We start from the raw sequence: 72,089 nt of genomic DNA on the forward strand, positions 1-72,089 counted from the left end.
GTTAATTCTCTCTTCCTTCAGAGACAATTGAATTTGAGCCACAGTCAACGCGTTTGGCGTTGGGTTTTCAGAACAATGCGGTGCTCTGTATTTATCGCAGTTGTTGTAAAATCTGAAATCATGCACCCACCACCCCAAATAGGTCACCACACTAGGAAACCTTGTTAACTCGTTTAAACCACTTGCAAATATGGCCGAAAAATCGACATAAATCGTCACCAAAATTCTGGTACTCACCAAAGTGAAGAAGGCGCAGTACTATCTAGAAAGTGATGTAGGAGAAACATACACCTACCATCCCATATAGGTCACCACACTTTGAAAACTTTGGAAATATTTTGTTTATTGTAAAAAATATGCGCATGTCACCAACAAAGTCAATCGATGCTTGTTCCTCTCTTATGTTATGGCTCATTTGGGAGGATACAATGTTAGTAGACGATATCCACAGTCTCGAAATAGGGAAAACTAGGCTGGAGCCGTGGATGTGGAAAGATAATCTTGCAATGCTAGACGAATTAATAGAACGAGCTGTATCCTGTCACTTTTTTTAAAACACACGTGAAATTAACTTTAAATAGTAGAAGTACAGAAATGATTGTGTGTTTTTTATAAGCCGACATCAACGGGATGATGCAGCGGCATGTTCACAAACACTCGTGTTTACTGGGTAGATTGAAAAAAACTGACTCTTTTTTTAAAAAGGTTGTAAAACTGAAATGCGTTATTCAATATTGTGGAATCAAGCTTATAGTATATATAAAAGGTTATGTTTGTTATTGTGTATACTATCAGTAAAATCAATTAAAAACGGTCCGTTTTCGCGATCCCTAAACGTCTTTAATTAATTTTGCTCCGAATAGTTTCCATGATCAACATTTGGCTAATATCATAAATCATCAATGGCATCCAAGCGTTTGATAAATGAATATTATAGAGTGTTATAACATATAGTAACGATAATTTGGAATTTCATTCAAAACCTTTCTGATGTCATAGCGGAAAACAACTTATCTGCATAATTGTATGAGTTATCAATATCAATACTATTTTATAACATTTAACCTGTAATTCATACGAATACGGCGGTATCTTTCAATTAAAGTTAATGTTAGTTATTGCTTTTTTTAAATATCAAGTAATATTAATACAAACAACTATAAAAAATGTATATGTAAAATATCGATGAACACTAAGTTCAAATTTGTTAGCTTGTTACCTGAATAAACTGATATGGCGTAAAACTCTAGTCGCACTGGATTAACGAACGATTTAATTCTTCCGACATCTTCCAACCAATAGATATCTGTTATGCTTAGTGGTGTGCATTATTACAATATACTGAATGTTGTCACGTGTTTAAGAAATTACACTGTTTTTGGCCAAGGCTTTATTTAACTTCATCAAAATCCTTTTTATGTGTGTGTCAGGGAAAATATTTTTTAAAACATTTATCTTAGACTGAGGGGCATTTTTGGTCTATAATTAGGAAGTTCTGAAACGTTGTGCTCTTACTGTGAAAATGTCAACCTTTGATAAAAACAGCTTTAACGGAAGTTGCAATGAAATAATGTTAAAATAATCAAATCCATTATATAAATATATAAATGAATATTTATGGTTTAAGATTTAGGAATCTGAATAATAAATAAATAATACAGACGCAAAATATTCAAAACTCTTATAGGTCCGTTTACTGTTTGGCTTAGTGGTCATAACATCAATTAATAGCATTGAGATTTGTTTCTGATCGATATAAAAGCATGTTTTTTTTGTCTATACATTATCAACTGAGGCCGACACAGGAATTCAATAAGGCCACAGTAAGTATATTCAAACTAATGATACTGATGCTTTAAAATCGTTTGTAATATTTCCTCGAAATGTTTTAGTGATCATATAGTAAAGCAATATAGCATGAATAAGAGTTTTACAATGACTCATATGTACAAACTACACATGTTAGTTCTCTTCCTCCAATGTAAGGCAGACATGGCAGGGAGCCACACACTGCTTGCTGAAAATGTAGCAGTGCTCCGTTTACATTAGCTTGTGTCCCTATTCGTGCTTCTGGTTCACCATCCATGCAAATATATTCTTTATTAGATTGATGAGTATCCCGTTCTGCCATAAGATAACCATGGTATTCTTTATTCCAACCTTCGTAGCATTCTTGTCTGGCTGGAATCATAAGAACATTGGTTTTGGACGTCCTACACACGGCACACGGTACGTCGTTGTCTTTTAAATGATCCCAGAATGTTCCATGAACTTGATACTCGGCACCATGCACGTCACCTTTGTAGCTTGGCGTCGTATCCGGACCCCACTGTGGATCCTTAGGTAGACATAGGTAGTTGGCACCGTTGCCATGCTTATCATGCGGTGCCCCACCAGCAAACCCGTTGTAGACAAGTTCAGCGTCTGTATCGATTGGGCACTCTGTTCTTCCCCAGCGAATGTAGGTGTCTCCACCGGGATCCTTAAGTCCTTTTATACTGTTAACAGTGTCTGTGAGGTTTTGTATCATCAATTTGTCCTCTGAAATTGAAGGAAAATAAGTGTCTTTAGTACTTTAAATATTTTAAAATCTAAACCGACAGTTATCGCGTTATTCGGTTTTATGTTTAACGTGTATCGTTTTACTTGTGCAACACACTATCGGATGGTAAACTATTTAATAGTGTTGGTAATCATTACATATAATGTGAGAACAATGCTTATTGAAAAATACATAAAATTATGTGCGTATTGCGTTCGAAGTGTGTGACCTAAACACTATTGAACGTACACAATGGCTGTATAAAGTATAAGTATTATATTTAGACTTTTCATAAAATCATAAGTAAAAGAACAAAAGTACAAACTATAATAACACATGGTTTTATTACTGGAAACGAACTCGTTAACGCTGTCAAATAAATCGATGCATTATCAATATAAAATTGAACTTACCATCAGTTTTTCTGGCCAGCTGGTCAACGAGAGCTGTAAGAGATTTGACGTTGGCAAGCAGTTCGTTTTTGTCCCTCTGTAAGCTTTCGAGTTTTTCCAGCACCCCAAACTCGTACTCAAACCGGTTGCTTGTATAGCAAGAAGGCTCTGTCCGTTTATTTAATGATTGACTTTGCGCACAGCAAAACCCTATTAAACACACTAAAATGATCATCATTGTGTAACAGTGTCTTTCCTGTATGTGTTCGTGACCAAAGCATATGTATTTATATAGCAGTAGGCTTAATTACGCACACTAGACGCATTTGAAGTCGTTATAAGCGATAACGATAGTACACTTGAAAGCTTCCTACAACAGCTATTAGAAACTTAACTCGTACGTGTAAGAAACGGAATGGTCGGTAAAACGCAACATTATTAGTCTTTATTCAGGGCAACGAAGGGTTTAAACATGTTTAAATTTGTTTGTTTTAGTATCGTTTACGACAGAAATCGCTTCTCAGTTATATCCATAGCACTCCAAAGCGTGTGAAAATAATAAAGGGTACTGGTTGGCGACAAATTTTTGCCTTAAAGAGTCCACCTTAAATACATGACATCAATTGTTCTTATAATATATGCAATATAGTCTCAACCGTTTGTTTTTCTTAGTGCATAGTTTCAGGTAATTCATTCCAATGAGTATATAATAAAAATAATATAATAAAAAAACATCTCGATACCTTTTTTGTTCTTAGTTGTTTTTCCAATTACAATAAGCTGTGTACCTAAATTTGTGAACGTTTTAAGTTGTTTTTTATAATGCGTTTTGAACGTTTTAAAGATATTTTTATCTTAATAATGTCGTTTATTCTAATTTTAGTAGGTGTGCAAGTTGAGACTGGCCAAACAGATTATGAACTCAATGTGCAAAATTCAAACAAAAGGTATTTCATACAAAGATGAGAGCATTCTTTTCCTTACTGAAAGTTTGACTTTTTTCCTCACCCCCTTTTAGGGAAAAAGGTTATTGCAAAAGTATCGGTGTCAAGCAAAAAAAATAGTTATTGACCATACAAACAAAACATATCAAGGTGTTTTCATAAAACTTATATGTCTTGCTGATGAAAATCTTCAAATGAGAAGGCTCATCACAATTGTTTGAATAATTCTCATTCATTACCATCACTAGTTTGAATGAGTAGCGGAAATATTTGTCAAGAGCCAGTTAATATTATCACTTAAGTATTGTTTACATGTTTCCAGTGACACTCTGTTCGTAAGTAGCATTTATGGCTATTATAATAAACGAATGATAAACCTAGATTGAAAAAGAAGCAGCTGATCAACTTACCATTAACGCGTATATTTACTGGTCACGTTATCACACTGTACTAACAAACGCACGTGGACTTCGGTTCCTTTTCTTGTATAAAATTGTTATTATCGTAGGCGGTCGTAATTCGTTTAAATCGTAAAATTGATTGACCCAGATATAAATAGGCATTTAATCGGGATTTTACAAGCATTTCGTCCCGATTTACCCGGGGTTGGCTGTACCGAAAGTCAAAGTCCCCGCCATTTGGGGGAAAATGATGTGGTTACAATTAACTGGTGCATTATTCACTGGTAGAGTAATTTGCCCCATGCATGGCGCAGTTGGACAAGCTTTTGAAAAGACTAATAATATATGTTATGTGTTTCCGTTCCGGACAGAAAAATCCGACCAGAGGGCATCTCTAATGCCAGGTAACAAGGTTTGCCGAGCTACGCAGCGTGCCCGAGGGTCTGATTTTTATATCCGGAACGGAGACTGATGATTGATATTTTTTCTGTGAAAAAAATAAATAGAAAAACGCGTTTTTGTTCATTTCACCAAAAAGCGCGTGCGATGATGTTTACTGACGTCATGACGCGCAGTATTTTTTTTTCACTGCATACGTCAAGAAGTTCCTTCAGTATCAGGCCTGTTAAAGGTTATGTTGTTTTTTTTTGAAAATATATTTTTGCCAAGTTAAAGTTTATGGCACCCATGTATTGAAATCCATAATTATGGTAACATTAAGTGTATAATAAGAGAAAAACAAGAAACGCCGCGACGAAACCAGGTTTTTAATGATTGACAGAAGAACTTCAGCCTTTGTCTGTTTTTCTATTTTTAGTAACAGTGACCTTGAACCTAGGGACCCCAAATGCAATCCATTGAAAGGTATCCATAAACTCTTCCTTTATACCAAGTTGTGTCAGGATATGTCAACCCTAACTTAAGTTATTCAGTTTCAACCATTTTTCTATTTTTAGTAACAGTGACCTTGACCTTGAATCCAGGGACCCCAAACGCTATCCCATGAAAGGTATCCATAACCTTTTCCTTTATACCTGGTTTGGTCAAGATATGTAGACCATGACTAAAATTATTCAGTTTCAACTGTTTTTCTATTTTTAGTAACAGTGACCTTGACCTTGAATCTATGCACCCCAAAACGCAATACCATAAAAGTATCCATATACTCTTCATATAGACCAAGTTCAGTCAAGAAATGTCAACCCTAACTAAAGATATTCAGTTTGAACCATTTTTCTATTTTTAGTAACAGTGACCTTGACCCTTTGGACCCTAAATGCAATCCCATGAAAGGTATCTATTATTTCTTTCTATACACCAAGTTTAGTCAAGATATGTCATCCCGAACTAAAGTTATTTAGTTTCAACCGTTTTTATATTTGAAGTTACAGTAACCTTGACCTTGAACCTAGGAACCTCAATCGCAATCCCATGAAAGGTACCCATAAACTCTTGTTATAGACCAAGTTTGGTTAAGATATGTCAACCCTTACTAAAGTTATTCAGTTTCAACCGTTTATTTTTTATTTTTAGTAAAAGTCACCTTGACCTTGAACCTAGGGACCCCAAACGCAATCTCATGAAAGGTCTTCATACACTCTTCCTATAGACCAAGCTTAGTCAAGATATGTCATCCCTAACTAAAGTTATTCAGTTTCAACCGTTTCTCTATTTTTAGTAACTGTGACCTTGACCTTGACCCTAGGGACCCCAAACGCAATCCCATGAAAGGTATACATAAACTCTTCCTATTGACCAAGTTTGGTCAAGATATATCAACCCTAACTAAAGGTATTCAGTTTCAACCGTTTTTCTTTTTTTAATAACAGTAACATTGACCTTGACCCTAGGGACCTTTTGTTCTGGATAGTTTTCAGTGCGCACAAATGAGTCATATTATTTGCAACAATGGTGATCTTTGTATGTTTTGGGTTCTGCCTGGGTTGTCTAGTTTGTTGTGCAGCGAGGGTGGTGGGTACAAAGCTTATCAAGGCACAGGTGGTACAGGCTGCCAATGAGGTACAAGCCTTTCGCTACATTATCCGAACACTGACCGCATGTCTCGTTAATTAAGCAAGCTCTTTTCGAGAATTTTTGGAACGGAACCGTAAACTACTGGTCAATTAAAAACATCTGCACGACCGAAATGATATGTGTCAATATTGACACTCCCCAGTTTTCATTCAAACACATTGCAATCCAGAATCAGAGGCACTTACTAAAACAATCAATTTATACTTTCATTTTTATGGAACACTAGAAATTGCCTTTAATTGATAACAAGTACAGGCTTTTGCTCATTTATTTATTAGCCGACAAGTGATCGACAAATGGGACGTACGTTGCTATGCGGTTTTTAACAGTGCGAATTATAAGACACAAAGACCAAATAACCACAAAGAAATAAATAAATCACATAGTTAACCCTGTTTTCTTAAGGAACCCCTACCCTGGAATGTTGATTATCTTACTAGGGTGTATGTTAATTAAAACGCTTATTAATGAGATCAACTTATAACAAATGGACCTTTTGTGATTGATATGACAGATTATCCAAGTAATACGACTCCGGTAAAAAGCATCATTAGAATCCGGCTTAACATTTAGAAAACAAACGTGATTGCGTTTTTGTGTTAAATCTACTTATATTCAGATATTTAAATTGAGAGATCAAACAAAATCTTCAACACATATGATACCTTAAACACGCCAAATAGCAATAAGGTAAGCTTTTTTAAGTACAAGACTGTTAATATCTCAACAATCTCACACACATCAACAAACGAATATTTTGAAGAATTCATTCATACATTAATCAAATCTAGTAGGTTTTATCACTAATATGAAGCCTTTGCAATTCTGTTTGGGTGTTGTCCAACTCTCTTTGAACCTCTTCAGTCCAAAGTTTGTTTCCAAAGTTTTTACATACTCGTTCTAATCGAAAGCACTCCTTCTCCATGGCATATAATGTTTGAACATGCTGAACCTTATCGTTTCTTTCTTTATAAATCTCGCTCAAGCATTTAAAGCAACGGATGATATCAAATGAATGCTCTTTAGATTGAGTTATTTCCCCTTGATAACTCAATGCTTCTGTTAGAGTGCCTATGCAAGCTTTGAACTGTTTGTTTCGCTGTTGTAATCGTGCAAGATCTATCAATCGTTCCATATAGACAACACCTTTGAGTTCTGACATTCGCGAAATGCTAACAGATTCAGAGAAAGCTTTTTGAGCCTCTTTCAGTCTATTTTCCTTCGCATATACTTTGCCTTTTGTGTGATGGACCAACGACAAGCCGTCAAGCATTGGTATCTTTTCCTTATTAAGCATGTGAAAGGCATCCTCTAAGTGTCTATGTGCATCTTCATAGTTCCCCATATTTATTAAACATTTTGCAACATTACTGAGAGAATCCGCAATGGATATTGTCTCAGTTTTGCACATGCGTTTCATGTCAAGCCCTTTCTTGTATAATTCGTAAGCTTTCGGGTGATTTCCCTTATTCTCGAACAGATCTCCAAAATTGTTTAGGCATTTCCCCACTGCGGAACTTACTTCACCGAATCGTCGTTTGCGTCGGTTAAGGCAAAAATTGTGGTATTTCTCTGCTAAGTCAAACTCGCCTGAAAAACAAATCAAATTAAAGAAAACAAATTTGTATACCGTACCGTGAAAGAAAATATAAGGAAATGATAGATTTACTTTATCAACTGTGCTATATTGGGTTTTCAACAAACCTAAAACAGTCCATGCTAGCGCCATGATGCTAAGATTTTCCAAAGTAATGAGCTCGTATTCATCTCTACCAAGCTGGTAAATACTAAGCGACTTCTGAGAAAACCTAAATATTGATAAAAGAAGAAGTTAGTTATTGTTTATACGCAATTTATTAATCAGGCACAAAATTTTCAGAAAAAAACTTTGATATAAATTGGCTGGAAACAGTAAACTTTAAAATTATATTCAGTGCGATTTTACTTAACAAACAAGCCATTCTGAATCGAATTTCGATTATTGAAACAAACAAGCTGTCGTTCAACTCTTAAACATTTACTGACGCATATTCAATGAGCTTCCATTTGACTGACAAAAAACGATTATTGATTGTGGGTTGAATACAAAAGCTATTATGTAACTTCAAAATCTCTGCAGACGTATTGTGACAATTCAAGGCATTGAAATTAAATTAGAATTCATGATTAGGACCGTATAGTTATTAATCTCTTACTCCACAGCTCGAGAACAAAATCCTTGTTTGTAGGCGTTCCATCCCAATTTCTTGTACACAACGGCCATTTGATGTCTGTCTTCATTCCTTTTGAGTATATCTAACGCTTTTAAGTAGTTTTTCTCTCCAGCTTTGAATTGTCCCTAAAACATATTGAATCACGAGCTTGCACTCTGGAACACAACTTAATTACTCGAAATATAACCTGTAGCTTTGTAATGACGATAATTATATTTCATTATAAATACTGCTTATTTCTGCGAGTCTGAGTGCTATACATTTTGTATGATTTCCAACGCAAAATACACCTTTAGCGATAATTACACATTAAACAATGATATTAGAAAATAACCACTAAATACATGATATAAAGATATGACTTTAAACGTGTACAAACTTTCGTAAGAGTTTCGATACTTCCGACGGCAATATACACGGAGGCTTTATCGTTGTTTTTTCCGTATCTTTCTGCTAGTTCCAGACAGCCTCCATAAAATGCATCGCCCTGGTCTGTGAAAAATACCTCTATATATGTAATATTTGTTTGCCTACCAATAAGTTAGCTTTATATATTCAGATGTGAAACATGTATGTAGATCGAGGTAAACACAACGTTTCATATTTCAAAGGACAAATCAAAGGTTGACTCTTCATTTAGGAAACACATAGTTATCTGTTAAAGTAGAATGTCTCTATCTAAACTCGTTATTATTTCAAAACATAATATCAATTTTCTTGTCATTACCTGCCATATACTTCTCGATGAGCTCCGTACAAGATGAAGCTATTTCTATAAAAAAATGATAATTGTCTTGTTTAGTATCGTGAACCTCAAGCAACAGCTTTCGAAGGTTTGGTTGTTCCACTGAAAATTCTGCTAAAGCTTTCGTGTATTCTGATGTGCCCATCTTATCAGCAATGTCTTTCATAACTCCACAGAATAAGCGACTGTATCTTGATTTGACCTCTTTAAAAAAGCAACCATGAAATGAATGAAACATAAAGCACTATACATTACATATTTAAAACAATCATATTTACTCATTATGAAGTAGGCACACCATTATTAATTACTAATGAACAGATAGCATTATATTACTAAATAACAACATTTAAAATTGAAAAGTATATCAACTTAATGACCTGCCAAATTCTTGATCACAAAGTTAGCTCTTATGACCTCTCGTAGTACTCCTTGTATGTTGAACCTATGGGAATCCGACTCATGGCGCAGCATATGTCGCTCGCGTATCGGCTTTATTGCAAACTGTTTGGCCATGGCCTCTGAGCCGACATCTTGAATAACATATTTACATTATAATGTAATAGATATTCCAAGCTCTAATTAAAAGGTCAATTAAAAAATACGTTATGTATCTACAATGTTTAATCAATTATGTTTTTAAGCATTTTGCCCTGATAATAGCGTCATAACAAAGAAAGAATAAACACAATTATATCATGAACTTAACACATATATAACTACTACAGAGTCCTTGTTAGTAGCTTGGTTTCTGGGCTTGTCCAGTAGTTGTCAATATAGTAATAAAAGATGATTGTATGTTATGGTTACAAAAATTATATTATCACATATTTAAATAGTCAAAATATCGTTAGCCCATATACCCAGAAGAAATGTCACGTGGCGCGATGTAAACGATCCCGGGATGAAGTCTAAAGTCACCAGATTCTCTCTGTGTACTTCGTTCAGCCGTAGAATGAAACATCGGTATAAAACATCTGAAACACAATCCATGATTCTTTAGTTTGATGTCAAAATTTTTGCATACAGTAATGTTAAAAGGTCATTCTAGAAGTATCAACTTAACAGACATAAGTATCAACTTACCAAATCTAGCATTGAATTTAAATAATACATAAATCGCTCCAGTGATTATGCATACGCATTACAAAACCAGTCTTAAACATTGATAACGATATGTAACGGGGCCTTAGATATATACAATGTTTTCATACAGGCTTCATCTTACCAACTCTCGGGTGCACATGACTATTGCTGATGGTTTGTAGACGGCATTCAAGCAACAATTCCACCATTTCAGCTGGTGTTATATGCCCTCCATCTGCCTCTAGTTCAGATGCAATCATAAGTATTAGAAGTGGTAACCCCTCACTCAATTCCACTATAGCATCATCGTATGAATCCAAATCAACATCCGGTGCAGCTACTAATAATAGAGATTTTGATTCCACTGGTGTTAAGGGAAGCATTTCTTGTGTAAAATAAATGTTACTGTGTTTTGGAAATATAACCTTTGTTGTAGATGTTATGAATATTTTGGCTTCACATTGATCTATCAGTGCGGAGCATAGCTGCATAAATGCCGTGTTGAAATTACCTTCTATAATATCTTCAGCATTGTCAAACACTATGATAACTTCACTTGGAATTTCATGTACTATTTCAAGAATATGTACTATCCAAGCATTATTGTTGCAATCAATTGCACTTTCGTCCGGTCTCTCATCAAAAGACGAGCAGACTGATATGTACAAAGAACATTCATTTTGTACGGCTGCTAAATCTAACCAATGAGCCACATCTCGTTTAAACTCCATGAAACGTTTTAAGTAGCTTGATTTCCCTACCGCTTTAAGTCCGTATATTCCAAATACTTTGTTATTAGACCAAGCATTGTTTAATTCTGTAATATACTTTGTCCTTCCAACAAAACGTGTATTCTCACTATAATGCATATCCATTTTTTAAGAAGCCTTCGCTTATACATTTAAAGCTTGTCGTATGAATTCAATAAGTCGAATAATCCAACGTTTTACCCAAATGCGGAACATATTTCTTTGTTTACAATTTAACCGCAAGTTTGAAAATGCATTCATGTAACTTTCAAGAGTGTCGTAATGAATGGGATATTTCCCATACAAGCGGAAATATTACACTCAGAACACTTGTGAATACATAACACACAAAAGACTATATATACAAACGCAGAGATTTATTTGTGTAGGAAGTTAATAAAACTGACATGGCCACAATATTACGAAAATACTTTACATTTTACCCAACTAAGTACATTTTTAAGATCTAGAGTTTAATGGAAATTGAAAGGTTGTTTTTGTTCCTTTTAAATTCTGATTTATATTTAAATGTAAATCTATATTTTATTACAAAGATTAATGTGTGATAAATAAAGTCATCTGTCACGCATAAAACAATTTGAGTAGAACTCAATACTTTTTAGCAATTACCCATATACTGTTAGAATATCCGCCAAATCTTTTTAAAAACTTTATCTAAATTTAGCAAACCATCAGGTCATATTCCTTAATTGGTAAATTGATCCAATTAGGAGTTACCTTTTCCGAGTGACTGACCATACATGATATAGCTACGTATTAAACTGATGAAAACAGTGCTTTCTTATGTAGGACTCATGATGCTTTAGGGATGTAATGCAAAAGGTTGCGTGTTCAAATCTGTTGAGGGTTAAATTTTCCATGTTACTTTTTTATCTTTTTTACGCATCTTATGCTTTCAGTTAAGTTCGTTACATTTTTTGTTTCAAAACATGTATTCTATCTTTTTAATTCCCATTGCTGATACGTATATAATGGCTTTAGTTTAAACGATATATATTTTACAACGATTGTGAAGAAAGCTATGATACTAAGTCACTCTCGTTGGCACGATGTTGCGCGAGAGTGTGATCTTGTGGTGTGGTGGAAACCGGAGAAAACCCACTTGTCCGGCTTGGTGACCACTAACCAAACTCACATGCGCCTAGGCTTGGATTCGAACCCGGGCCGGCTTGGTGAGAAGCGAGAGCGCTAACCACTGCGCTAAGCGGACAACCAAACAATGGCTTTAAAAGGGAAATTATATTTCAAATATATCTACGATCGAAAAGTTGTTGACCCTTGGCAGGTAGGTAGGTAAACGTGTCAGAATTTCAATTTTATCATAGTAGCGAATCACTGTCCCGGTGTGTTTTATTTAAAACTGTTGTATAATGATGTTTATGTGATTTTACTCGCCGATCATAATAATTCTTTGTTTTTGCTGCACGCCTATCCGCCGTGTTGTCTGCAATTTAATGAGAAACTATTATAAGTTCTTCTCCAGCTTTACCAGAAGATACCCAGACGGAGATTCATTAGTAATGTGTTGGCATTTTAACCCTAGAACCTAATCTTAAACGGCGACATTACATAAGTTGGTACGGCGAAAATCCCATTGCCTCGTGTAAACTGCCGTTGTATGCGTGAACAAGGTTTGAAACAGCTGCTTTTCAGTTCGCCTTTCTCTCAAATCGGAAGTGTTCCATGCATTTTCAGAAGCGTTTGATTAAAACGTTCACATGGCCATTCCATTTCGGAGGGTATGGAGTGGTCCTAGTACTTTTTTACTCCTGCAATGCGACACAATCGAGTAATGACGTTGGCGAGAATGTTTTGGTCACTATGACTTTTATTTCTGGAAAACCGTAGTGGCCGAAATCAAATCAAATTATACCCGTGCTGTAGTGTAAGCCATTTGTTTTTTTGTGGGTATAGCCTGTGCGTAACGTGTGAAAGGGTCGGTTATGACAGTACATTTTCGCAACCGCTCTTTGACATTTCCACAGACAGGTAGTTTATACACACCAATTTTATAGGCGCAAAGGAGTTGATGTTGAATAATCCAGTGGCAGTAGTGGCAGAAGTATTGCGCCGTACGCACTGATCACACTGTCGAATCCAATTGGCTATGTCAGAGACTATACCTGGCCAATAGAAACGTTCCTTGTGTAAAGAAACGGTTCTGTCCCGACTCTAGTGGCCGAGATCACCATGAATTGCCCTAAAACGTATTTGGGAAGAACAACCTAATCGACACCTTCTCCTCAAATTGTTGACTAATGATGTAAGAACAAGTTAGTCGACACCTTCTGCTCGAATTGTTGCCTGATTAAATATAAAACGCCATCTCTAAGGATTAATTTGTCTAAATGTTTAATTACTTGCGTCCCTCGGGTTCTTATCCTTTCATAACTACGGCGGTGTGTGGTACTGAAGTAAGCATATTTCGAAATTTGGAAAGCACACCGTGCGCTTTCTGACCCTAACTATAGTCATAAATCTTCAGTACTGCTGCCACCTGCAGTTTCGTGTCGCCAACAGAAAACGAACTAGCAGGTTCCAACGAATTTTGACATTGATCAGCTTTAACAACACCTGTGTCGACTTTAGCAACTGGACATGCATGCTTATCTACTTGTTTCTCTTGTGCAGTAGGGGTTTGTCGTGATAGGCTGACAACAAATTCGAAACTGGCCAAAGCAGCAAACCAACGTTGTTCACACGCGTCGAGCTTTGGCATGGACTGTACCTACGTAAGCGAGTTGTTGTTTGTGTGTTCCTCGAATTGAACTCCATACAAGTAAGCATTGAATTTTACAGTAATGGCTTATTCTAAAGCGGGGGACTCCAGTTTAATTGAAGGATAGTGATCTTCCTGGGGACGTCAACTTCGTGATGTTTAGGCAACTACCCGATTATGGCTGTCAAGCTCCTGGTAGAGCACAGCTCTGAGACCACTAGAAGATGCATCAGTGTGCCAGCAAAATGGCTTTGAGTAGTCAACATAAGTAAGGGCGGGCGCCGAAGAAAGCTTATTAATGATCATATCGAAGGTGCGCTGCTGTTCCTCGCCCCAGACAAACGGTACGGATATCTTCTTCTTGGTCTTCGATGACTTGAAATCCGATAAACCAACCAAGAGGTCATTCATATCAACATTCTGGATACACTTTCGGTTATAGCCAGCAAAACCGAAGAAACTTTTAATCTCTTTCACATTCTAGGAAATCAACCATTTCTTGATTGCCTCCGTCTTTGCGGGATGAGTCTTTATGCCAGAGTTAAACAAAACATATGCAAGGTAAGTAACCTCATCCAGCAAAAATTTGAAGGTTTTAACTTTAGATTATGTCTTTTTAACTTTAAAAAAAACTGATCTAGATATTTTAAGATGTTCATGATAACGTTTATGATTTTCCGCATAGAACCCGAGAGAATCAACTTTGGATGCCTTCTTTTCCTCATTTGACTCATAAATCTCATACTGCCAGTCACCACACATTAAGTCGAGTTTACTAATGAACATTGCGCTCGCAAGGAGATTGCGAGTGTAATCAAAACGTGGTAGGGAATGAGCATCCTTTTGCTTGCGGGTGTTGAGATTTCTGTAGTCAATACAAAGGCGTATCGACACATCCTTCTTTCTGTCTAAAACGACGTTTGAGCTAAAAGGGCTATGTCAATAATCTCCTGAAGGTAATACATCGTAAATAAAGTAATGGGAAACTCGTCTGTATGATTCTTTTAAAGGACCTGGGTTATCAAGAACAATCTTCTGTTTGACGAGGTCAGTATTCCCTATATCTAAAAAAAGTGAAAAAACTCAATACCATCGACTCCTTGCTAGAAATGTTTGCAAAAGAATTCTCTCATTTCTTTTAGATGTCGTCAATGTTTGCGTTTGATCCTTATTGCAGCATAGTAATTTTGGCATTACCTTTCAACGATTCCCTCATTGCTTGATCTATTACCCGTTTAGAGTATAATGACTTCAAAAACGATGCTTCATTTTTCTGAACAGGTTCAGTAGCCGAGAATGTGTTAGGATCATACTGCAGTAATCCCACATGTCTGATTATCTTCTTTCAGTCTTTCATTAAGAATTTCTAGCTTTTCCATATTTTGTCATTCTGTTTTATCTTTCTATCCTTAATTTTATTTTATGTTGTTTTTTTCCTAGCGATTTCTCATTCACGTTCAATTTATATACCCTCAATCACATCAAAATATCAAGTCATTTTCTCCTCTTCCACAACAAAGGACTTTTCCTGTTCTTTCGAACTTTCTAGCAAGTTTACTTCCCTTTCTGTTTCAAAATCCTTTTTGCAACATTCCAATTGCTAAATCCCTTTTCTAAAGTCCCTGTTCAAGTATCTGGATGAGTCCATATTTAACTTGAAACTCTGACTATTATTTCCTGTTTCCTTCTCAATTCTAGGATTCTTAACTCAGGTCATATTAGGGAATCTTTGGAGTAAGAGTGCTATCACGCAACCTTCAAGGTAGCGACCCTCTATCATGTTTCAAACTTTAGTTCACCATAACATCACACTATATAATATATCACATATCACAACTTACACTAATACGCACACCAATTTCAATCTTTTGCCTTATATTAATTTCTTTGAAACAGTCTACCCTATTTTGTTGTGATCAAACAAGCTAACGGATCCTACCATTAAGTCTGCCCTTTGTTACACGAGAGTTATTAATTCAAACTAATCTATATCCATTCGTAATATTATTTATTTCCCTGCTGTTTACAATCTCCACTAATTAAACCATTCAGTAACCCGCTTAACACAAGTAGGAAAGTTAATACAAAAAAGATGTATACAATTTGCGAAAATTACTTACTAATTATTTAGTCAACCATGGTTGGTTCATGCCCTGTTTGTACTTTTAAATTCAAATCATGGTGTACGTAATTAAATTAATGCATGAGTATATCCTCGTTCCTCATGTATTATGTTTGGGATGTTAAATTTTTATACAGAGTACAAGATAACTACCGTTAAGCAGTCATTTGGATAATTGATCGAAGACCGAGCCGAAATGTTTTAATTTCCGTTTAATAAGTCGACCTAAATGAGATGAATCTCAAATAAAGCAATTGTAACCACGTTGCTCAGCCGAAAGTAACAATGAAACAATAGCATCAATAATTTTGACGTGTTCGTTACTATTAAAACGACGGCATACTGTTCTTGTGATTTACCCTGATGAGCATGAAGTAAAACCGATGTGACGTTAAAAACGATTATTCACCCATAAGATTTCGTTTATGTCATTGTTTATGATTAAAGAAAACCGAAAACCATACATCTGAATGAAATACAAACCAACTACGTTAACAGTAAAGTTATCAAAAGAGCTCAGTATTCACGAAATGTATTAAGTCTGGTGTACCTCAGGGGTTCATGCTAGGATGCAACCAGTTTCGATTAAAGTGAAGCATCGTCCGCCATACATGTCATTCAAATATGTTTTTTTTTATTTCAAAGGTAATGTCACTGATATTGAATTATATAGAAATTAAACGTACGTTACAAATAAATTTGAACAGCGTATCGGTGAGGTGCAAAACAAACAATATGACAGTGCATCTACTAAAAATCAAATGCATGTTGTAAGGATCAATTTCAAATTAAAGTAATGTAAATGCTTTTTATCTATATGTAAACGACGTCCTTATCGATAATGTACCTTCAGAGAAATTGCTTGGAAATGTTATTGTTTTCATCCTTGTATGGAATTTGCAAGTTATTTTTCTTGCAAGATATAAATTCAAAGATAGCCTCATTAAAAGATTCAACTTCTTTTTTATTGATCAAATGATAACACTGTTTTATAAGTCATATAGTCTCAACACACCCTTCCAAAAACTAGCAACTCCGTTTGCACTGACGAGACGAGTTTATTTGTGGCAAAGCAGATACAAGTGGATGACAGTTATCACAATATTCAAACACAAGAGTGTTCTATAACTATTAACTTCCTTACATGTATATAATGCCATACAATCAATCTTACGTATTGTCATACATGATGTTATATTATAAAAACGTGTACATAATTATACATATATCACCCCCAAACTGAGCATGTCACAATCCTAACGAAAAACATATGTTTCTGAATATGAATCAGTAACGCATGCTAAAAGATAAGATCGAATATCATTATATGGGATACTGTAGCCGACAGTGTCGGTCCAGGAAAAACCTCGCTTATCTTCTTCTTCTTTTAAATGTGTAAGGAAACCATGTAAAAACATGAGACAACTAATATATCTCAACATGTTCTACTTAACAAATATAAAATATCAACATTAAAACATTCTACTTACATGTTAAGGCCACACAAATTTGATAAAACTTAATGTTGCCCCTAGAGCAGTTTCGAATGAATGGACCACCGCTCACTATAATCCCCTAAACCACGTCATTTTCCCGCGCTTAACAACGAAACCTGCATAACTGACCAAAATAATTCTAGTCAGGCTATTTTGAGACAATAACTGTACTTCTTTTAATGTTTGACTATTGTTGCAGTGTATAGGGAAAAACAATCACATGTAAAAAACACTATCCGGCGAAAATTATTCGTTTTAAGCCTACTAGAAACTATCACATGAAAAGTTTGGATAGCTTAAATTTGAAAACCGTTGCAAGTATCAAACAGCTATCTTGGTATATATACCATTACTTAATCTTACAACGAATTACATACGAGACATCATTTCGATATTTCATGATATCTTATGATACAACTTATGAATTACGATAGTCTTTTTGACAAGATATCGATCATATATCTTTAGACATACCTTACAAACACAAATTAGCTTTTAGCAAATTTAGATGTTCAAATCATAAATTGTTAATTGAATTTGGTAGGCATAATAATATCCCAAGAGAACAACGCGTTTGTCGGTTTTGTCTAGATAATATTAATATTTTTGTTTGAGACTGTGAATACCATGCTTTCTTTATATGTTGTAAATATAATAAAATACGATGGCAATATTTATTCAATTAGTTTTCTAATGATACTGAATTAGAAGATTTTATAGGTTAATAAACACAAAGCAATATGAACATTAACGAAAACTTTGCCTTTCATGTATGTTATGTTTTTGAGGCAAGTGGCCTTTAATTACCCAATAAACTGTTGACTTGACTTGGCTATCAATTATAAAAGACAAAACAAGAAACACTAGTTTGCATAAGGGAAGCGTTTGGAACGTTTTACCAGAAGATATACGTAAATCCAAAATTGTAACAGCCCATTGTAAGGAATTCTTTTTACAACATCAACGGCAGCAGAATTAAATGATACAATGAGTTTTTTGTGTCCATTCTTTTACATATAAACACACATATTATGTATAATCTATATTTTGTATGCATGCTCTCGCTATGCACCAATCATCTTCTGTAAAGTGTAACATCGGAGGATGTTCCTTTAAGACAAAGGTAGTTTTAATTTGCAAAAAATAATTTTAATTCAATGAGTTAAGGCAATCCTTAATTATAGCAATTAACATCACGACATTGTATCTTCCATTTGACGATAAGACAACCCATGAATCTTTTACTGACAAATTGCCACCAAAGAAACACCTTTCTTTATTTATCTATATCGCTGTTATAATCGCGAAAACCCATCACATGTTTGTTACCGTAGATAAACTAAACAGTCTTCAATTTGAATTTTAAGTTTATTTTGAATTGAATTGAAAGTGCACTCTCGTTCTATCAATACTATAAAGGGAAAGTATCAACTTGAAAACTACTTTTCAGTTCAATTGTACTTACTCCCCTTTAACCAAAAATGACTACCTGGCTTTTGAACCACCAGGAAATTATTTCAAAATAGTAATTTCATGTTATAAACTGTGTTTCTATGACACTCGTGAAATAAAATACGATCTTACACTAAAGTCAACAAATATATCTTGTCTATTTCATGTTGGAAACAATTTTTTCAGAATGGTTTTAAGCATAGTAAATTTATTAATTTTCCTAACAAAGAACGACAAAAGACTAACAGATTCTTATATGCACTTATTCGGGTTTATGTAGAAAATAAATAAAAGAATTGCAACGCAAATGTCAACATTTGAATGTTTTTGGTATTTTATGTTAGGTCAGTTGAACATACTTAAGGACAAAGCTATAATGTTTTGCCAACAACTTATGTCATTACCAATTTAATTATCTGTCACAGGCTGTTATTTGTTTCATTCCGAAATAAAAACAAATGATCTGACAAATCTAAAAAAGAAGAAAGAAATGTCTGAATTATCCTGAACTCTGGAATAAAGATAAAGATACGAGCAAACAAATTTTACGCTGATTATGTGAAGGGAGTTAATGCAATGTATAAATTAAGAAACGTTTTGACCATTGCTATAAATGCTCAACTTTCTTAAGTTAGCCATTCACAAATGACCCAGGCTGAGATAACACACACAGAGTTAGTCATGCGTGCATGGCCAAATTTCTTAGCCTAGTGATAGTCATTTAGGCTTGGCTACGACTCATGGAACAACACAGTGTTAGTCATGCGCGAATGGCGAAGGCTAATCTTACTTCCCTAATGATATTCATGCAAGCTTGGCTAGACTCATGGAATAATATAGTGATAGTCATTCAAGAATGGCTGAAGACGGATCTAAATTCCCTAGGGTTAATAATGCATCGGTAGTTAAGGCTGATATTACTTCCATAGCATAGGGTTAGTCATGCACACATGACTAAGGCTGATTGAACTAGCATATGGCTAGTCAAGTACACATGGCTAAGGTATAACTAACTTCCCTTGTGTTAGTCTTGCAGGCATGACAAATGTTGATAAAACTAACTCAGGATTAGTCATGCCTTATCTGATGGAAGTTAAAAATAGTTATTCATGCACGATTTGCTATAATGATGTTGATCAACTTAAAGTATTAACTTATTTTCAATTTGAATTGGAGAACGTGACAAAGACTAATTTTATGCAAAAAAAACGCCTATGTTGCTGACGGTGATAACGTAAGATTATTACCATAAAGAACGACGAACGCAACAAAGCAGTAAGTTATACCGTCCATATATTAGATGAGTGTAGACATTTTCAATCCTAATTGTATAATAAGGAGTTAAGAGCATTCTTTCTACATAAGTGTTCATCATATGTAATTTGGTCATATTTATTCATATTTTATCAAGCGTAAGCGTTGGTCAATTTAATCTGTTTTCTACATTATTTTGCAAAATAAATACATTACTCTTTTTTTAAATGTTTGAAACATGAGAACAAAGTTATTTTCTAAACATCCTCCACAGACCGGCGAAAGAATGACAGTCTACCTCATCAGCGATCAAAGCTGTGCGTGTTGTGTAGCAAAAAAGGTTTAAATGAATTAATCCCCGACAATACTTCAATACAATGGTGAGTAGGCTAAAGGGTTTGTTTGGCTTTATACAGGCTCTGTTGTTGCCAAATTGTGGTGTATTTGGCACTGAGTAGTCTAAACGAGAGTTGCACATGGGTTTGTGTGTCTTTGAATTGGCGTGATTGTTGCAAATGGATGGTCTATTTAGCACTATGTCGTCCAAATTAGACTTACTCATGCATTTGAGTGGCTCTAAATGGTGTATGATGTGGTCTTTTTGGCAATTATTACGCTTAATTAGAGCAGCTCAAGGATTCGTTTGGCTCTGAATTCGCTTTATGGTCACCAAAAATGTAGTTTACTTGGTACTAAATAGGCCAAGCTACACATAGATTTGTTTGGCTCTGAATAGGGTTGACGGATGTCAATATGTTGTCTAGTTTGTATTGAGAAAACATTAAAGACCTGCACATTGCTTAGATTTGTAATGTTTTGATGTGCAAGAGCTAGCTTGCTATTCAGTAGAACAATTGGCTCTAGATCCGCTTGATTGTAGCTTCAATGGGATTTACTGGTCACTGATTTCGCTCGGAAAGGACCTGTTTGGGATTAATTAAACACTAAATGGTCACAGATATGAGTGTTGTATATAGGCTTGACTTTATAGAGCCTCTAAATGGTATGTTTGATGCAAAAGGGAATGGCAAAAGGTTTAAAAAAGGTGCAATGAAGATGATAATTTGGACTTTAATAAGCGATAGATTGTGTCTCAAACAGAACAGTGAAACACGACACACACTATGCGATAGAACATGGCGGGAATTTTGGGCATATCGAAGCACAACACGGCTCTGAGCAATTGTTCACAACGTAGCTATCACCGATTTAGACGTTTAAGTATATTTTAATATCTATCTTCTGAATACAGGTCTTATGTTGATTGTGAAAATTACGTATATGACATTACTAGGCACAAACAGTAGGAAAAAGCGGTGTTGCTAAATCACAAACGCTTGATGAATAAATGTGTTAGTAACAGTTGTTTCATGAATTTAAAAATTGTCCAACGTTCATTGGAATTACACAGATATAACGGGTTTGAACTTTTTTGAAAAGAAATATATTTGCATTTGTAAACAAATATATGTCAAAGTTGATAGTGTGGTAATATAATTGGCATTTTACTCAAACAATGAAATTTCCGGAAATGTTATCAAGATTTTATTTTGTAAATAGATTGCTCACAGAAGCACAATGTTCAACAGTAATCATTGGATCAATATTTACCAATCAATAAACATTTCGGCTAACTTTGACAAAACCAAAATATAAACCATTTTTATACAATTGGCTGCAGAAGGCCACCAAACCGAATATTGTTCATATTAGCGAGAAAATACAAACATTCGTACATTTTATGTATCGAAATAACTACCAAAATATGCAAAATAAGAAAGTTCTTCATACTAGCTGATATGATGTGAATTATGAACAAAGCAATTTCAAATGGCGTCATTTTCAACTTAAATATACATAATGTTTTATTTTATCTTAATCTATAACATACTGTACAAGATACTAAATATTATTTAAAATAACTGTAATATGCATTATAGAGGGAGTTTAGCATATAGCATATGAAATATAAATTTACAAATTATAATATTTACACAATGTTGCAAACGATACTACAAATAAGAGAGTTTCCATCCAAATTTTCACCACATGTACTATATTCACTGAGTAATAATGCATTTTTGTTTTATCTTATCATATCATTATATACATATGCAATTTTCTTATACTTAATTGAATTCCAATGCATGTATGCCATATAAATTGTTTCTGTAAAAAATTTACAAGTCGTGCTAAAAGCTGTACATCACGAGAGAGGTCGCACAATCAGCTTGTGTTGTTACCAATTTTCTTTGAATAGTTTGCGGTATATGGAATACAATATTTTAATTAGACACAAATTTGAAGCGAATAAGACAGATACCCTGACTAAAGATGCGTATAAGGTCAAATTAAAATCAAGAATAATAAATCTGTTTGAACATCAAGTACAAAAAAACCTGTACAACCGCAATTGTTAATACCACATGTAATTTGATGTAATCACTAAAATGTTTATATATTATCACTAATTTTATTTTATGTAAGCTGACATGTAATTCATTACATAATACTAGAAAAAACTAGACCGGTAAGTATGAACACCGGGTTTTGGAGAATCGATGTAAAGCTAAAGATATATTAAAGCGAATGGTAACTGAAATATCATTAAAACTTAAATACTTGTTTTAATAAATTTCTGATGTAAACTAGTCTACCCGATGGCTGCATTCTGTATTGGTAACAAAAGAAAGGAGGAAATACGTATAGTCTCAGGAATGTTTCATTTTATATTTCTGTTAGTATCTATTTTTTGGTTTAACAGCCATTTCATATTTCTTCGGAAAGTGTTTTCCTTAAAAGCGGGACTCGAGTGTAAATATAATTCATATACAGATCAATATGGAATAACGCTCTATTTACAACATGTGATACCTGATATTTAACAAGATTTCAAATCAAGTAGTAAAAATAACCTTCGGAGTCTAACATGAATTATGACACTGTGGATTACTAACTCTTTAAAAACACGTATTTTGTGTCTTGGTTTTCATATGATCATGAGTAGTCAATTTTAAATTTGTCCTCTATCACTAGTTTTGTGATTGTAATAACACGACCATGGTTATGCAACTACTTTAACACATTGAATCACTTTGTCCCACTTTTATGTACAGTAATCTCTTGTTTGAAAGCAGGATTTGTCATTTTTACGTACTGTTGATCTTCTTTTTCTTCCGTATGTTTTTCTCTTCTCTTAAGGTATTCAACGACTACTTCATGACAAAATGTGTACTGCTCCTGCAAAGAAAAAATGCACATTTACTCATCAACATCATTATCATCATCATCATCATCATCATCATCATCATCATCATCATCATCATCATCATCATCATCATGAAAATCAACATTGTCATCATAATCATTAACATTGTCATCATAATCATCAACATTATGATAACTTTCATCATCATCATCATCATCATCATCATCGTCATCAACAACAACATCATCATCATCATCGCCGCCGCCGTTATAAATTACACAAAGTCGAGATTACCATGTTTGTAACAGCCGCCTTGCGCCGTTGTTTCACGAGCCTGACCGTGTCCGCTATTGCAACTTCATTGTCGGTCTTTATTCGGTCGACAGTGCACAAAAGTGCTGCAAACAGACCACTCCGCGAGTACCCATCGCTGAAAGCAACAAATATTCAAAACGTTTTTTTTTAAGAAACGTCTTATATCTTGCAATGAAAATCAACGAAATACTACATATTACTTTTGCATGTACGTAAGACAAAAACGTCCTTGTCTAATGCTTGTTTTGGGCAAGAAAAATACAATATCGAGACCAAGATGTTGACCAAGCTCTTGAAGGATATCACCTACTGGCATTGAACAACAACAGGTCCTGCAATACTGCTGATCTTCTGGAGGAAGTTGGCCAATGTGTCTTCTTCACAAAGATTCACATCAGGCCACGCTGTGAACTGATGTACCACCGTTTTTTTGCTTTGACGCTGCGCAAAAGAAAGTGTCAAAATGTACATAAAATACGGAAAACATTCTGGTCTAATGTTCTTGTTGTGTTTGTTAAATCTATAACATTCTACCTTTTCTGCAAGCGTTATATCTATTATTCGAGTAGTCCAGTTCGTTGCATCATCCACAGATAAAAGACTGATGACAAATGGTCCCAAACAAAGGGGATTCTTGTTGTGGGGCCAATAGCAATGACGCTGTAAAGACAAAATGAGTTTCTTTATGTCACAACTTGTTTGTAGACGAATGATTATAGACTCTATTTGTTGATAAATTCATTTATTGTGGGTTTGTATTTCTTATCCCCAACCAGATTTGTAAACATACCTCTTCGTTTTCTTCGTCAAGTAAAACAACATCCAGAATGTTGTGGTCCCACAAGAGCCGTACAAAGTCATTAACAGTATTTTGCAACGGAAACTGCGTCACAATATACTTTTCATTTTCTCGGTAAGTCTGAAATTTGGAAAAAAATGCTTACAGTGACTGTGCAGACATTGGAGTCACAAATGCACAATAAATGCTGTCACAATAATTAGGTTTAGTATATATATATTCGTTGTATAACAGATCGGTTTCTGCATACAATTCGGGTAACATACAATGTCATTATAATTTATAAATGTTTTGTTTATTTGCTCGTTAGGCGAACTTTATTGTAACTTTTAAATACATCTATATAATATGCTCATTGTTTTCAAACCGGAATATACACAGCATTTATGAAATCATTTCCAGACGAAAGAAGTGGTCTGTACATGTCATCTGAAACATAATATAATAAAGCTATGATAAGTTTTAATTTCAAAGCTCTGTTTTTTGCGTTTTCTCACAAGTGATTTGGTTCTCATGAAAAGTCTGCGAATAGGTAATTCCCAGGTCAAATGGCAAAGCAGATATTGCTTACGCTCAGTCTTCTTATAAGATCATCGTAGAAATACTTCAGCTTAGTCCATAATGTATGATTCTTGTTTGTCATTTTTAACTCCAGAATTATCTATCATATACTTAGTGAAAATATCAGAATATCTAAATAAATCATTTATGACTTATTAGCTCAGACGGCAGAATAATCGTAGGGTTGTATAGATTTAAATCTACGGCTATGTTGTTACAAGTGAGGTCGTGTATATTAAGCCAGACTGTCAATGATAAAGACTATTATTTCAACTTCATATTACTTAATATATTTCTTATCTGAACATACCTGGTATGACATTTTTATCAATTGATTTGCATATGTTTTCCGGTAATAGACCGTCCGGCATTCTGTTCAAATCACAGTCGCCTTCCACTGTTTTCACACTCACGATCGATTCTGTTATTGCCTATAAGTGCAAATAAATATATGCTATATGTGCGTAAATTAAGGAAATACTAATAATTTGCATGTATAAAATGTCCAGTAGTACAAGAAAAAATAAAATAACATACAGTTATGTAGCTCCTAAATCATGTATCCAGCAGATTTACAAGTATATAATATCAAAACAAAATGAGCATACTTTAAACTCCTTGTTCAGTGTATTGTATTCGTTCACAGTTGACTGTAACCTCATACCCTTTTCAGGATTGACAATCTGTCCAATGGGGTCTAGCAGTTCCGTAATAACTTCATGAAGATACAGATACTGCTCCTAGAATATGAATTAAGACATTGACTTAAGCTCCGTTTTAAGATAATATGGCAACTTTATATATTAAGATCGAATTGAACGATGTTTCTAACCTTTGTCTGTACCATGTTCATTCGTTGCTCCCTTAAAACATTCACAGTGTCTGGAATATTCAGTTTCCCATCAACCTTTCCTTGTTCATAGAGGTAGTCTATTGCAATGAAGGATCCAGTCCTTCCTACACCGGCACTGAAGTTAAACCAACGGCTCTTCATTCATGATTGAAACGGATACCAATAAAAACAAGGTCAGATAATGTATACCTGATACAATTAAGATTCGAAAAAAGAGTCTTTTTTTAGTTTATTGAATCATGCAGGTAGGCCTTCATAAACACCTTAATTAATTTGTAATGCACACATTTAAAAAAGAACATCCTGGTACAAATTAAACAGAGATTATAGATGATAATGGTACTGTTCAACAAGAAATGCATGTAGCAATGAGTAATAAAGAGAGCGATAGCAACCTGCAATGGACCATCCATGGCGTGTATTCGACAAGTTCGCTTTGTCGAACTTTTCTCCAGAATTGCACTAAAGATAAAGCCGTCCCTGGTACATTTATGTCGGGCCATGATGTGTATTGAAACTGAATCAATTTTCGTTCGAATCTTGGTCCTTCCTGCAAAAGATTTTGTAAAAAAAGTTGAACAAAACGCATACTTCAGTCACAAATAATACAGACGCAATACAGGATAAATAGGTTATAGGATGTACTGTAGTATGTGGCTCTGATTCTTTGCCTCAATAATTCAATTAAAACTAAGGTTGTCAGATGGCTGCATATTGGGTCTTCCAGATATATACGAGAAATATATTGCAATCGGATGTTAAAACTTATTCGTGTGAAGAAACTTCTCCTTACCATGTTGTATGTGAAATGCCTAACAACAAAGTCAGCGTACTCTTCAATTTGGTCAAGTTTGACATTACACTTTCCGTAAGTAGCACGATCATCTGGCCAATATTTGAAACATTTCTTCTGCAATTAAACATTGGACACTTAATTCATATTAAAAATGCATCTTCAATTCTTCATTTCTTAAACTGATTGGTTTAGTATTAATTACTACCATTGTTATCACGACATTGTATACATACAGGTTGAATGATAAAACAACTAGTTTAAATGACACACGGGGTTTTTATAGGATGTTTCTGACTACGTTTTGGATATATCGTCGCCTGTACAGTTTAAATTGTTGTTGTTTTTATAATAACGTTATGTTTAATATTATATGCACTGTATATATTAAATTTAAAAAAAACAACAGAAAACAAGAATAAAAAAACTCATATGTTTCAAATTTAAATCTGCGCTTTCACAGATATATTGTGTTTACAACTTTTTGTATTTTGTTTTGTTTTGGAAAGGGCAAATATTTGCGTTAATGTCTACCAACCAATGATAAAAGATTGCTGACAAAAGATCAGATCACAGATATTCATATATCTGTTCGAAAATTAAGGTTTTATGGCTTAAACTAACGGTTTAAGAAAAATGTATAAAACATTATTTTTCTAACTTAAATATATAAATCTGCGATCTTTTTATTGTCAGCAGCCTTATATAACTGGTTTCCACACCAATCAGTGAGAATGCAGCTTTAAAGCCAAGCTAAACAGTTTAATGCTTTGAAGGCCAAACAAACACTATTATATCCAATTATTGCACAGGCAAATACCTAAAAGATTGTTTACTCGATTTCAAAGGAAGGATACTAATGACAAATAAAGGCATTCAATAGTGCATCATTTTCAACATACCTTCCCGAATTCCATAATATTGGTAACCATGACAATAATTTTGATATCTTCCGAATGAATCATTCTCCAAGTATCGCATATTGTATTTTCGAGAGGTCCTGAAAATGAACAGTTTTCTATCCATATGTTTACAATGTTAATCTTAAGGGTGTAAACAAAATAGTTTGTATTCCAATTTGAAATAAATATACCTTTGATATTATGGTATTAGGTAAGAAAAGAACTCAATAAATATTTCATAAACAAATGTGGCTATTTACCTTGAGCAGCTATATATTTCCTGGGTTTACAGTATCCCTGTATTGAATCAGTATATTAGAATTTATTGATGGCACTGAACATTAAAGTGTACCCACATTTAATTATCTAACCGTAGGATTTCCATGAAGATATACGAAAAATGAACAAGAAACGTATTATAAAATGAATAATACTAATATCAAATGATTATGATCATGATTTTGTCAAATATATATTTTAGATTTTATACCCTATTGCAAAGTTGATCTTCCAAATGAATATTGGTTGTTTAGTCATTTCAGAAAGGGATGTGTTGACACTTACTTATCGACCGCAGACAAATATCGTGTCCAAACATACGGAACAAAATATTGCCCTAAAATTTCTTTGATTTGTCGTTGAAATATTGGGTTGTTAATTTCATTTTAAAAACGAACATGAACAAATGCACTCAATACGCTGCATAGATATTGAGCAAATATTGAGATAAAAAAAGGCACTTACATCAATGTAACTTGCGTTAATGAAATCAGAGTCTGAATCCCCTCTTAAGAAAGGAAGGACCGCTCTACTTGCATCGTCTGAAATGACTGATAAATTTATTATCGCAAACATATAAATCATCACAGTGCGTATTTGAAAACATATTGATAAGCAGTAAAATGGACTAAAAAGAATAAATATGTATGCGGCCTTAAATAACATTAAAAAGTGCCATTAAAAGGTTAACAGCTTGATACTAACATGGGTAGATACTTCTGTATCTATTTTTTGCAACATTATTTGGCTTCAGTGCTTCTTTTGTGTCGTATTTTAAGTCCATTTGCAATGTCTGAAAAACAAAAGTATATGACCCTCGGCCACTTTCGATATAAATTAAACTAAGTTTCATAATAATGGCATGAATATAAGAAACTTTAGCCATAAATTCCATAATTATTATCTTAACTGTTTCAAAATAAGCATTGAACAAATATAAGTCATATAGATAGTGACCGATGTTTTTATTCATTGATATAGACGTAAACGTTTGAAATGAATATTAAACGGAAAAAAAATTGTTATGGTACTTATTGACTTGTATCAATTTTGAATGTATCTCTTCCTGGTTGACAGGCGAACTTACGTAAAATTCTTTAAACAAAGGTACAGGATCACGTTTTAGCTGTCGTACTGTATCCCGTAGTGTTTTGATTGTTAAAGCCTTCCAAAAAGCATCCTTCGTCTGTATGTTTCCGTATAAGTTCTGTTCTTCTTCATACTTTGGAGTTTCATCAGTAATTGGTAAAATGTTATCGAAACCTGTCTCCATAATTCTACTTTTATGACGGTTATCTTGTAAGCTGCGTAATTTTATATGAATAAGAAGAAAACTATTTAATCAATGAATTGTAATTATAAGACAGCAAAATATTTTATATTGGGAGTATTGTAAAATAGAAATGGTATCAAAAAGAACAAAACTAACCATTTTAATGTGTTGTTGTCTTGAGGTGGTGTGCCTACAAATAGGAATATTTATATACAAACAACGTGATTTAAATGAACTAGGATTTTAAGGGGACGCAGAAATTATGCCACGGTATAGCAGGTTAATTTTATTTATACGTACTATTCAAGAACTATTCAGTTAAGTGGGTAACAAAACTGTTGCTAAGCCTTTGACAGGGCCCGAGCCCGATAACTGTCATTCATATTATAAATGACATATAGAGTGTTTAGTATGCTTATTTAGAGGACGAACTCAGTGTACTTTTAATCATTTTCCTATACTTTTGAGACCGTATCAAATTAAAAATCAATTTACAGTGAAAGTACCGCATATTTCCAAATAAATGTTGCTGTTATTTCAATACTGAAAGAGCACTGTACAATTAAATAGGACTGCGCAGCACAGTAACATTTGAACTGTTGGTTTAGTTACAAAGATATTTACCCTTTATGGTTCGAACCAACAACCTCCTGACAATAGAACTGAAATTCAAGCGCTACCACTATGTAACATACATGCCAATCTATAGACATGGATAAATTCGTTTTTTAATATACATTTGACAGACGGGAACAAATTATATCGCCATACAAAAAGTCCTGTATACTCTAAAAATGAGGAGACCATTGATCCACCTTATGAACAATCTTACGACAATATATCGTACGATTTAGAAATTTGGATGAATACAAGGTAAGTACCAGATGTCGAATTAATGTTTTAATTGCATATTATTGCATCCTACTTATTCTTAAATAAGTAACAACCAAGAATTCATGTTTCTTTGATAAATTTGATCCCACCCTTATAAGTTCAGTCACGGGGCACTTCTCGTTGTAGTACTTGTTGATGATATGTCTATTAGGCTATACCTTTTTCATATGAGTAACATTTAACTTAAAAACATATCAATTTCAGCAATCTTCAAACTTTACTTGTCGCAGTTATGAAGCAAACAAACAATAACTAAGAATGATCATCAATTTAAAACGTATGCCTATGATAATGAAAATATTTTATCTTGATCGACGAGAAACACAAAATATGGCATGGGCAAATGTAAATCAATTTATAACTACTTGCCTTTAACACTTGTTATCCTCCTATAAAAGACAAACACAACAACTGCAATGATGACTACTCCAGTTAGAGCACTAAAAGGGCCACCTACGACAGCGCCGAAATTTATCGTGGGTGTGGCAATTGTAGTTGATTTGTCTGTAAGATACATGATAATAACACATTATTTCTTGTTAATAGTTTTGACCCTTGCTACGGCTTGTATGTGCGTACAGTTAAAGTGATGTTATAACTTGTTTTTGGAGTAACGACATTATCGGTTTAAGAATATATTTCGCTTGTGTCGACCTTTCCGGAAAGACTTATGTAAGTATTTATAATTTCACTTACTGTCTATAACAATGTGAAACGTTTCGTTCTTGCTGCCAAGTTCGTTTTCAACCCTTACAAAGTAATTGCCGGCGTCCCAGGGTTTTATGTTTGTTATAACGAGGGTAGATGACATGTTATCTGAAGTGTTGATAATAACTCTGTCCAATGAGTTTGTGTCTATTGGAATGTAAAAACTGTTCGAAATATTTGCCCATGTAATGTTGATTGGTGGAGGGTTCGAAAATACACGGAAATTAAGAACTGCCTTTTCCCCAAGTCTTCCTTCGACTGTTGTTATTTGATTGTAGTCAGATGGATATATAGGCGAACCTGAAATATGTGACAAAAGGTCAAGTCTTGTGTTCACAAATCACTCAATTATAGTATATACTCCTCAAAATAATTAAAGGACCACATTGCGATATGTCTTTATCTTATAAAGAGTCAAAGGTCATATTGTGATATAATACTGAAACAAGATAGTATCCTCCATATTTTTGTAATAACAATAAATGCTTTTAGACCGGTCGAAGGATGGCCGTTGGCGGTAGAACACAAGCAAACCCTTTATCATTGAATTGCAAAAAATACAAACCCATTGTGTTTGCCATGTTTATTTACAAAATTGATGCAATCTAAATTTATTGGGAGGTTGCTGGTTTAGCAACAAATATATCTTTATTTGCGGTATGTTTGTACTAGAGAAAGACAACTTTGGTGGCCCCCCCTTAAGTAGTTATAGATGACAAAGGCAATGCTGGTTTAATAGACCACTTTGAGGTATGGAACAATATATGACTGGGCTGATCGGTCGAAAATGCATTCTTTATCTACAAGATGCAGGCTTTAATTTTGTTTTGTTGGCTGACAAAGCTCAGTTAAATAACGAATCTACATCTAGCATATTTCGAAAGATCCAGGAGGATCAAGTGCGGTGTGTCTTGCCTATGTTTGGACTGCAACATGCTCGGGGACGAGTCAGGGCTCGCTTAAACGCTTTTTAACGAAACACCGTGCACGTTTTACACACACTGGCTGTGTCATTGCTTATGTTGAGAATTGGTCAATCTTTGCCCTAGTTAGCAAGTATATTAAGCTATCGGTAGGGTAGGAATGGACGAAGACCTGATTCAGACTCAAATATTAATATCAATTTTAAGGCTTTTAGTGACTTTGCTCCGATTTACAACATATAACATTATAGGTTACACATGTAACTACGTAATGAAGACTTTCACATTTTCAAGTGAAAAATATTCCTTTGTACATACACATGTGAAAGTTAGGACAACTTTTTTTGCCCAGAAACCTACAAACGTCTTTAATATCGGTCATAGAGCACAACTGTAGTGCACACATTATTCTGTTTAACAAACAAGTACAAGTATAAAAATAATAGCATTATGTCGACTAGAAGCGGTGAATTTGCGGAATTTGCGTCATTGTAATAGCCACGCTTTGTGCATTTATTTTCATCAATACTTAAAACATGCGATGTAAAATGTTTTGGAATGTTTGGCAAATACAACATATTTAGCTCGCTAATATTGAAACCAATTCGTATAAAGTGTGCATACTTACATTTCACATCTACTGTGACGTTTCTTTTTTCTGGTTGCAAATGGTTGTGCTTGTTTACAGATACACACGTAAACTGACCTATGTCCTCTAAGCATGAACTGCTCTTGCTGAAATGTAACTTATTTTTTCCCTCGATATATTCTAGGCGGGCTCCAGTAGGTGATACAATGGTTATATTTGCAGGGGGGTCACTATCCACATCACAAGCAAAAGTAAGGTTATCTCCGTGATTGACTATAGTGTTTAGAGCTGTGAACGTTTTAATTGACGCCTTATCTGAAAAACACAGACGCAAAACATATTCTCGTAACAGATATATTAACACAACAAATTCAAGATATTTATAAATAAACTTATAAAGGCTAAGTCGGCTCTAACCACAAATATTTAGCATTGCCCAGATGCTATCTAAACAAGTGACAGCTCAGTAGATATATGTCTTGCAAATTACATCATTTAAGTCATTCTTGAGGGACTGACATCTATGAATATACATTGTGGGAAGATTTTTAAAAAGTTACACAAATGATCAAATCTTAGACAACTATTTTGATTGATCTCCACAAAAACATGATTTATTTTTAAAAGTATTGATGATACATTGTTAAACGTTAATACTCCACAATAAGTGTCAAAATCAAAGGCTGATGCGTTTTCTATCCCTGTCCTAGTTTTGCCTTATGTCAATGTTTTTTAGTAGATGCATAGTTTTGATTTAACGCCTTTATATCTTTAGTTTCAATGTTTTCTCCACATCTAAAACGAAATTTACTAAATGAATCCATTGAACAATTTAAACACAGTTAATCTATTTTTATAATACTGGCACACATAAAAGGGAAATAATTACAAAAGTATTTTATATCCATTGAAGAAAATCGTGCAAAGCCATATAGAATAAATGCATCCTCAAAAAGTGGATATGGTCAAAGTTCCCTCCATGAGATATCGATAATGTTGTGCCTCGAGTGAGATGATCTTATGGAAAACAATCGGGGCAGCTGATGATAACATTTTATCAGTGATTTAAAGCGATTTACCAAATATATTTAAAATACAACAAATTGATATTTTTTAGTGAATAACATTTTGATATTTTTCAGTTTTGAAATTTTAGCCCGATCTCACTTCAAAGTTAAACGTAAGTGCGCACAGGGCTGTGACTCAGTTACATTCGCAAGCAATCTGGCACGTTCTACTGACAAAGTTCAATCACCTGTCGTTTTATATCCTTTTATGCATATACTATGCAGAAAAAAGTATGTTCTATGTAAAATCGCAATATATTATCTTCATCAACACCAAAAGTAATTAAACATGATAAAGGTTCTGGTCCTCAATCGATGAAATATATAACGACCTTACACTGAAACAAACAGTTATCCTCTATACTTTTATGAGGGAATGTTTAGTTTACCAGCGTTATTGAGGACTATTAAATATCATTTCCAACTAAACATATAAACATGTTTCTGTTGACCTTAAAGGTTACTTAATGACAAAATGAAAATACGGAATTTCGATTAAAAAAATGATATGATTTTATAAACAACATTTTCAATCATATTAATAAAACTGAATGAAGGTATACTGCAATATTTCACACTCATTATCTAAACGTACTTAGTGATTGCTTAAAAGCATTTCTCCAATGCAGCAACAATGAAGATATGGAGATGTACATGTACTGTTTCACACCCTGGACACTTTCTAGTATAATATTTCAGTAAGGACGATTGCGAAATGTCCTTCCCAGATAAGCTGATTGAAATAATTTATAACAAGTATTTTACTTGAACTTCATCCCTTTGTGTACTGCTTTTGTCATAATCCAATGAGTTACAAATCAGAAAGAAAATATTTTTTAACAAAGAAAAAAGACGTTTGTGTATGTTAATCCGATAATTTATGAATTTGTTCTTTGCACTGCACTTTGTACCGCATTTGTCACAATTAAAACAATGTCTGTTGTGCACTGATTGATACCGATATCTCTGTTTGCGACTTGTGATGACATCATTAGAACAATTCAATCAGAAGAAAACTCTGTTGAAACCGTGTTCTAAGGACATTTAACAGTAATAAAGCTCTACCTTCAACATGTTTCCTTTAGACTAGAGAGGCCCCAGTGATATTGGGCATTGGTATGTATCATAAAACTATAACTAAAACTAAAACACATACATTGAACATCCACATGAACGTTTTCAATATCGCGACCATGTATTTCTGGACATCCAGTCGGGTGCATAATATTTTCAGCAAAACATGTAAATACACCTTCTTCTGTTCGAGATATATTCTGTATGATGAGGTATTGATCAGATGTATCTCTGTAAGGCTGTTCTGTACTGGTCCAAGACAATGATGTGACATTTGGGTTTCCCGGTTTTGAGTCACAAGATAAACTGATGTTACTACCTTCAAGGACCACAACTGGTGTTGTACGTCTTGTTATCTTTGGTGGATCTAAAACATAACATTCTTTAAATGTTCTTCAGAAAGTTTCGTCAATACATTTATAAAAAACTATAAAGACTAATCCAGACATTTGAAGAAAGACCCTTCCGTTTCACAATATATATCCGAGGAATGACATGGTCAGCGATCCCAAATGGCCAAATATATATTAACTTCATAAATGCCACCCCTTCCTCCTTCATTTCCGGTTTTGCAATTGTCAAGCTAAGACTTTTAACGCTGCATAAACGACACCCTACGACCTGTTTTTAAATGAGACTGTTACTGACACTGAAATCTTCGAAGCTAGTTTACCCAAAATATATATATTATATACTCGCATACATCTTACATCATACAGCATTCAATTATTTAGGATTAAATGAATTTAAGGAATTGCGGAATTTATGTCACTATCGGGGATAAAAACGCAATTGGACTGGTCAAAGTACGCGTGGAGTCCTTCGAACTCCATACACTTAAACCACTCCAACTGCGTTCAAACCCCGATAATGACATCAATCCCGCAATTCCCCCCTAATAACAGAGCATAGTTTTGGGAGCCGTTTCATCAAGAGTCCTAGGAGCGATTTTTTACTAAGGATATATTTTCAACGGTGGTACTTCGTTGTACAAAACCGCACCTAAGCATTAAATCGCTCAAAAGCTTTTTGTTAAAATGGCATCTTAATCCTGCCTTCTTTAAAGTGACACTCTTATTCAAAATCAATACATACACATGTATAACAAACATAAATTTTGACTGATACACCTTAAACTACTTACCAAATAATGCATTTATGGAAAATAATAATTACTGATAACAAGATTGTAACCGTGTATTTAATAGCAGAAAGCGCAAAAACATTAAATGATTGGTGAATGCTAAAATATGTACTGTGTTTTATGCTCATTTCTTTCAAATTACACTCGCTATCCTTCATGAGAACCATTGTTCGACATTTATTCATCCATTTGGAATATTAAAAAAAAGTTTTAATTGTTGTAAATCTTACATTGGAATAAGAGTGCATCTTTAATTGTTATCCCTCTTCTGATTTTTTTTCTTCTGCGGGAAAATATCATTAGCAAAATCTCTGCTGTAAATAACAGCCACGCAAGAAGGCAACTTAAACAACACTAAATGCTAACAAAACCTTAACGTGAGTTTTTAACATAAATTATGTTCTTACACAAAACGTCAAGGTGAAAACTTGAAGTAACCGACGATGCAATACTCTTTCCATTCGAAGCGTCCATGATATTGTTGGCAGTGCAGAAATACTCGAAGGCGTGATGTTCCGACACATTTTTTATAAAAAGTTTACTTGACTGTAAACTGTCTGACCAGAAGTAAGTCGGTGGGGGATTTCCGCTGGAAGAACAGTCGATATCCACTGTATTACCGCGAACAACTTTAATGAACCTTCCATTTTCGACACCCTTGTTTCTACATGTGTTTATTTGGAATAAAGGAGGGGTAGGTGGATCTGAAATGGAAACATTTGATAAAGGTGAGTTTACATACACAGAATGCAAAGAAATCATTGTAAATTGACATGAACGATACAAACATAAACATCCACTTTGAGTTAAGGGCTAGTTATTATATGCTGTTTAATCGTTTCGTATCAGTGGGAAAAGGGTGTTCGATGCAGTGCAGACGATTATATGTGGTGTATTAACAACCGGATGGGCTGCTTTTCGATGAAAATCAATATTTACTTTTTTGGATAAGCCACAAGTAAAGAAAAAGAATAACTTTGGCAAGTCTTATATAATCAATGTGTGCTATTCTCTTTTATGAACATACGTTTTCTTTTCAAACTTAACAAGCTCATTCATATTACAATATCACTATTAAATTAGAATGTTAAAGTAATTGATATATTTTTTTACACAATCAATACGGTTTTGAACAGCGTTCAATCGATACAGAATTAAAATATAATATAATCAATAGTATGTTAATTTGATATAATAGTATTGTAATGGTTTAATTTAATGCTAATGTTATCCTACAATTTACAAAAAAAAATTATGTTCTTTTCTTGTAACGATGTACGTCTCCCGTTCAGTATATCACTGATATTTATCCCTGTGCTTTCATACAGGATATTGATTAAATGTTTGGCGACTCGGCTTAACGATGTAGCTTCTATTATTTCATTATATATTTCGAGATATGTTGCGGTTTTCGCTTTGGTATAGTTTGCAATTATGAATTTGAAATTCGAACAGTTCTAACAATGAAATTAGCTATTCATACGCCAACAAACGACTAAATACAACAACAATCCAACAGTGAATATGGAGATTAAACGTAGCGTCTTTTTCCGTCCGTTATTGCTCATAACCTGGCGACATAGTCGTTTCGATACATTATATATATAGAATCGCTTGTGGTATGTCTTGGTAACGTCGGATGCTAGAGAAACATTCACTAATCCGTGTGTTATAGTCTTCGTTCCAATTTTGCAGATAGGTTTGTAAGGTGGATTACAAAGTTCGTAAATAAAATTTAAATTGTACTTAAACAGAGGTATTTAAAAAAACACACAATCATCTTAAAGTGACGCTAATATTTAAAATCATTAAATATACGTACATAATGCATGTATATAGACATCCTCAACACTTGTCCATCCAAGATCGTGCGATGCTGTACAGGTACAAATGGAATCGTTGTTCAATTCTGCCTTCCAAGTAACTGCACTTATTGCACCCGAAGAATCGTTGAACTTTATCTGGTTTCCATTGTAGCAAGACCAATGTAAGTCTGCATATGGATTACCGCCTTTGATAGAGCATTCCAGTCTCTGTATTGTTGGTGAATTTCGGATCATATAAAAATCACGGCCACCGCTAATCAAAATCCCAGTCGTCGGCAGAACTAAATAGCATACAGTTTATTCATTATCTAAAATTTAACATTCGTCTTTTGGTTGCAAAACATTTGCGTAAGTTCATAAAGTACACTATTATTACTTAACAGGTCCACTCTCAAAATTGTATTTACAACGCTCAAATATACAATTTATATTGCATTTCTAAAGACTTTGGTTTGAAATGTGAAATCGTGTCGATCGTAAATTTCAGCCTACTTTATAATGTTATCAATTAGTTTTATAAGTAAGATAGATTCGCGTTTTTTTGTTGTTTTTTTTTCTTTTTTTTTTTTTCTTTTTTTTTTTTTTTGGGGGGGGGGGGGTGGGGGGGGGGGGGTGCAACTAGTCCTCAGTGTTAACATGTATTGTTAAAAATCGTGTGTCAGTGCTTGAAAGCGTCAAGTGTGATACTGTACTTCACCGATGATAGCCGAAGAAAATGAGTCTGCTAGTACAATATATTCGTAAATGAAACTGGACGTTTTGTTTTGATAAAACCAATAATTTTGGACATTCTGTACAAATTTGGAAGTTTCTTGAGGTTTTTCTTAACCACAGAGTAAGCAACAGGAACATTTCGTATTAGCGCACAAATTATTCATCAGTATATCTAGTGAACCATTTTTAAGCTTCAAAGATATTATCCACACCATGAAAGCATTTCAATTTGCCTCTCCAGGTAACTTGGCAAAGTACATTTCCCTCATGTCAATAGTCTCGTACAGTATTTTCAATACTCTTTTTTTAATGTTTTATATGTTGGGTAATAAAAGCACATTTAATGATCTGCATTATTTAATAAATATACTTATGTTTCACTATAAAGCTGTGACAAAAAATCTACACTTTTCTTAAACATAATTCTATTACGAGTGGTGTTCATCATATAATGTAACATAACTTGTAAAGGTCAGAAAATATATCAATGTCTAGGTATTATATTAAAACCTTTTTCGATCCATCAATCATTCCTCTATATACCTTAAAAATATGTTTTTAATACAACGGGATTCGACTGTTATTATGTTGGTTATGAAGAGCCTTTCTATGGTATGAAAAAAAAATGTGTGAAAGTTTTGGCCAAAGACCCCTAGAAAAAGTCCCTCATACAATTTACATATAATTTGTATAAGTTTATAGAAATTGTGATTACCCTAAATGTAATGGTGAATCATGTTACACTACATATTGAACAACCCTTGTAATATATACATGAAGAATAGCGTTCGGTCGTGTCAATCATTATTTTGTATTATACATTGCGGTGTCAACTCGATGTATGCCCTGCCTGTATACAGAATAATGCTTTAGATCCATTGGACTGCAAGTAATTCGCATATTTTGACTTAAAATGAAAATAGCTTTGCTTTTGTGTACAAATAATCTGCGTTTATAAGAATGCAGCAAACTATGAAATATGAATCTGTTTTGATTTTTTTTCTTCGTGTTCATTGTTGTTTAAAATAACTGTGAGAACAATTCGAAACTAGAGGGCAAAGGTGGCCCTTTACGCTCAGGGGGCAAATGGTCTCCTCAAGGCCTTCATTATTATGGTTTCGGAGAACGTTTTTTTAAGTTTGTTTTTATGCATATCAATGTAAAGCTGGCTCCGATCTTGACCATGTTTTAGTATAACCATCATGGCTTGATGAAGGGTCACCTGAGAAAATGTTTTGAAATTAAAATGAAATCTTGCCAGTGATTTTGAGAAAAAGTTATTTAAAGTTTACCATGAAGTGGGAAACCACCCCGGCCATTTTTTTTACGAACCAATATTTCTTGAAGGACTTTCATAAAGAGCTACCTTAGGACCATTTTTGTGGATTTTCTTTTAAATCTAGAAATCTGGCCGACGGTTTCTGAAGAGAAGTTTACCATAAAGTCGTGCAGTGAAATCTAGCCTAGCCCACTGTCGGCCAAGAATTTTACGAACTATCATGGCTTAAATGATTTTGACAAGAGGCAACCTTATATACATTCAAATATTTCTGTGAACATAGTTCAAAATCTGGCCAGCGGTTTCTGAGATGAAGGTTTTTGAAGTTTTCGTTAAAGTACGTCATACAGTAAAAACTAGCCCCGCACCCTGTCTGCAAAGTATTAAACGAACGACCTTTTCTTGAAGGAATTAAATAAGAGACCACATCAGGAACATCTATGAAATTATTTTAAAATCTGGTATCAATTTCTGAGGGGTGAATTTCAATAAAAGACATATTGTGAAATCTAGCCCCGACCCCTGTCGACAAAATTATTTACGAACCAACATGGCTTTAAGGAATTCGAAAGAGAGTCTCCTAAGGAACATTTTATGTATATATAGTCAAATAGTGAAAACACTTTTGAAAATCTTATTTTTGAAATCTGGCCAACGGTTTCCGAGAAGAAGATTTTCAAACTTTCCCCTTTAATTGCCATGTCAACCAGAGTTCTACATGAAACCATTTGTTTTTGAAAATCTAAAAGAGGTCCATCCAAGGAAAATTCTTGCGAAATTTGGTTGCTAAGTGGTTAAGGAGGAGAAGTTGTTTGAAGAACAATGTAGACGACGGATGGTGGACGTCTGACCACATATGACGACAAACAACAATGGACGACAGACAGTCCCCTATTTCAACAATTCACAATTGAGTGCTTAGGTGAGCCAAAGCTAATGTTTAGAAATCAAGACTTATTTATTTATGTTGTCACTTTAAAGTCACTTTAAAGTCGTGACAATAATGCATCAAGATAAACTGGCTAAATCAAGGTCATAATACATTTGTCGAAATGACAACAAATAAGTAGTTTCAAATTCAGGGTCAGATCAAATCAATTTGACATAATTTGCACCTTAATTTAGATATGTTTTGACCAGGGATGGCAGGGATGGAAATCGAAACAATATCATATAAAGGTAATCTAGTTGAACATGTGTGCTTAATTGGCAATGGTTAAGTAGTGTTTCAAATCTAACCGTGCCAGTTAGCAGCTGCCATTTTAGATTAAACCTAACAACTGTGTGAAACTTCAAGCATATTTAATATAGGTTAATAGTTGCAAAAAAACAGAATTAACCTATATCATGTAGGTAGGCATGATATTATATTAATAACATGCATATATAATTGTAAAAAGGCATACCCCTCACGTAATATGACCTTGTAGTATGTGCAACAAAGTATTTACATGCATATACATCGCACCTCGTACTTTCCGATACAAAAAGATTTAAACGCATATCCATATCAAGTAAGACCAGTCAGACAAATGCATTCAATGCCTTGTGATTCTTTTCAGAGTGCATCGTTAAGTACATCCGGGTATTTTCAAATTAATAACAAAAAATAACATCTTTTTTTGGTACAATACATAATCAAACATTTTAAATCGTATACTATACATATTGGTAAGGAGATATTGCGAAAGCTCAACCAACAGCTTAATTGACTAAGTTAATTGTTCAAAAGTGCCAATGGCCCCTTTCAATGGCTGAAGTAATATTTTCTTCATTAATAAAAATATATATTAAATTTTACCGAATGATCTAAAAAAAAATAAGTGAACGATGAATGGAATGGTTCAGTGTAAGAAACACACAAATACATTACTTACATCTAACATCTAGTTGAATCCTCCTACTGATTTTGAGTTCTGAGTTCACATTTCTGGCTCGGCAATAAATCACCCTTCGGTTGTGGGACCTGTTTACGTTGAGTGTCAAATTGCTCGTTACAGAGAACGTCTTGTCAGATTCGCCCTTAATAGCTTGACTTATATTATAAACAATCTGCACATCGTCAATTGATGTAGAAAGGATGGAGTTATCCCAAAACCAAGTAATGTTTGCTGCGGGAATACCATTTGCTTGACAAACAAGAGACGCCAGCTTGTTTTCGTTAACAGTTATTCTGTCTCGAATATATCGCGGTATGCTTGCATATTGAACTGGCACTGAAATAACTCACATTTCTATAATAAACATTCATTAGATACGTATAATCAAAACAATTTCTGAATTCGTATGTTTACAATTCGTATGAAATAGTTGTATTTTGTTCTGAATGTCGAATATAAACATACCTTTTATTTGGATTTGAACAGAATTGCTAACGGTTCCACTCAAAAGCCTGCATTGCAGAGGATCACCTTGTATCGTTCGATTTAAACGTTTGCTAACACAGGTAAATATCTTATTACTGACACAGTTACAATATGATAGTATTGAGGGTTCATATATCGTAACATTACACTCTCCTGCATCATAAATGATTAATGCATGAGGTGTGATACCAGGAGTGTAGATCAGTAACGCATCCTCCGGTGTTGTGTCTGTTGTGCAATTCACGCTCGCCGTTGAGTTTTCTATCAAAGTGCTTTTATCAATCGTCAATTTAATACCTGAAAGATAAATATGCAAAACGTTTCCTTGATATTATAGTAACACTCCCAAAAGCCAAACATCTAAAGATTAAATTAGAGATACAGAGCTATGAGTGGCATGCAACGTCAAAGTACAACAAAGCAAGACCGATCAACATTACACGTATCGTTATCAATTAATGTTTCAGTGACCGCCTTTAAACGGTCAGCGGTTTTAATAATCGTTTTTCAGACATAATCCTGACCGAAAACAAATCAAAACATTTTATTTTTTATAAAACTTTTAACGTAAGTCGTACAAGGATCACACCACTTGCATTTTCTGGAGAAAGATGGTTATTATTTAACAATTGATAAAATGGTTCTGTGTGTGCCACGATATATCAAATAATAACAATTTATCATTTTCAATGACCAATTGTACTTTTTGCTATGCATTAGGGACTGTTTCGATACCGTGTTTGACGCTTTCTCTAAAATGAAATCTGTCAAGTAATTTATCATGTATTGTTGGGTCTAATAAAACAATTGTCGTTCAAGATCGTACGGGATGTTATTTAACCGTAGGTAAAGCGCTATACATTGTATTTATCCATCTTTGATGCGCAGCAATATTGTACAAGGAGTCAGCCATGATTTTCTTCTGAAGACAACGAACGGTGTCTGAAAATATATTCCGGAAAAAGTTCCGTACAGCGAGATTTGCAAGGAAAATTGCTCCGGTGTTAATGAATGGTAAGTATGGATGTCAACGAATAATTATGCAGCGTAGATTAACGTAACGATATATCAAGCCTTTGATTGCTGATGTCTGCAATCTCGTTCTAGTGTGTTGGCGACGATGTATTCGTCGTTTTGGCGCCCTGTATTTGTCATAAGTCATAATGAGATTGAAGAACTAAGCCATGATAGGGAACAGTAATGTGAACATTTTTTTAATCAGTTTAAACTGTTCATATTCTGAATTGCGCAGACACAGTTTATAAAGAGTGACCAGTATTGATTATACTGATGATCAAAAAGTAGTAAAATATACTCATCGTTTGTAAAAAGTTCATTCATCAGTATAACTCATTTGCAAAATGACTTTAAAAAAGTGTATATAATACATTTCTCCCCTCATCCCATTCCTACCGCCAACAGACGAATTAAAAGGGATGAAGGTGTTTTATAATTGGCTTTGAATTGAATGATAATGATCTTATTATATTTAAACGGATTGGATATGAGCATCATAATATTTCTGTTTAATTATTTTGATTGATGGAATATGTTTTATATTCTGAAATTTTATGAGCAATTAACCCTTTAAATTACTTTTCCTTATCAATAATTTGTTCTTGTCAAACGAAATCAAAATATTTATCATTATTAAAACCGCAAGCCCACGGAATCTCCCATTATCCGACTTTATCAGCGTTAGGTAAATAACCAAATATGCCTTGTACAAACAGACACAGGCCTTTATATCTAAAAATATTTAAAATAGGTTTTAGTATCGTATTTCATTGAACCAAGTGATTGATTTTACACAACAAAACTAATTTTCAAATTATTGTGATTATCATTAAGTTAACCTCATTAAAAGGTCTCATTAGTCTACAACATTACAAAAATTAACTCAAAACCTTTGATTGTTATGCATTTCGAACTCCTGTATGGAAACGAACTCGGCAATGTTGACCGCGTATATGTACCGTTCCTTCAAATATTGCTATAAATAATCCATGCATACGCATGTAAGCCTATCTTTGATGCATTCTGTTGAACGTTTAATAAACTACAAAAAGATTGATGAAGTTAAAAAAATGGCATCTTGTTGATTGAACACAACGTTCAATACTTGCAACCGTCGTGTTACAACCACATTTTCTTTTGTAATATACAATAATATTTAAGTGAAGTTTATTACATATAAATAACACATACCGTATGTCGTACAAAAAGCAAATCCAAAAAGAAATGTAAGTATATCCATATTTCGACTGTCAATCGTTCATACATCAGACTAACTGTACTCGAAGTGATGTTTAAGGTGTCACTGAACGATATTTAAACGGCATGCAGCACTTACGCCATGAGATGTATAGAAAGCAAGATTGGTAATGTAATACAATATTGATATGCTTTAAACAGTCGAGTTTAACAGTCACTGTTTTCTAATGGTATGAATAAAATTAGTAATCATTCAAAACCTTAGTTTCTACCCTCTGAAAGTAAGCCGAATTTGCTTAAAAAATAACTTCGCATTCGTAATATATCCATCAGTGATAATACATATGTACTTGTTTGTTCCACTAGGCACGTTCAAAGGAAATCTTTCTTATCATATATTTCCCCACATTTGCTAATTGTATTGTTAAGCAAAAACGTTTTTCAAATGTGATTGTTTTGCGATTACTGATATAAGTGTTGATGCCAGTAAATTTTTAAGAACTGTACGTAAGTATAAAACCATGGATCCTAGAACGTCGTACAGATTGCAAGACTAACTTATGCCTTTGACATTCATTTCGAAAATACTGTCAGATTCTAAGATCGATACATTGCTTGTACATATAAAGTAAACATCCGTTTATAAAGATCAGAATCTTTGTAAGGTAGCTATGGTTATTAGTATGTATTGCAGTATGATAATGCTATTTAATGACACGTTGGTTTAACAAGAATATGCGCAGTTATGATTCATCATTCTTTTTTGCGAATTCAGTAAAATTAACAACAACAACAACATCAACAACAACAACAACAACAACAAGAACAACAACGACATTATCAGTAGCTGTAGCAGCAAACTACTAGTAGTAGTAGTAGTAGTTGTTGTAGTAGTAGTAGTAGTTGTTGTAGTAGTAGTAGTAGTAGTAGTAGTAGTAGTAGTAGTAGTAGTAGTAGTAGTAGTAGTAGTAGTAGTAGTAGTAGTAGAAGTAGTAGTAGTAGTAGTAGTAGTAGTAGTAGTAGTAGTAGTAGTAGTAGTAGTAGTAGTAGTAGTAGTAGTAGTAGTAGTAGAAGTAGTAGTAGTAGTAGTAGAGGTAGTAGTAGTAGTAGTAGTAGTAGTAGTAGTAGTAGTAGTAGTAGTAGTAGTAGTAGTAGTAGTAGTAGTAGTAGTAGTAGTAGTAGTAGTAGTAGTAGTAGTAGTAGTAGTAGTAGTAGTAGTAGTACTAGTACTCGTAGCAGTAGTAGTAGTAGTAGCAGTAGTAGTAGTAGTAGTAGTAGTAGTAGTAGTAGTAGTAGTATGTTAACACGATGTTAAGTATATAAACAATCCTATATATGAATACATTACTTGTTATTTAAGCTTTAATAATTAATCATCCAAATATTACAAATGACATATGAGAACCAAAAATGATCGCCAATACTTATAGAAAATAAGGGAAATAGTTCGATATAAAAAAAATAATTTTGAAATGCAATTACATTAATCTCAAAAGTATGATCATGCAAAATCACATTAAATTATGACTGCAATATCGTCTGACTAGTAGACGACTTACGTAGACCCACGGAAATGTACGACTGGTATTGGTATTAAGCCTTCTCACGAAGTAAACATATCGCTGATAGCACTTACATGAAACTCGATATGGGTTTACGCGCATGCGTCGATTACTAAAAGCAATGCTTGTGTCACTTATTTCTTTCATGAACAATCTGTGGTCATATTATTTCCTTGTTGACTGACTTCCGCTTGAAACAATTGCGAATTCACATGGGACACGGATGTTAAATTTACTGTAATAGCATTGTGTACAGTAAGTGAAACTGTCTTAGCAACTTTTGAATTAACTGTTTGTTAAGTGTAAGGAATAACAATAATGTGATGACTTTTAACAGTAGCTAGATTTGTTTCTTATTGTTTAGTGTAGTGGTTTAAGGTTAAACAACTGTCGACCATGCATCTGTGGCCTTGGTCAGTATTAAGTTATTATGTTCGCTAGCACATTATGATACTAAGATGGAACGCCTACGTGCATTTAATAGTAAAGTAAAGATGCCCTATTTGTTTCACGGTATCAAGGTCAAAGTACATTGTTAGCTGACAATCAAAACGGGAATAATACTAAGGTTGTTCGCGAAAAGAAAAATTGTGTTGACAATGTCACATTTATGGGAGAAAACTGGCTTAGTTCATCAAACGTTATATCAAGATTTCTTGTATGACATATTCGGTATGTATACTAGCCTCAGGTCAAAACTTTCTCAATAGTGTTGCAAAAAAAAATACAAAGTATAGTAGCACCATAATTTGGCATCGTGCTTATGTGCATACGTTTTAACATGTATAAATAAGTGTTACGTCTAGACAATAATCTCTGAAAAGAAAAAGTTTTCTTAAGCTGTTACTAGTAAAGATCTGTTTTAGAAGAAAAAAATATTCGCTTTGCTAGGATTTGTGATTATACCCACTACGGTGGATGGCCGACCAAGTTTTTCGTCATCTTTAATTGACAATCTGCCGTTCTTATACATGTAACCCCGCTTGCAGTCAAACGTCTTCCAACACTTAGTTAGTGCCTGAATCCCTAATTAACTTTATAGTGTCTTCGCTTAGGATTGTTTTCAGATTCGCGCTAAACTTTACAACACTGCGTTATTCAATGACGCCTGTTGCCGATCATAAATCAATGATTCGGAACACACGTTAATGCTTATAATAAAAATATAACGTCTTAAATTTTCACAAAATGACATGACACCTATGACCCATACTTAAGCGCCAACTTATTCTGTTTCAAATTATGGTGTTTTCATTCTGTAGCGATTGGTTTTTAAATGTTGAGAAAAAAAAATGTGTTCGTTTAATGTTTAAATCCTGCCAACTTCCCCAACAACCCTGGTTTATGAATATCTAAACGTTTGACTACTTGGCTCTTCTCTGTAGTTTCCATCGAATTATGATAAATTATTGTCACATAAGCATACATTGCGAAAAGAACTTTATGGTAATGTTGTATTCTCATTTGTAATTGAAATGATATTGCATTATTGCCGGTATTGATTGACACAAAATATATTCATGTAATATGAATCATGTCAGCTTTAAACGGACTAGACACCAGATCGTCCCAAAATCGGCTAATACAGATTTTTCCCAAAATAAACCTAGAATTGCCAATGTGAGCTAGTATAAAGCCGATAATGCATCATTTTACATAATCAAGGTAGCACACCCCTCATGAAAACGTTCACTTTCAACTCTTCAATTTTAATGCTTTAGACTTTCTTTTTAAGCACAGGACTACAAATCTTTTGAGGGTTTCAATGTCGTAGTTCGAATCCAGCCAGAAGCACAAATATTTATTTTTCATTTTTTTCTTCTTTGTTTTCATTAGCTAACATTTTTTTATAGAAGTTAATATTGTATTTTCATTAAAAAGTAAATAAATACATTTCTACACATAAATATTAGCTTTCGTGAAGATTTTATAGTTTGCAGGCACGGCTGAAATAGGTGGTTGGGAATTACAAACTTTATTATTTTTTAAATGAGACGGTAACACGTTTTGATTTTTTGGCATAAAGTTCCCAAAAGATTAAAGATAATTATTAATAAAGAACAGGTCATGAGTATTTCTAGAACTTGTTGATTTTGCTCTTAAGAGACGCTGTTCCATTTTTGCGCGGTCAAAACAGAATGTTAAAATTGGAATACCATATCGCTATTTCAGTACAGTATGACTATATTTGTTGATGATGTGATCAATAATGTATTATTTTTGAAAGCAAATATATTTCTTGTTACTCTGATTATAAATTATAACCAAAATGTTGAAAAATAAATGAAATAAAGTTGTTTTTTGTCTCTCTGAAGATTCTGAAATGGGAGTAGAGTAATTCAAATTAAAATAAAATTGTTATTTGACGGTTAATTTTTTTGTAAATTTTGTTTTTGAATTCAGTAAATGATACACATTAAGGAATTATCAAGCTGACCATAGTTTGAAATTGTGCCTATTAGGGGTGTGCTACCTTAATAGAATTAATTACGCAACAATTCCGCAAAGTTTCCCTGTTTAAACATTGCGCATAATGGTTTCCCAGTTTTAAAAGCGCCCAATGTATTTTTTTCGAATACCTTTTGTGTTTAATAAGCATGTGAAAGACAAGTGATGGGTACAGATAAATAAGTCGACGCTATTTAAGTTACTGGATTTTACGTGGTAGGTCTACAACCCCAGTACATTTTGAATAGGACAAATGCGCAAAAGCTGCGGAAAGCAATGTGATACATCAGTAAGTAAGAATCAAGGAGTTGTGCTCATCGATATCAATTTTAATATTGCAGCTTTATCACCAGGTGTCCAGTCCCTTTAATTGATATGCAAACTTCAGGACGCATTATTAGCCCTTCTGTTTTACTTTACATTTCAGCGCGCCATCACCAGTGAGACTTAAATTGAGTAAATTTACTTCATATTTGTCAGTCAGGATATTGACTAAAGTTTGAAAAGTAAGTTCTTTCAAATACAAGTGTGCATAAAAACCAGTTCAAGTATTCAACCTTACTATAGTCAGTAGATCATTATTAGTGAAATAATCACGGCAGTGAAATTTAAATGTAGGTTATAGTTTATCTATTACAAATGAAACAAAAGGAAGAGATCATTAATAAGCTCCAACTGAAATGATAATGTTCATTCAATGGGTTACACTTGAACTGAAACTGACCTATAGTTTAAATGTTGAAACTCGGGTATATAGATAATTAAAGGCTGAGTTCCAAGGGATTTTTAATGGGAAAGTGTATAATCATAAATTTTAGTAATATAAGAAAAAATATTTCTAAATTATAACAGCTGTAATTCAGCTTTAAAAGTGTGATCAGAAACAAGTTAGCTCAAAAAAAGATTTTTCTTAATGTAACGAGTTTCTAATGTAACATTAACAAGAGTAGTAGCTTATTATGCTTAATTTATCTTTAGCATGTATTTTGTGGTGGCTGATGTAACCTTTAAACTCAAAAGCTTCATATGCAATTTCAGAAAATGCAGTCAACGATTTGCATTATCTTCATTGCAATAGCGGGTCAGTATTATTCTTTTACTACGAAATCCTCTATACATGTATTACCTAACTATTTGACTAATTATAGTGTATTATGCCACATGTTCGTTCATGGTTCCATGATTAAACTGACCCACATACTTTAAAGCTTCAGATAAATGTCCACTTGCAAACAAACGGTCTACAGGAAATAGTGTAGTTTTATTAACTAATTATGATCAATGAATAATTAAGTCAGCATTGATATTTTATTAAGCGTTGAAAAATGATTTCAAAATTACAACACAAAATTATTGTTTGTCGCTGACAAAGGAATTCATACAACCATTTTAATTGACGATGCATAAAGCATGATGCATGATTTGTGATTATTTCTTTCTCCTTCAAATTGTTTAACACGTAGGCAAACCAAATTATTTTTTGTTTAACGGATTTTTGCCAAAACAGTTGGAGAGAGCGAAAACAATACATACATTTTTTCATTTTAATAGTTCACAAAAAACGACACTGAGGGAAGAATGAAAAATGTTTTTTTATAAAATCAACAGAGAGAAACTTGATTCTTCGATATAAGAACATTGCCCTTTAATCAAATTTGAACGCAATCTTGAACTTAATCTCTATTGGACAATATAGTATATGAGTTATTTACTATTAATTGTTTTGAGATGGCACATAAATTGATCAACTAAATCTCTAAGATGATTATTACTTTAAGAAAAGGTGTGAAACAAACAATTTACATGCGGATTCGTTTTATCACTTTTACATCGCAACTGTTTTAAGACTACGTATGGTTGTTTTTTATCCATTTAGAAAATGTCGTGAGTATCATGACTTGAATAAGACAATAGCCTTTTCAGCAAAAGAGTTCTAAAACATTAAAAAGCTTGGACAAGCGACAGCTGCGTGTTAATATCATCATGACAAACATTTTACATTCAACTGATCAGCATCTTTGAGAGAAAATTTGCATTTTAAAAATATATATTCGAAGTTAAGTTTTCATTTCAGAAGGAAAACAACATTTCATCTGAGTTTGAAAAGTATGAAACATGTTTACCGGAAGCCGTCATTTTTGTTAAAATGAATAAATAAAGAGTATAAATAAAGCAGATTCGTGTAAAAGAGGGCATTGGAATGTGTTCATAGTAATGAATAAGGCCACAGCAAATTGATGTTTCAATTCTCCTTTGCAGTTTAAGTGTTTTTGTAAAGGGAAGTAATCGATGCTTGGAGTTTTATACTGTATATCTAACAGTTTAGCATTGGTTTCAATAAAATTCAATCAAAATAGCGGTTTCCGGTTGAAATACTTTGGCTCGAAATTAGGACATTTTTTATTTATTATTTATTTTTGACAATTAATGTGTTGTAACCATGCACGAAGTCATGTTTCATAATTCAATGCACAACATAATACTTAATACCTGATACTGGTTGCTATAATTTTGCGTAATAAATCACATTTTAGTGGATGGATATTGATGAACAAAAACTCTATTATTTGAATTAAGTCATGATACTCGCGACTAGGATTTGGCCTTATGACGTCGAGTTTGTAGAAGACAGCTTAACTCAGCAGGAATATGTTTCGTTGCTTGGTTCAAAATGATGTTTCAAAGTCATTTTTGATCAAATAGTGACAAAAACATTATCAGAACAATTTGGAACAAATAGCTGGTCACAAATAACGATGCATATTGAATGAAACACTGGTCAAGATAGACTGAAAAAATGGCAAGCCTAACTTAAGTTCATGACCTTAATTCTGTTTTCTCTTACAACATAATCTGGGATTATTAAATAACTCCCTCGCCTCAATAGCTAAACATACCCTTATCCCATATACTTTTTTTCATTTTATTTGTGCAATATATATTGTACAAGTTATTGTAATAAGACAGACTATAAAACAATTTTACATTTTAAGTTCAACATTTATAAAATGTTAAGTTATTTCTCTAAAGATTGATTGAATCAAATATCCCAAAAGGAAGATATTTTCACAGAATTGTTATGATTTACAATAAAATTGGAATAAAAATTAAGGTCAAGATATACATCCAATGGAATACTTGTTGGTAAGCTCATAATAAGTTGTTTTATACCTTTTATAAAAGCAGGGATTTTTTATTATGAATGCTCATTATACTTTAAATATGTTATACTTATTTTAGAATTTTGATTTATCAAGATAATGGGCTTACTAAACACGGATGATGAAATAGTATCTATTCAAACATTTTTCCATTGTTCTGTAGAGATTTAGTTCAATATTGTATTCAAATGGGTTAAAGGGCAATTATATCAAAATGTTCCTTTTTTATATGAATAATATATATATAATGAATAAGAAGAAAATTGAATTCCTTTTGTATCGACGAATATCTAAGTCAAGTGTCGCAAGTTAAATGGATGCACGAGGTTTTTGTGCCAGTCGTTCCGGAGAGAATGCCCCCATGTCATTAAGTCTGAAAATGGAGACCAATGTATTGCAAAGAAATGATTTGGACATGAAATTTGAGTATAAATTTGAATATGAACGTTTCACTCACGATTTTTATGAATATGAACAGGGCCAAAAGAATATTCTTGTTAAAGGTAGACTTAAACAAATTTACAATTTTTGAAAGATATCCATGCTAGCAGTTTTATAACGGACTTGATAGAGTATCAAAATCCCATTTTTCAGTATGCCTTCAAAATGTTTTGTTAAAAATAATAAGTCTGCTTATCATTTTGTTGAAATTTCCTTGCCACATACGGGTTTTTAGGATTTGCATGGCAAGAAGAAAGAGATTCTGTATCGTACTATAAATTTTTGGTATTGCCGTTTGGCCTTTCGTCAGCTTGTTATGTTTTCTTTAAATTAACCAGACCGCTTATTTCAAAATGGAGAGCTGAGGGAAACTTAGTATCTATGTTTTTAGATGATGGTTTTAGATGCAGCGATTCGTACGAGGGTACTTTACAAATTGGGTTTGAAATAAAAATGGATTTGCTGTCTTCTGTGTTTATTCCTAATGCAGAAAAGTCTGTATGGCTCCCGGTTCAAAGTTTAATACATGTGGATGGGAACGCGATTTTGATCATTGTGGCGCTAACGTGAATAACGAGAAAAAGCGAGAATAAAATCGCGCACTCTTTTCCCCTTGATTTTTCATGGTATTTTTGAGCTTAAAACTTAGTTATTTGTTGTCAACATAAAAAAAAATCAGCAATAAACCCTCTGCTTTTCATTGACGTTTAGTTGATCATAACCTTTTAACGTGTGTTTAATTTACCGAAAGAGTTGGTCAGCTGTTCGGCTTTTGGACTTTGGTAACTACGTTTGTATGACGGTAAGGTGCAAACATTTCTGGTCGATGATGTGAGGCGTTGTAAAATAAAAACAGTATTATTTTATTTTTTTGAAACGAAAGAACGTTGATCAGAATATGCTTGATCATGAAATAATTGTTTGTAACCGATATTTGTTCACATTCTGACAAATAACGCAGTAACCGAGACACCGTTTCCCGGTTTATCACGAGGAACATCCGGCGTTAAACTTCAACGTTTCTGGGTTCAAATTGTGGAATTACAAGTGGTAAGTGCAAATAAAATGTTATTTAATCATTAAATGATTATGTTTTATCAGTATAGTACAATCTGCAAGCTTGATAATGCAATTTGACAGTACATTCACACGGCAATCAAAGTAATTGACAAAACTCGGAAGTGAATTCTGCGACACCTATTGGAAATCTGTTTTGTTGTTAGCAACCGATAATGACCGCCAAGGTTAAATGTTAAACGTTGTCACAGGCCTCGAGGGTACCTTATGAAAAAGAATATTTTCAAAATGATGATCCAGATTTTGCAAATGAAATCCTTTAACTTGACAATCTTTATCTTAATGAATGTGTGCAGTCTTCTCAAAGTCAAAATATAAAATATTCAGATGAAAGGTCAATTTTATCATGTTTGATAAATAATGATGATTTTGATTGTGAAATAAACAATGAACACGAGTCTGATAGTGAACATGATGTTTCTGAAACTAATTTCAACGATGATTTCCTTACTTTGTCAAATGATTATTATGGTACTCTGAGACCTGAAGATGTCAAGGAGATTGAAAATGTAAACAAACAGCAGTGTATACTACTATCATTTGAACGTTACTGAATAACGGTTCGGATCACCTGTTTTCATAAAATACAATACTATATGATTTTTTTTATTTGTTGTCATTATTGTCTTTGAAGGTGCTGAACCATGTAGCCAAGATGTGCACTAACACTACTCATGGGATTTTGCCCAGCAAGTCCACTGTCCACATCATGCGCAACAAGTTGGGCCGATATATTTCGCCACCCCACGGAAGTGTCAAGTGTTTCGCATGTGTGCCGAAGGTTCAGGTATATTTTTATGGTTAGATGTAACTCTGAATTAAACAAGGAGTAACAAAATAAGACAGATCTTATACCATATGTACCTGTAAAAAGTGTCTTTCCAAGTCAGAATTAATATTTTAGCTTGGATTTTTTATGTTGTCAGCTTTGCATTCTTGTTAATTTTTTTTTACCTTGGCCATACATAGAAATCCTTTCAAAAGATTCAACGTAAACCAGTTACAGTAAAACATCTTAGCTTTGATTTTAAAAATGAATTTTAATTACAAATAAATATCTGCAAAAGTTATACAGCTATCTGGTAGTGGCATTTTGGATTATCTACATTATCTTCTTTCTGACTAGTTCAGTGAAATTCTATTATTATTTGTGAAATCATTTAAAGGGGCTATACACCATTAAATGAAATAGCGAAAAAAAAGAAGAAAATTGTCGAAAAATGACATAAACTTGGTATCGATGAGTACAGTGCATTGAAACTAACTAACTGAAGTACCACATAGTTTACAATTAATTTATTTTCGCAGTTTTTTCGTAGTTTACCATTAAAAAAGGTTACCATGTATGTATACCTAGTAAAATTCATTTTTATGCTTGATTAGCTTGTCAATGTTATCACCTGATATTAACAAGTTAGGTATATAGCTTAGATATTCCAAAGGTTTAGAGTAAGCCTTCATAGCACAGTAGATACAACACTGGACTGCAATTTTGGCGACTCCCGATCGAACATTTACATTTTGGTATTTTTTTTACAATTATGATATCAAAGAGTAAAACATTCTATTAAATAATTGTCCTGAGCTTTGTTACAGTTTTTGGTGCTAATCTGGTGTATAGCCACTTTAACAATAGTTAACATTTATTAATACAGGAAAGTAGACATTCTATCTGGTGGACGAGGCCGAATTGCCGGGGAAAGGAAGTGACAGTGTCGTGAGCCTCGTCAACCACTACTTTCAGCACTATGGTGTCAGTGAAAAACATGCTTAGGTATTTAGTGCTTCAAAAAGATGATGAAACTTAACATATATTACACCATGAAACACATTCTTACTCATTTGTTTTTTTCCATTTCACATTCGATGATTGATAACGATTGGATATTTGGATTCAACTATGGCTTACGAAATGTGTCCCTCATTATAACATTGCTTTCTTCATGTTTTGCATATAGCTTAAATATGAAAAAAAATGTATTAAATTTTCAAGGTTCTTTTCGATAATGCCGTCGGCAAAAACAAGAACCATATTGTGCTTTGGTATGCCATGTGGCGTGTAATGACAGGTAAGTTTTCTTATCTGTTAATAATTGTTTGTCTGGTTTGTTAGGACAAATGCATTGAGCTGTCTTTTGAAATCAATCTCATCATTGATACCTGCGATTGGTGCTCTAATTTAAAAGGATGCAGAACTGGATGAAGTTAAAGCGTAGTTGGCAGTTGTTTGATAAAAGGAATATGTTAACTAAATAAACATATATGTAAACACTCCATTATTGTAAGATTTATATGTCTTGAACATTTTATAATACCCTAGTTTAAATCATTTGCTTAGTTATATTTTTTTGTAAATATAGATAAGTTTTATTTACACTAAACAGATCTTCCAACAATTTTCAGGACTGCATGAGAGTGTAACGCTAAACACTATGTTGGCTGGGCACACCAAATTTGCTCCTGACTGTCACTTCGGCATCTGGAAGGTCAAGTGGCGATGCTGTAATGCCGAGAATCTTCAAGAAATTGCCCACACCTCCTCAAAGTCCGGCCACAACATCCCACAGTTGGTTAATGACCCTCAGCAGCCAGTCACATTTTACTGTTGGAAATCATTCCTAGATACATATTTCAAAACTCTAAAGAATATTACCAAATACCACCATTTCTACGTATCAAAACATAAACCAGGAGTTGTAGTATGCAAAGAGTTTGTAGATTCCTCAGAAATTGAAGTTAATCTTTTGAGGATGAATCCAGAATGTGGTGTTTAGCCTGAACTAAAGCACGCACCATGCTGCACATCAATGGTACCTTCGCGATTATATTGGTCCATTCTTCAGATCTGAGTCTCCAAGATCTGCAGTATGCCTTAAACCAACTCTGTGTGAAGTCAAAGTTGATATTGACAAAAATGACACACCGAAAGGCAGTAAACGCAAACATAGCCGTCTGTGTTAATTTAATGTGGACTGGTTAAATGTAGTGCTGCATAGATCTGTTTGTCAAACCAGTCAGGAAGTATACTCATGTCATTAACGGCATTTTAAGCAAGTGTAATAAATTGTAAAATGACATCATAATAATGAATGGTGTTGAAAATGTGAACGCTTTGTAGTATCGATTAATGAGTTTAGCACTTTAAATACTCACATTAGTAGGATTGATATGAATATTATATCACAGGCGAGGAAATGCAAAATAACTTATTGGAATTGTTTACTTAGATTGTTATAGGCTTGCCAAGTCCCTTTATATTAGTTGGACAGAAAACCCTTGTTTAATCAACTTTGTATTGAGTAATATCCTTTACATCTAAAGACTAACACAGTTAAGATATATGTATCTGAAACATGAGAAATAATATTTGCTTTATGTGTATTACTAATATCATTAATTGGTTGCATTGCATTGTGTAAGTGTTTTTTATTACAAAATCATTGCAAACTTCAACTCTTTTTTTTGCAAATGAAAGAGACCATGCAGATTTTTTTCTTTATCACTTGCTTGGCCTTTAGCATTAATTACCAAAATGTGACTTGACAAGTTTAGAAGATGCATTTTTTTATAATTATTACTTCAGTTGAAAATGACATCTCGATGAATTTACTATTGTTATTAACTCATTTGTTGCTGAAATGTTGATTGAAGATCAAATGTTTGTGACAACTTTGAAAAAAAAATAGTACAAAATGGCATTATCACATGTAACCATCGCAACCGACTGTTGTTTCCGTAGTTTTTTATGTCAATTTGTATATATAATGAGCCATGTGTACTCGTTGTTTCTATGAATTAGTCTATGTGATAGCTATAACAGACAGTTAAGTTAGTATTTCGACATGGACCATTGCATTTAAAATAAGAACATTTTTAGTGGACATTGTTTTCAAACTGGCTTACGAATGTATAACAGAATGATCCATATCTTTTGATTTCTTTGTACAAAAATGACTTGAAACTTAAGTTTTTATACCTTAGATACTTGGTATCATTTACATGCCAATAACTTGTGCATTAAAACACATTGTCTGTTGAGAACACATTATTTGTGGCAGGCTTTGAAAATGATTGGAAATAGCATTTTCATTAGTAACCATAGCAACCGATTTTTGCTTTGACCTTTATGGCCAATTTCTATGTCATTATGGGCATTAGCAATGTGTACTTGCTATTTTGATTTTGAAGTTTATGTAACACAAGTAAAGATAAGTTAAATAACTTGACATATATATTATAATTTAAAATTAGAACAGTTTTGTTCACATTGTTTTTTAGCCCTGTGTTTCAAAATGTTTCATATGTTTTTTTAACTTGTGAAATTTGACGTGAAACTTCAGATTTAATTTCTGTAAATACTTAGTATCATAAAGATGTCAATAACTTATAAATAATTTTACTAAGATAATTCTTTTTTATGCAGACTTTCAAAAATGATTGGTAATAGCATTTTCATGTGGTAAGTAACCATAGCAACTGAATTTTGTTGTAAGTTTCTTTATCGTTATAGACATTAGCGATATATACTTGTTATTTTCCTTTTGTAGTTTATGTGATACTAGTAAAGATAGTTTTATATTTTAATATTTTGACTTGTATACTTCATTCAAAATAAGAACAGATTTAGCGAATATTTCGTTCAAATTGTTTTTAAGCCCACTGTTACAAAATGTTCCATATCCATTGTTTTGTTTTTTGATATTTGACTTGCAACTTCAGATTTTATTTCTGCAATTGCTTAGTATCATAAAACTGTCAATAACTTAAAACACAACTTTATGAATAACATTATTATTTGAGAAACATTTAGAAAATGAGTGAAAATTATCAATAGTTACCATAGCAACCAAATGCAGTTTTGATCTTTTCGTTAACTTTTGTAATCAAACGATGAGTGATTATTGTTTCTATGCTAAAACTTATATGTTACATGTAAATAGTCCTTGACATGCTACTAATCTGACATGGATATTTCATTCTAAATAAACACATTAGACCATACATATTGTTCATTTCGATTTCTATACCTGTGTTACTAAAAGTACTATATTATTTTAGGTTTTGTGAATTTTGACTTGACACTTTGGATTTTGTTCTAGAAATACTTGGCATCATAAAGGTTACAATATCTCAAAATGTCAATTTTGGGACATTGCTTAATTATAAAGAAAGCAGTATCTTTTTACCTGAGTGTAGATTGATGAAGGTCAAAAATACTATAATCAATATTTTGACAGCGCTTTTAAAAAGTACGTAGGCGTGTAGGCGTGAGGAAACTAACCAGCTTAGTAGGTCAGATAATTTCATTGTCGATTGTTATTGGTCATGTGCCTTAGATTATGACACGGTCTTTGAGTATTGATATAGTACAGGCAAATGATTCGTATATAAATTTGTCTGATGAAAGTGAATGTCAAATTAAATTTTGGCAGCACAATTTGGACTGTTTTGATAGCAGAGATATTTACGAATCGCATAAATGCTCTAAAGTAGTCTATTCTGATGCAAGCGGTACTGGTTATGCTGGTTATGTAGTAACTGCAGAAAACGAGGTTTCCATGCAATGTAGTGTGAAGAGGAGTCTGTGCAGTCTTCTACATGGCGTGAACTTACTGCAGTTTATAGGGTTCCTCAATCATTGGTGCATTTGTTAGCAAATTAAGTGGTTTACGGACAACCAAGGTGTTGCTTCCATTGTCTGTAAAGGCTCTATGAAATCAGACCTTCAGTCTGTACCAATACTGATTTATAGATTTTGGATGATTAAATCTATTACTCTAGATATTGAATGGATCCCTCGATATGAAAATGAAAAAGCTGATTATTTGTCAAAAATTGTAGATTGCGATGAATGGAGAATATCACTTTTTCACAGTCTTCGAAACAAATTCGGCCTTTTTAAAGTCGACTGATTTGCTTCTGAGCACAATGCCAAAGTTAAAAAGTTATTCACGTTTTTGGAATCCTTCATCGTATGGTATTGATGCTTTTACGACATTTTGGGGTGCACATTTTGGATTATTTGTGCCACCAGTATAAATAATTCACAGAATTTTGAGATAAATGTCAGTTGATAGTGCAAGGGGTGTTTTGGCCGTACCTTTATGGACCTCGGCGGCTTTTTGGCCACTACTTTGTCCGCATTGACAAGTTATTCCTTCAGTTGTTGATTGGTTTGATTTGCCCATCGATAAAGAGCATTACACAAGATGTAAAAATGGCAAAGGCATATTTGGAAACGAGAAGTTGAAATTTAGAATGATAGCGTTACATGTTAATTTTACATAATTTGATTTTGTTGCAGTATTGGTAGTCGCACTGGTATCAGGCGGCTGATTGACGGCGGTATCGCCTGTCAAGTGATTTTGTGTAAATATCAAAAACATGTTTTGTAAAAGTGTTACAATTCAGTTAACATATGAATAATTTATGTTTTCTTGATACATGTCTTTATGCAGTGTCACAGAGATGAGATAGAAAAGCTTCCGAAAGTTCTGGCGGGCAAGATGGACCTACTCCCTGACATTCTATTGAAGTCACGTGCACCTGGTACTAGTCGGAAGTACGAATATGGGTTCAATCGCTGGAGAAAGTGGGCGTTGGGAAATGGTTTTGGGAGTGGGAATATTTTGCCGGCCAGTAATTTTCCGGTTGCACTTTACTTGATATCTTTAATTAAAAGTGCAAATACTACAAGTTCAGTGATTAGTGCTTATTATTCTATAAAGTGGTTTCATGATATATACGGTGTGTGTTCACCAACCAGTTCTCCTCTAGTTATCAATATCCTGGAAGCTACAAAAAGAATACTAGCTAAACAAACAGTTAATAAAAGAGCCTTTGACTGTTGATATTCTTTCAGATTTGTATGACAGATTATTCAAATATGAAAACATAAAAAAATCAACGTAAAATGCACCAGTCATTTGTAACCACGGCCTCCCAGGTCCGGGGAATAGCCAGGACTTTGACTTTCGGTCCAGCCAACCCCGGGTAAAATCCCCGCCCTGCGGGGACGAACTGATTGTTAAACCCCGGCCAAATGCCCCCGCACCCCAGAGACTCTATATTACTATGACAAAACCACCGCGGTCACCCGGCCCTGCGGGGCCATCTGGAAAGTAAAAACACAGCCCTTTTCCCCGGCTATCCCCGGTATACCTCCGGACCTGGGGGGGGGGCGTGGTTACAATTGACTGGTGCATAATATGCGCCTCTCTTTTAGAGTATTCGGGTTTTACGCGCAGTGCTGAAATGTTGATTATCGCTGTTTTAGATTGCGTTTTTTATCTATCTTTTTTGGCACTTTTTATTGAAAGTAGTAAAACATATAAATATAGAGACGGGTCTTGGATATTGATAGCGAGAACTGGTACAAAACTGTGTCCTGTGGTAAATCTTTAAAAATACATTACTTGGACACAGTTAGAATCGAGTGATTATTTGTTTTGTAATTGGAGCAAGACCAAACATGATTATAAGAAAAGAACAATTAACAAAACTATGTCATACACAAGTTTGAGAGATGAATTTAGATCAGCATGTACGCCACATGTGAGTGACATATCCAAGTATTGTCTACATTCGTTAAGGTGGGCCGGTGGGGCTTCAGCGGCGGCAAATAATGGAGTCAAAGACCGAATGTTTAAGCGCGATGTTAGATGGACTAGGGAAAGCGCAAAGAATGTTTATGTGGAAGACAACTTGGAAGAACGTTTGTCAGTGTCTTTGTCATTAAGTCTGTGATGTAACGGAGTGTAAACACAGGTTCGAAGACATTACATTTTGTAAAATGCTTGAATTTATTGTCTTAAAATAGAATAGTATTCTATGTTTTCATGCAGTAATTGATATATATATATAGTTTTGTTGTTCCCGTTCTTTGAATTCAGTCGGTTGCCCAAGTGCTATATACAAATTACAAATTAGGAATTGAATTGGTTGATTGTCATTATTTCGGAGATAGTAAATGGAAAGGGAAATGTAGTTTTCTAAGTTTTAATGCAATGAATTAGTAGAAAATTGATTTCTCTTTATATTGATGAATATCTCCGTTTACGAACGTAAATTTTAAGATTTTTTTGTTGCATTTTGAAATGGTGGAACATGATAAAACGAAGGTATAGAAAGTAAATGATATGATGTGTTTTCATGTTAAGGTATTATAATATACATGCAGTGTTTATATGAACTATATACGATAAATATGTTTGTTATTCGAGTGCTATATACAAATTACAAATTAGTACTTGAATTTGGTTGTTTGTCATTATTTCGGAGATAGTAAATGGAAAGGGAATTATATATACACACACTTCATTTAATACGACGATTCACACTTAAAGAAGTTGAATACACTGTTGTTCTGTTTTAAATTGAATAAGAGCGTTATGTACAACTAAAATTTAACTTGTTAAACGCTTCATCGAGAAATTCTACAGCTTACGTTTTCAAATATCATGTTTGTACATGAATGCAATACGAAAACAGGATGACTAACTGGATTTTGTAAAGGAACTGATAATTTTGTCGTCCTTGGTAACGTTAATACGCGAATTGCAGGTTGCAAGACCTTCCTTGCTATCTTGCTATTTTCACTGTAAACTTAAAGAAAACTCTTGTCTTGAAAATATGTTGTACAAATTAAAAATGACATGTTTAAGATTATCAACACATAACCCTGAATCTGAACTATTATATATAAGTGTTCTGCCAAAGCAGATTGAATATGTAAATGTTGTTCTTCAAATATGATAGAAGACGAGTATGAACGTTATGCAATAATCATAAGTGTTAATGCATTGAATAGTAACTATCCATATATGTACGTACATTACGTCTTAAAAGTCATGTTAGCAGAGCCGCCGTTTTTTTATGCTGTTTGCATATAGAGCAGTTTTACATGGCATCATCTATATAATACAAACAACGGTATAAAACATCGTTACGTGAACGTCTCAATAGCGTCATGGAGACAGTCACGTATTATAAGTTACATTGTTAGTAGCTCGAGCGTGTAATAAAACCACTGGGGGTGTATATCACACACCCACCCCCAGCTACTAACAGTGTAACGAATATATCTCACCGAGTACTTTTAATAATAAGATTATATTAAGGTATAATGTATTTGTTATGAAAATATTCAGTGTCAATTAAATATTTTTTAAATATTATATTTTAAGAAATACAAAAAAAATATAATCAAGTTTATTGGAACAAATACAATAACAATGTAAATATAGTAATAAAATTGTTTAACAGCATATATATTTTCTCAGTAAGGTTACATTGAATTATAACTGTACAAGAAAGATATATCACAGTCAATAAATGTAATAATAAGAAAACTTAATTTTTAACAATTTCATGAAGGTAACTCCTCAGCACATTTAAAGATTTCTTGCTGCATCGAATTGTCTCATCTGAATTTAAGTTTAACCTTTTTTTGACAGATTCGTCACTTGTTGTGCTTGTAAACCGTTTTTAGTCGCCATTTTGTAACCAATGACTCATGTAAACAGTCGGTTACACTCAACAGATTGCTTGAATAAAATCAATATTCAATAACGTGCATGGGTTACCTCCCCTACAGTGAAAAGATAAGCCGAGAGAGAAGTTACAGATTATTCGGCCGCCATTTTGTTACGTCATCTGCGGAGTATGAAAGTTACAGGGGTGGTATAAAACCTACTGGAAATTACAGAGGATGTATGGATTATACACGTCGTGCACGTGACCGCTCTAGGCCAATCGGATAGCGTCATTCATGTAGGAGGTGAGATATAATGTTATACAGATGTATTTATAAAAAAGTCAAATGATTATCAGAATTTTCAAAGTCATTATATGAAATGGTACTTTTCCAGGTTAATTTTCCTTTATGCAATTGCAGTGGAAGGTTGAGGGTATTCTTGTTCGTTTTGGAATAATTATACAATACTGGACATATTGGTATTGATTTATTTATACATTGAATAACATCGCAGTGATAAATGTAATGCGACTAATGAGTTGACTAAGGACACAACCATTGGAGACGGTATGTGTTCTTAGATTTACGCGTGGGTTAACTGCGGATACATGAATTGGAATATTTTGTTGAATGTAAAATTGTTTTGGATCTCCTTTAAAAATTCACTATCGGTGCATTGGGAAACTATTGGTTAATATGTAAGGAACAGTTTGATGCGAATGCACCGTTCGTACGTTTGTCCTTGCGTCCGGCCTAATTTTATCGAAGTGCAGGTTATCTTGCACGGACATATTTAATCATTAATTAGCACATGTTCTTGTTGACATATCAACGCGACGAGTCGCGTGCACGACCCATACCCATACCTCAAGCGTCAAGGCCACAACTAAATTTGTGCCCTAAAAATGCTGCATATAAGGATATAAGAATTTATGTGTTCCGGTCCGGGCCGGATGTATCTCATTTTGAACATATTTTGAAATAACTTGTAACATGTGTTTGACATATCAAAATGATATTGTCGTGTTTTCCTACCTCAAACACCAAGGTCAAACTTAGTTCACTGTGCAATGCTGCAAATAAAGAAATAGGAGCTTAGGCAGTGAAGTATAAGTGGTATTCAGAGGCAATTCAAAATTGCATGCCGTTTGTATACATATTGTTTTTATTTTTAGAAATGTTTTTTTTTCAGTTTTAGTACAATGATGCTTTTTATTATGAAACTCTATGATCGCACAGTTTTAAACCTTTTATTTTATAAGGCAGACTGTGTGTGATGCTCATAGTTTCAAAAAATGACTGTTTCGTGTCTTTGAAAAGTTTTTGCATTAGGTGCTCTGAATTGTATTCCTCCGTCTGCAGTATTTGTTTTATTGTTAAGTTTCCTCAAGTTAATGCATACTTTGATAAGATTTACCTTTTGCGTTTTATCTTTATTTATGATTGTTGGGATAAGAGTGAGGTTTGTGCACTTAAACTGGTTTAAACCCCCCAGTAAATTTACATTTTACTGACCGTCCCAAGGCGGTACCTAACAATCCTTGATAAATATACCTAGTTTTTTATATAAAGTATGTATGCACTGTGCTGTTTATGGAGCTTTGTGCTGTTCTTCGATGTTTCTCGTTTTGTGAGTTTATGTTCTATATCTTTGGCGTTTACCCAGTGCCATTAAACGTCAACGTTTTAACGATCACATCAGAAACTCTTTCAATTCATATTGAAGCAAGTACAAAGAGAAAAATACAACATAGTGTTCATAAATGAGGATATGTCGGGAGTGCGAATCGATGTGTTATCGCTGCAGCGGCTCGTTATATTTTATACGTGGTAAGTAAAAGGTTTATGGAGACTTAAGAACTTGGTTGAAAGTATGCGTCTCTTTTTCCTAAAAAAATCAACCACTTTTGAGCTGAAAATGTAGACACAGTCAATTTTTCCCTTGAATACATGAGTTGTCGTTCTTACCATAATGATTGTCTCGTCATTAAATAAACGGTGTTACTTTTGACATTAATAATGTAGAAACAGTCTATTTTTTACAGAGTTGTCTTTCTTACGTTTGTTTTTACAACGTTTCTGCGCTCGTACTAAAGTGCTGACGAGTTAGCTGACGATATAGAAAAAGTGTAGAAATGCTGACCAATTGCTGACCATATAGACAAAGACGGAAAAAAATAAGTTTTGAAATAAAAATAAATGTTAAGACTTATTTTGTGTATTTTTTTTTATTTACTCCTTAAAGTGTACGTAAAGACGGATATTTGTGTATTTTTATTGAAAATGGCAGATCATTGAAAATAACAACAACAACAACAATGGTAGTTATTTTACGAGGATACACTTATCGTCATTTCCTGTAGACGTATATATTCGTGGGATTTTTTGACGATCATAATATGCAGAATTGAGTAAAGTTCGTGAGTTGAGCGCCATTTCTATCGATGACGCGAATTCGCCTTCTTCTTTGTGTTGGCGAGCTTCTCATATTTATGATAATAAACATGGATAATGCAACAATTTATGGACTTTGAAATGGCAAACAACGAGTTCACTTAACTAGCTGTCTAGATGAATTGGAAGTGTTCTCTGCTTCATGCTTATCCTCATGGTTCTTTGAAGATCCTGAGAACCTGGATGTTCCTTAATATTTACCTGCGTCTGGAGCGTGAGTAAAGTTAGATAATTTAATGTATTTAAAAGTTGACAGGTTTTACCATGTGTTTTTGGTCACGCTATTTTAGAAACGCGAAATTAGTTCCGAGATTGCACACGGTACTCGCATGATACGGAATCAAAACAACGACAGTATCATGATACGGAATTTTCAATACGGCGTGCTGTATGTACTTATACTCAACCACTAAACGTCAACATGACTGACTTTCATGATTTGAAACAGTATCTTTAATGAACAAAGTACTTATGTTCATTGTAGTATTCGGGATAGTTTAGCATTAATATATTAACATTCATGTCTTTAATCCTTAGTTAATTGTAATTGAATACTCGAACATCTGTTTAACTATAATTAATTATGTGCAATAAATAAATGTGAAATTATTTTGATTACAAATAAATTTTATTATTTTCGCGATATTAACTTACATGATTGTTGTTTATGTTGCTAGGCAATCGGAATACTTTCTATAAAGTTAATACGGACTGGTTCACGATATTTTACAGTAGTTTAAGATTCAATTTTGAATGAGATTAAACCGGTATATGCACCGGGAATCTCTATTTCCTTGCAAAACTCGTGCTGAGTGGATCGCAAAAAGAATCTCTAAAAAAATTAACTTGAGTTTATTAATAATAAAATGTATGCATAATTTTATGCGCCTGAGTCAGCAATTTCGGGGTCAAGGACGCCTAAGAGGGAGAAAAAGAGTGTAGAAGAAGTAGGAAATGTGCGGAAAGAGGCGCAGCCACGTGAACAACGGCAAATGCTGCCGTCACAGATCCTCATGGCACCGCAGATACTCCTGGAGCCGCAGATACCTCTGGCAACCCAGAAACCCAAGTCACACGTGGATGGATGAAAACAATTTGGGTAATGTTATTGATTTTGAAGATACAATTGCTCCGTATAGGCAGAGCTCTATCTATAGATACTTGGTTTGGCTTGGTGAGGTCTGGTCATGGTGGAAACACTCCCCTTGGTGCTCACATGTACCAACACAATTAAAACGGCAAATAATGAGGGGATATATAAACTTGGCCCTTTCTTTTAAAAGGGGAAATATGAATGACATGTGCAAAAGTTTGGTATTGTCAACATCATTAGATGGCTCCATTGAGTGTAAATCAAAAGAGTATACGGAAAAGATACCATCTTTTGAAAAATGAACGGATGCATTTGTGGTTTACATGCCCATTTATCTGGCAATGCAAAAAACAAACAAATGAAATGCTCCAATACATGAATAACATTAAAGTGGCACTCTTATTCAAAATCAATACATACACATGTATAACAAACATCAATTTTGAGTGATAAAACTTTAACCACTTACTAAATAATGCATTTATGGAAAATTTTAATGACTGATAACAATATTGTAACCGTGTATTTAATACCAGAAAGCACAAAAATATTAAATGATTGGTGAATGCTAAAATATTTATTGTGTTCTGTACTATAGTCTCATAAGGTAGAAATACCGTGTTTTATGGTCATTTCTTTCAAATTAAACTCGGTATCCTTCATAAGAACCATTGTTTTCGACATTTATTCATCCTTTTTGGAATATCAAAACAATATTATTAATTGTGGTAAATCTACGTAGTAATTCAGGCTCCGACAGGCCATAGCTCCGTCATTATGGTCCAAAAATAAGAAATGATCTGTGGTTGCGTTGTATGTTAGTACGTGACTCGTTCCAGGGAAATGGAATGGCCCCCGTCAATCAAAACTAGTAGATCAAACACGATTGTCTACACGACATGCTTGCATTGAATTTAATAAACGGAAAAACTCGTGGGCGAGCTGCAAAATTAACCAGGTCTGTTCACGATGGGGGGCAAGGCATGTGGAGATAGATTGCAGCCATTCCCCACCCATCGTGAATGCAAATGTAACCCCTGCAAACACAATTTTTACCCAAAACCACCACCTCTTTCGATGAAGATGAAGGGGTTTAAGGTTCAGGCATATTTTTGGCTATGCTCACAAAAAATCGTTAAATTTCTGTTGCAGTGCAATACCAATGGACAGGCCATTTTGCAGGCGGTTGGTTGTCAAAACCATACCATCATTGTGGTATTCTCTCAGAGAGATGTGTCCATGTGGCGCTTGTTTTTCACGAGTCGTAATGGCATCTGAGTTTTTACGAACAGTTCTGGCTTTCTAATGATCAAGTACAAGTGTTTTCTGATAGCTCGGCTAATAAAAAACTAGGCGTTTGGGTGATGTTAAGTCTTATTGGTGTTAAGCAGTGTGGCCTGCCTTCTGGGAAGAAAATGTTTTTTGTCTGATATTACTTTCTTGAGCTTTTTCCTATAGTAGTGGTACACATCCTGAATACAACGTATCTAAACTAAATATAACTGAGTAAACATTTGAATTTCAGACCAAACAGCAGTTTTATTTATTTATTTCTGTTTTTAGACTGGTCTAGCATCTAACACGATCAGCACATACATTTCAGGAGTAAATTACTTCCAAAATTTGAATGGTGATCAAAGTTTAGAAGACATGTTCATGGTTGTTGTAATAACTTGTTTCACAATCGTTGTAAAATTAATACGTTTCAGCTTACTAATCGTCTTGGCTAATAACACGGTGCAACTGTCGATGTGTTGTTAAATATGTCTAACCTAAAAGGTAAAAGTTACGTTACTCTTAGAACATGGAAAAAAAGCAAAAGGTCCCCCTTCAGTAAAAACATAGCCAGCATGGGGTTTCATAGCACTCCGTCCGCAGGAGTTCAACGCAGTATTATGTAAAGGCCTTGTATGGACAAAGTACGTATCTCAACATTCTAAGATCCATAGTTTTCGTATTTGCATAGCATCGGATTTGGCTGGGCAGGGCATGTTTTCGTCAAGTTTGAATTATAGGGGATCCTATTAGCTATGGGGCGGGATGCCAGGCAACCATCTGCGGGCAATCCAGCTTAGGTTTAAAAACATCGATGGCCTGGCTGTGCTTCCGTAAGGCATAATTCAAGAGTATTAGACAGAAGACGAAAACAAATGTACTTTTTCATTATAGGGCCCCGGGTTTGATACCTCTTCATCTGGGTGGGAATGACCTGTTCGTCGGTCTTTAGGGTGGCTTGTTTGCCTCTTTATGAAGGGAAATTGGTAACTTGCGAGCGACCTTCCGAGATGCAACACTCCTCTGGTACACATTTTGTTTAGGTCACATCGCTCTCCATTGGACAGTAAAAGATTGCGAGCTAAACGCTAAACGCTTTGCCAAGGATGAGGCTCGTCGCACGGGTTTCATGGGTTCCTCAACATAGATATTACGCATGACGACCGGTTTTGTTTCGCCCGGATAAAGTACATCTCAACTCCGTGGGGATTGAATTTTAGAATGACGCTCTTAGGGATTCTATAATACATTACATATAAAAATATATTTTACGGGAAGTAATTAAACAATTTTGAGGCGGGGAGAAAGGCGCAAGCCGAGAGTTGTCTGGGCTGTCTTCCATTACCGATTAGTTTATATATATATAATTTATCATTCAGTTTTATTTGGGCTTGTCACGACCTTTACCTTGGTCGAGCACCTTCGTTCTTGTTATCACTGTGTAAGGAAATCAATCCAGAAGTCGACAATAAATATTAAACAGGGATTTAACAGTACCATCAATTGATGTTGGATGGATATAAATATAATTAACACTTATAATTCCATTACTGGAATCACAAAGTCGGAACGAGACTGCTACATGTATATTTCTTAAGGCCGGGAGCCCTAGTACTGCGTCTTGGTGGTTGCATTATTGCATTATTGATCTGCGTTGCCTTCAGATTGCGGATGTATTTTGCGGATTTTGCATTGGCTATTGGCAATAGGATCATTGGCATGAAGACTGTAGTTGCTGGGTTATCCCATTTGCTAAACAGTCTATTCCAGCACGGGTATGCCATAGGACACTATAGCATTAGCAAAATGTTATTACATGATGTATATATACTTAATACAACGGGTCAGCTTAGCCTCACCCAGCTTGCGTTGTTCGTTACTACTAGGACTTCCAGCCTGGTGTCACTAGCACCTATTGTGGAGTTCGATCGTTTTCACGGACATGTCTTGCCAATCCTTTTACTACCGATTTGTTTAGTTGTTATTGTATAGCAAGGTTATTATTCTCTATCATGTTGAATATGTAGAAGTAAAACTCTGGAACTGTCCGTGTTGTTTTTTTGGTTTATATTCAACGAAGTAGTAAAATAATTCGTATATATTCCAACTTCTTGTTAAAAAAATGAAATAGTATATTTACAAAACGATTTAATATCGTACATTAGATTAATTGAGCATCAATTAAAATATTTGTTCTCGTAGTCTATATCGTTTCCTTACCAAACATCTAGTGCATAATAACTTGATAAAGTATGTGCTTTTACTATTCTGCAAATATAAAGTACATGTTATGATACAATTCAGTAAAACAGTATTGTTACAGTACAAATCAATATGATAATTGTAAACTTATGGTTGATTAAGCATACATAAAGATGTATATCAGTGATTCTCATCTGCTGATACAACTTATCTAAGTGTAGAGTTTCTATTCGGGAAAACAGTTTTCCAATACAATTTCAGTAAATCAGTAGTCAGTTTTAATTAAGTTAAAGCAGAATTAAACATATGTTGCCTTTATAGTGTATTTGTGCTGTGCTGGTCTTTGGTTTAAAGTCAATGCCCTAAACTTACACAAAATATCGGTTTTCAAATCATTTCAAACAGCTAATATTACTTCTTTCTGAACTTATTTAAGGAAATTAATTCCCTCAGCGAAATAAGCCTTTTTCATCTTTAAACAAGCATACGTATACGATGAGATGTATTTAAGAAAACATATACGTACCATTATGGTGAATGTATGCTGATCAAATCATGAAATTAAAAAAAAAAATCACATTTAATTCTGATTATGAAATTTAGTTGTTTTAAAGAAATCATTTCATATTGAAGAGAAAGTAATGTCAAAGTCACATAATCGTTCGGACAATGTACTCGTTATTATTTTGTACGGACATTGTACTCGCTTTGAAAACTGTCCAGAACTTTTGTTAAACACGGAACTATCACTAGAAAATTACAACGAAGTATACATTTGCAAATTTAATCAATATGTTGTAGACATGTGTTTCATATACCTGCTTTTTGCGCTAAAACACACGGAATTCAGACTTATACGGACAATGTACGCACATTAATAAAATCTGTATCAAGTTTCAAGCTTAAACTTAGCAAACCTCCGAAAAACACAAAAAAAACCGCGAGTAAACTGTGTTTCAATGCGGGTACTCTGCGCATTTTTTAAATGCCGAAAGTATACGTTGAAACGGGCGAATTATTCGCCATCTTGTTCGGCCGATGTACTTTATCGATAGCGTGATACTCCCCTGTGTATATGGAAAGCATTGCCTTGAAGAATTAAATGCCTCTTAAGGTAAATTATTACTTAAATTGTGCGAAGGTTGATAAGTAAAAAAATTGTCAACTGTAAAATAATTTCAAATTTCTTATCTTGAATCTCCATCATGTCCCAGCTGTTTTAAGTAAGCTAATTATATTTCAATTTTCTTATTGTTTTCTTTATTTTTCTGCATTATTTTACTGCACGGTAAAGTGGATATCATAGCCACGCAAGTTATGAAGTACTACTGTTGTATGTTTAGTTAATCTTATGTGTCGAAGGAAGTAGTTATCTTATTTCAGAGAGATGGAAAATGTAGCTTCTCTTATTATATAAATACTATAAAGTATATACTAATAGCAGATCACCATTATACGAAGACAATTGTCACTTGTTAATATGGCATTGTCGATAGAACTACATCTTGTTTTTTCGCGCTTGGTTTTCTTGCTATTATCATTCTGAAATGTATGTCATGTGTAATTTTAACATATTCCATTAGCATGTGCACATGTTGTAAAATTACAGCATGGTTCAGCACTTGATGTGTGTGTGTGTGTGTGTGCGTGTGTGCGTGTGTGCGTGTGTGTGCGTTTGTGCTTATATCCTTTGGAGGTTAATCATATGAGTACACAGCAACCTTCCGAGGCACAATTTACTTCCGAGGTTAATTGTCCCGTTACCTCGGAAGTTTAAACCTCTGAACAGCGTTATAATGTTCACCAGACTCTCCTGGTTAAATATGAAGATTACCTCTAAATAACGTTGTATAGTGTGTCGTGTGTTTGAGTGTGCTTGCACACATTGACATACGAAAACAGGGCGCGGAAAAAGTTTAAAGTCGGGCATGCGCATTGGCTCTCCGTTTCGCTGCGCATGCCTAGTCCGCCCCCGCGGGCACCTGTTAAATTCGCGCATTGGGCATGCGCACAACCATCGACACCTCACGTGGTGGGGGAACAACATGGCGGCTTGCCGAGGTAAGTTGTGTATTATCAGGCGCGTACCGAGGCATACGCCAGTACGCCAATGCGTACACCACTTCGTCAGTTAAAAGCGAAAAAATAAAAGTTCCAAAAATGCAATAAAAAGTAAAGGCTAGGGAGGGGGGTATAAGAAATAATTACGTCAAAATTTTATCGTTTTTTGGTTTTTATAGTGTAATACCTAAATTCCGCAAAAAAGATGATCACGATGTAGATCTCAACTTAAGTTATACACGCGTTATTTTCCAATAACCTGCCAAATCGGTGTATATCCTGTTGACCTCCTGGTAAATGATCCGAATGATGTTTACAAGGCGGGACTTTTAAATAATGACTGAACAGACATTTAATCCGCCTTACGGTGATATTTTCGGGTAAAAACTAGACGACAGTGAGAAGAGAGAGCTATTAACCGCAACTTGGAACAACGTTCACCAGTATAAGTTCCCTTCCAGGTCAGTACTATATAATGTTATGATATATCTTGCCTGGTTAATTAAAACATCCTTATCGAAATTCTTCTCTTAGCTTATCCACAACCGTTTGTTTACTATCTCGGCTCGAGGAGTAGATTCGTCATCGCAGAGTCATTGTTGCACCGCCTTTCTGTGCCGTCTGGTCTTGATCTGATTGGGTGGCTGTTTGTTTTGCTTGTGGTGTGCCCTGCAAGACCTTCAATCTACTTTTTATATGCCCTTTTATCACATAAATACTCTTATCTTCGATTTGAAAACAATTCACGGAAAATGTGTGATAACAAAAAACGAAGTGAATTCATACACAAAACTGTTTAGGTAATAACAATAATCCGTCACTCGTTTTCTTTTGAGATCCAGATTTCTTAAGTTCGTCTCGAGAAAGACATTTATTAACCTCGCAAATT

The 72,089-nt window shown here is 34.0% G+C and overlaps 4 protein-coding genes and 1 pseudogene across 7 annotated transcripts; 1 reads left to right on the forward strand and 4 right to left on the reverse strand.

Annotated features, from left to right (window-relative positions):
• Window positions 1-1,676: 1,676 nt before the first annotated feature.
• LOC128234084 (uncharacterized) lies at window positions 1,677-3,263 on the reverse strand. The gene is made up of 2 exons (XM_052948077.1): window positions 2,956-3,263; window positions 1,677-2,541 (listed from the first exon to the last, which is right to left on the reverse strand). Exons 1-2 carry the CDS (start codon window positions 3,170-3,172, stop codon window positions 1,931-1,933), a joined length of 828 nt encoding a protein of 275 aa, XP_052804037.1. The 5' UTR covers window positions 3,173-3,263; the 3' UTR covers window positions 1,677-1,930.
• Window positions 3,264-6,567: 3,304 nt separating this feature from the next.
• Window positions 6,568-11,893, reverse strand: LOC128234079 (uncharacterized). 4 transcript variants are annotated; one of them, XM_052948069.1, is made up of 9 exons: window positions 11,845-11,893; window positions 10,500-10,598; window positions 10,135-10,248; window positions 9,652-9,804; window positions 9,254-9,475; window positions 8,906-9,018; window positions 8,509-8,651; window positions 8,018-8,121; window positions 6,568-7,903 (listed from the first exon to the last, which is right to left on the reverse strand). In XM_052948069.1, exons 1-9 carry the CDS (start codon window positions 11,867-11,869, stop codon window positions 7,101-7,103), a joined length of 1,776 nt encoding a protein of 591 aa, XP_052804029.1. In that variant the 5' UTR covers window positions 11,870-11,893; the 3' UTR covers window positions 6,568-7,100. The 4 variants fall into 4 exon arrangements, with proteins under 4 accessions (XP_052804029.1, XP_052804028.1, XP_052804027.1 ...); XM_052948068.1 differs by lacking the exon at window positions 11,845-11,893 and adding an exon at window positions 10,869-11,388; XM_052948067.1 differs by lacking the exon at window positions 11,845-11,893 and having other exon boundaries at window positions 9,254-9,298; window positions 10,500-11,389.
• Window positions 11,894-22,878: 10,985 nt separating this feature from the next.
• On the reverse strand, window positions 22,879-29,339 carry LOC128234081 (receptor-type tyrosine-protein phosphatase alpha-like). Its single transcript, XM_052948071.1, has 17 exons — window positions 29,310-29,339; window positions 28,968-29,184; window positions 28,586-28,673; window positions 28,346-28,422; window positions 27,862-27,898; window positions 27,602-27,699; window positions 26,700-26,816; window positions 26,302-26,456; window positions 25,886-26,021; window positions 25,662-25,793; window positions 25,364-25,484; window positions 24,860-24,921; window positions 24,484-24,612; window positions 24,228-24,353; window positions 24,004-24,134; window positions 23,673-23,808; window positions 22,879-23,410 (listed from the first exon to the last, which is right to left on the reverse strand). The coding sequence occupies exons 2-17, from the start codon at window positions 29,151-29,153 to the stop codon at window positions 23,261-23,263; spliced, it is 1,881 nt and encodes a 626-aa protein (XP_052804031.1). The 5' UTR covers window positions 29,154-29,184; window positions 29,310-29,339; the 3' UTR covers window positions 22,879-23,260.
• A 1,069-nt stretch (window positions 29,340-30,408) lies between these two features.
• LOC128235641 (hemicentin-1-like) lies at window positions 30,409-44,085 on the reverse strand. The gene is made up of 9 exons (XM_052950445.1): window positions 43,946-44,085; window positions 41,927-42,034; window positions 41,249-41,587; window positions 37,375-37,659; window positions 35,960-36,256; window positions 34,491-34,775; window positions 32,307-32,582; window positions 30,744-31,055; window positions 30,409-30,551 (listed from the first exon to the last, which is right to left on the reverse strand). The coding sequence occupies exons 1-9, from the start codon at window positions 43,992-43,994 to the stop codon at window positions 30,409-30,411; spliced, it is 2,094 nt and encodes a 697-aa protein (XP_052806405.1). The 5' UTR covers window positions 43,995-44,085.
• Window positions 44,086-52,641: 8,556 nt separating this feature from the next.
• Window positions 52,642-57,622, forward strand: LOC128234086 (uncharacterized; annotated as a pseudogene).
• Window positions 57,623-72,089: the final 14,467 nt, after the last annotated feature.

Source organism: Mya arenaria, chromosome 5, assembly GCF_026914265.1.
Source record: "Mya arenaria isolate MELC-2E11 chromosome 5, ASM2691426v1".
NCBI lineage: Eukaryota > Metazoa > Mollusca > Bivalvia > Myida > Myidae > Mya > Mya arenaria.

Bases quoted from the DNA above. Each gene is read 5' to 3' on its own strand.
- LOC128234084 (XM_052948077.1), bottom strand. From the start codon at position 3,172: ATGATGATCATTTTAGTGTGTTTAATAGGGTTTTGCTGTGCGCAAAGT. The intron at 2,542-2,955 runs GTAAGTTCAATT...CTTCAATTTCAG, and splicing joins GCTGGCCAGAAAAACTGATG to AGGACAAATTGATGATACAA.
- LOC128234079 (XM_052948066.1), bottom strand. From the start codon at position 11,232: ATGGATATGCATTATAGTGAGAATACACGTTTTGTTGGAAGGACAAAG. The intron at 8,652-8,905 runs GTTTGTACACGT...AATATGTTTTAG, and splicing joins GTATCGAAACTCTTACGAAA to GGACAATTCAAAGCTGGAGA. The intron at 7,904-8,017 runs GTTTGTTGAAAA...TTTGTTTTTCAG, and splicing joins GCTAGCATGGACTGTTTTAG to GCGAGTTTGACTTAGCAGAG.
- LOC128234081 (XM_052948071.1), bottom strand. From the start codon at position 29,153: ATGGAGACAGGTTTCGATAACATTTTACCAATTACTGATGAAACTCCA. The intron at 27,700-27,861 runs GTAAATAGCCAC...GTTCATTTTCAG, and splicing joins GAAATATATAGCTGCTCAAG to GACCTCTCGAAAATACAATA. The intron at 24,354-24,483 runs GTATGTTTACAA...TTGTCTTTACAG, and splicing joins TTGACGAAGAAAACGAAGAG to CGTCATTGCTATTGGCCCCA.
- LOC128235641 (XM_052950445.1), bottom strand. From the start codon at position 43,994: ATGGATATACTTACATTTCTTTTTGGATTTGCTTTTTGTACGACATAC. The intron at 42,035-43,945 runs GTATGTGTTATT...TTTATCTTTCAG, and splicing joins TGCTTTTTGTACGACATACG to GTATTAAATTGACGATTGAT. The intron at 31,056-32,306 runs GTAAGTATGCAC...CACATATTTCAG, and splicing joins CGTCACAGTAGATGTGAAAT to GTTCGCCTATATATCCATCT.